The sequence below is a fragment of the Hermetia illucens genome, chromosome 2 (genome assembly GCF_905115235.1).
Source record: "Hermetia illucens chromosome 2, iHerIll2.2.curated.20191125, whole genome shotgun sequence".
In the NCBI taxonomy this organism is placed as follows: domain Eukaryota; kingdom Metazoa; phylum Arthropoda; class Insecta; order Diptera; family Stratiomyidae; genus Hermetia; species Hermetia illucens.
The window spans coordinates 10754423-10826511 of record NC_051850.1 but is presented as its reverse complement, the minus strand read 5'-3'; the positions used below and the strand labels follow the sequence as shown (position 1 = coordinate 10826511).

The following is a 72089-nucleotide window of genomic DNA, read 5'->3' as shown; positions in this document are numbered from 1 at the left end:
CGACTAGTGGTGCTGGGGCCCAATCTGTTGGAACCTTGCACTGTTCATTCACATTGTGAAGGCATCCTTGTCCTGTGGCATTGAAGTAATATCCGGCAGGACATTTCCTCTTCGTGGGAATGTTGCCAATGCATTCATAAAATGTTCCACAATCCTTTTTGTTAGTCCATTTCTTATTCTGATAATTTGGGCTTTCACAATCAGGGCTGCCCTCGGCACATGTCCAATATTTGCTTGAAACACATTCTAAGAGGAGAGTGTTGAAAAGGTCACCAGCTGGACATTCGGTTTGGCTAGCTACCAAATTTTCATCGCAGAGCCAGTACGAAGTACATGTTTCATCCTCCCCGTCCTCTCCATTCCCCTCCTCTCCATTCCCCTCCTCTCCATTCCCCTCTTCTCCATTACCCCCTTCATCCCTCGGTTCTGCTCTACCAGTTGGCGCAACTTCTTTGGCAGCAACATCAACAAATTTTTCTCCAGCAAAACTACAAGTGGGTGCATCCTCTGTAGTAATCTCCAACGTACAACTTTCTGTTTCTGTGTTGAAATTATAATCTTCTGGACAGTGGAAGAATAATCGATCTGACGTTTCACTCAAGCATACGTAATACGAGTAATCCAATCCTTCGTCTTCGACTTTATACAGCTTGTAAGGTTTGTGCCCAACACAGTTCCATTCGCAGCAAATGGTGGCTATTAAGCTAAGTATGAGCAATCCACGAATGGTACCTTGGTGGAAGAAAGCGAAAAAAAAAGTATGATTAAAACAGATAATGCTAATGAAGAAAAACGATTGTGGAAAATTCACATATCGGAGAGAACCTATAAAACTGTTTAATAAGCGGTCAAGTTAGCCCTTCCCTTACTAGGGGCCCTAAGGCCCAAATTTTGTCAAGGGTGTGACAGAGTTTTCTTTGTTTTTTTGTAGTATCATCGCTGCTCAGAAGTAGATCATTAGGCGTGTGACAACTCACAAGGTGCAGACCGCCGTAATCATGAATGCATTTGCGCGTGTCTGGCACAGGAGCTCTCGTGATCGGGCTATGAAATAAGCGGGTCAAATTCTCCTTGACTTGGCACATCTTGTAAGCCTTCGCCATATCAGGCCCGCGGCTGCTAGGTAGTGCGAGTAGACTCGGCCCCCGACAGCCGCCAGCGGAACACCGACTGTATTCGCCGAGGGACTGCCAAGAGCAGAGCCTTGCCTGGCCAATCCGTCAGCCCGCTTATTCGCCTCTATGTTATTATGCCCAGAAACCCAGAGGGTAGTGACCTTGAGCGTGCCGCCCAGATGGTTAAGCGCATCTCTCCACTTCACCACCAGCCTGGAACATATCGTCGTTGAGTACAAGGCCTTGATGGCCGCTTGGCTGTCGGTCAGAATGGCTATGTTACGCTTGGGGCTCGAATCACGCTCCACCCATCGACAGACTTCCAATATCGCCAGTACTTCCGCTTGGAATACATTGGCGAAACCTGGGAGACCATACGACTTGGATACACCGTGTGTATTCGAGAAAACCCCCGCGCCGACTCCACAGACCATCTCTGATCCGTCCGTAAAGAGTACTGTGTCATAGTCTTGCAACACGCCACCGGTCTTCCACTTTGCCCTGGGTGGAAGGTCCATAGTAAAGTTTCTCGTGAAGTTCAGCTTGCGTGTGACATAGTCCGTGGGGGATGCCCAGATTTCCCGAGGTATTTCAACTAGAATGTTGCTGTGGCCGTAGGACTTCGCTGCCCAGCATCCGGACTCACGTAGTCTGACGGCACTGCACGCTACAGCATATTTAATGTGGAGGTCTAGGAGGAGGAGATACAGGAGTACAGTGAGAGCATCTGCCAGGCAGGACTGCAGAGCCTCAGTAGCACCCGCACCCGCGGTTTTTTGAATCCTATTAAGCTTCGTTCTATTGTATTTTTTCTTCAAAGCCTGCCACCATACAATAGAGCCGTACTTAGGATCGGACGCACAACAGCGGTGTACATCCAGAGAACCATCCCCGGCCGGAGACTCCATTTCTTTGCGAAGGTTATCTTGCAGGCATAGAAGGCTATGCAGGCCTTCTTAACCCTCAGTTCTATGGTCAACCTCCAATTTAGCTTAGGATCCAGGATCACACCCAGATACTTTACAATCGAGGAAAAAACCAATCTTTGTTCATTCAGCCGTGGTAGATGGAATTCAGGTATCCTTGTCTCGGTGATGAATAGCATCAGTTGCGTTTTGGTTGGGTTTATGCTGAGTCCGCATCTTGCGGCCCACACGCACACCTCTCGCAACGCTGCTTCCATGATGTCGCTCATAATGGACAGAAACATCCCTGATACTAATATCACCAAGTCGTCGGCATAGTCCACCACCTTCCCCCCGCCGCTGTCCAATGTACGTAGAATTTTGTCCATTACTATTAACTAGAGCACCGGGTAGATGGCGCCACCCTGGGGCATCCCTCTGTTCACAGCTCCGGTCAAGTGGTTGCCTCCCATGTCCGACTGGATTATCCTGGTACTCAGCATGGATATAATCCAATGAGTGAGATACCCCTCCAATTCAGTACCGGTCAAGGCTTCCTTGATGGCGTTGGTACTGACGTTGTTAAAAGCTCCCTCTATATCCAAGAAGGCAGCAAGGGTATACTGGGGTTGTTATGGAAAAACTCCGGAATGGGAGAACCTAATCAAGGGATCAAGCAATACACTGCAGGATCTCCGGAGGCCAACCTATTTCCCTTTGGAATTGATATGTGCCTCTCCAGGAGGAGTTGGTAGTATCCACACTATATACGAGTTGGCCTTACTATAAACAAAACGCTCTCGATCAAGAAATCTCAAAAAACACCTCCCCAATATAGGGTGTTAAGCCTGCCTATTAGGTAGTTTCCAGTAGAGAGTTACTGACTATGTTTAAACGGACTCTCACCGACACCTGGTCACCTCAACGAGTAAGCTTGACCTTATCTTGCTACCGGGCTATTACACTGTGAATTTCCTAACCTCCACACCCGTGGGAATCAAACAATATAAAAAACTGAGCAAATTTTTCCATTTTGACAAACAAACAATAAACAAGCGAGATTTCACACCGTGCGCAAACTGTTCTAATTAAGAAGGGAGAGTTAGGAAAGACAAACTGTCGAGCCAACCTCAACATTGTTCTACTGCCAAAATTGCAACCAAGATCCTTGTTGAAGGCATTGGCCACCAAAAGTACGTCTGAGGACATGTATATCGGACGTCATGAAGGAGATAGGCCTCAGTGACGCAGATGCGAAATGGTATTTACGATACCTGAAGGAAGACCTGAAACCAAAAGACGTCTTTAAAGGGTTCAGGATTATCCTAAACCTTCAACAACGGAACCAAGGCAGAAGGGAGCAGCGGAGATCAGCTCGGAAGAGGGTAACGCTCCCAAGGGATCTAAATTTAAACTTAAAAGGGAGAAAACCACCGATAGGACACTTGCAAAGGTAGGCCCTAGGAGGATAGGTAGGTACGTACCAGTGGCCGATCTGACTATCCCAATTAGCGCTGTGATGCGGTGTTTCCATGATACAAAATTTCGGAGCCACAACTGCTATGATAAGAGCAGCCCCTACCATTTACGAAGGAAAACTGCTTCTACACCGTGCATCTAAAGATTCCTCTAAGGTCCTCCACAAATAGCTTGGCTCTAGTTAGGACTGGGCAATCGCAGGAAGTATTATATCTTAGGGTATCTACCTCTTCCCCCCACAGTTTCGCAAACGGGAATTGTAGGGTATGGAAACTCTGTCGGCATGGCCTCCTATATAGGCCAGTGCCTCATGCAGGCCACCGTATTGTTGAGCCCCTCTAAGGGCCGCGGCCGCAAAACAGTTCAAGTAGATTCCACACTTAACACTGACCAGCAAAACACAGATTATTGCAAAGGACTGCCAAGAGCGTAGCCCCACCTGGCCAGTCCGTCAGCTCGTTTAGTCCTCTCTCTGCTCCTATAGCCGGGAACTCAGAGGAGGGTGACCTAGAGGGTCCCTCACTGACTCCACAACCCATCTTTGGTTTGTCGATGAAGAATACTTTATCATAGACCTGCAACCTGTCGTAGGTCTTTCGTGTTACCCTGATTGGAAAGTTCACAGCAAAGATTATTTTTGGGTTCGATTTGCGTGTGGGATTGTCCATGGGGTATGCCCAGATTTCTCGAAGTACTTCGCCTAGGATGCTACTATGAGCGTAGGGCTTTACTATTCAGCATCTGGATGTAGTCTGACAACATTGCATGTTACAACGTATTTAATATGGAAGTCTTGGTGGAGGAGGAGTATGAGTACATTGAGAGCATCTGCCGGGCAATACTACAGAGCTCCAGTAGCATCTGAACCCACGGTTCTTTTATCCTATTAATTTTCCTTCTATTGTACTTTTTCCTCAGCACCTATCACCATGCAATAGCACCTTACGTTAGAATGGGACGTACTACGGCTGTGTCCATCCAGAGAATCATCTTCGGTCAGAGACCCCATCTCCTTTCAAAGGTAGTCTTGCAGATATAGGAGGCTAAGCACCCCTTTTAAACTCTCAGTTTTATGTTCCATCTCCAACTTGGCTCCGGATCCAGGATACCACCCAGATATTTTACATTGGAGAAATAACCAATCTTTGTTCATTTACCCGCGGGAGGTGGAATTGGGGTACTTTTGGCTTGGTGGTGAAGAGCATTAGTTACCTTTTGTTTAGATTTGTGCCTAGTTCGCATCGTGAGGCCCACAGACACAACTTTCCCAACGTTTCTTCATGATGTCATTCATAATGTAGCGGAACAACTCTGATACCAATATCACCAAGTTGTTGGCATTTGCCACTGCCTTCAGCACGCTCCACCACACCATACAAATGTCGTGAGGGGCATCCGACTAACTATACTGTCAAAATTAGCAAATACTCACTCGTGAGGGTATGGCCGAAAGGCTTGGGACCATAGTCCCTAAATACCTTACGAGACATCGGACCCCCAGACTGAGAGAAGGACTTGCAAAGTGATGAGGCACCTGCAAGGGAGACAGGCACCCAGACGTCATCCTAGTGCTATAATTGCGGGAGGAGGCACAGTGCAAACTCCCTAAACTAACTAAACGATTTCGTATATAAGGCGAGTGGGTGGGCTATCGACACCTCTGCAGCACGCTGAAGAGGAAAGGCTTAAGCGCATGCGATCTACGATGTTCCTTCAGAAAAACGCCAATGAAAAGGTGCAAAGCGGAATAATGGAACTGGAGGAGATCCTGGACAGAATTTCATATTATTGGCGAACATGAGGAGTAAGAGAAAATCCGCGGGAAGCAGAAACAATCGCACCTCCCGGTAAGAACACTACGATTACCAAACGGATCGCAGACAGCCCATAGCAGAGCGAACTGAGAACAAAAAAAAACGAAAGGAAGAAGGGACATCTAAAGGAGACTTGACTCAGGTACTCTCCAAGGCTCAAGAGAAGAAGGGAAGAGTAACAAGAGATAATAACACGTCGCGCCATCAGAAAAACCTCTACCTACAATTAAGGCGGACACGAAGGACGGAGCACCAAAAGAAAAGGCGGGGAAACGATGGAAGACTAGACCGCCACCTCTACTTATTAAGCCGATGGAAGTCAAGACTTTTGCGGAAGTCCTCAGTGAAATCCGCTACAAACCAAGATAACGGAGCAGAAGTGGCTTCCATTCGGAAAACGAAGGGTAGTGGAGTCCTAATCGAACTAGGCTCGAGGCCAACAAATAATATTACCTTCTCTGAAGCAGTCAAAGGGTTTCTGGGAGAAAAAACTTTGGTTTCCAGTCTGTAACCTACGTGTTCTCTGGAAATCCGAGACCTGACTGCCTCATAGAAAAGAACGAGGTAGAAGAAGCCATCAAACACGAATGCCCGGAGGTAACCAATGCGCCGATTGATATCACCTCTGCCAACTCCCCAGGCCAAAAACTCGCTGTGGTGAAAGTTGCCGAGCAATACGCGAGGAAGCTTCTAATCAGCGGGAAAATAAGGATTGGTTGGATAGTATTTAGGGTACAAATCCGGACCGCCCCAACCAAATGTTACAGATGGAGTGGACGGATCCTGGTCGTGGGTGACTTCGATGCCAGGGCATTTGAATGGGGCATGTCTTACACAGGCTCCAGAGGGAAACGAAGTCTGAAAATGGCGGCGAGAACAGAAGTGGTGGTTCTAAACACCGGATCCACCCGAACGTTCCGGCCCCCAGGCCGCGAGAGAAGCATTCCAGATGTAACCTTCGTATCGGAATCACTGGTATAGCTGGTAAAGGGTGGCGAGTTCTGGAAGACTTCTAGACAAGCGACCATCAATATATTGCCTTCGAAGTAGTGGACACAAACTCTCGATGTGCACCAACCCGGTGCTCTTTTCGTGCATAGAATCTTGCGAAAGTGAACACCATGAGGTTTGCCCAAACTCTTGGAACAGGTGGGACTGGAGGAGGATATTCCTCGGGGCGGTGGCGTTGCAGCTGACACTGTTGTGAATTCAGTTATAAACCTGATAATGAAAGCCTGCGGAGCCTCTATGCCCAAGTGGGCATCGAGACGTGGCAAACCTTCTATGTATGGCCGGACGATGAAAATCGCACAGCTTCGGAAGCCGTGTCACAGGCTTGGCCGCTTAACACCACGTCTAAGCGATCGGAAGGAGGCATGTACTATAATGACGGAATACAAATCATCCAAAAGAAGACTCCGCAGCGCAATAAACAGGAGCCAAGCTTGCCACTGGTAAGATCTAGTCGACGAGGTGAATGGGGACCCGTGGGGACTCGGTTACAAACTGGTAACCCGAAAAATCGGGGCTCCGCGGATACCCTGTTCACTAAAGGCCGAGCAGATTGGAATGGCACTATTCTCGACGCACCCCGTATGGGATGATGACGTCGGTGTGGAGAGCGCTGGGGGTGTCCACTTGTATGCTTGACACTGTTAGAAAAGTGCTCGATAAGGTCATCAGTAGACTCGCTGAGGCGTAACGCGCTGCCGAGTAGATAAATCTCCGTTTGGTTTTAGATCAGGGAGTTCCTCAGTTGATGCTGTCATGCAAATCGTGGATGCTGTTCGCGAAGCGGAGGCACAAATCCGCCGAACTCAACGGATGGTGTTGTGTGTGGTGGTAATGCTTGGCGTCACAAACGCCTTTAATTCCGTAAGATGGAAAGACATTCTAGGCACACTAGGCACCTCTGTGATGGATATTGGAGACTATTTGGGGAACCGCTCCTCGCTCTATGAAACACTGGAGAGACAGAGGAAGATGGAGGTCACATAGGTAGCATAGGGATCCATCCTAGCGCCGCATCTCTGGAACGCTACCTATGATAGTCTACTTAAACTCAACATGCCAGATGATGTTGCGGCGCTTATTGCTGGATGCACTGTCGACCAGGCGCAAAGCAGACTCGGCTTATTGATGCGGCAGGTAAGTGGATGGATGACTACTCATGGTTTCAACCTTACACTGGAAAAAACCGAAGTAATCATCCTGACTAAAAAGGAAATTTCCACCCTGCGTCCCATATCGTTCGGCGAGTCGATAATCAAGTCAAAACCAGCCGTAAAGTACCTCGGGCTGACTCTTGACTCAAAGATGAGCTTTTTTGAGCAAATCAAAGCAGCAGCGAACAAGGCGGCAGCTGGAGTTTCGGGGTTAAGTACGCCAATGACAAACATTCGGCGTCCTACGTCTAGCAGGCAATATCTGGTGATGAGTTCGACGCAGTCTGGCCTGTTCTACGGCGCAGAGGTATGGGCTGACGCCCTTGCCGTGATGATGATTGCGGAAGTGATCCCCGTTGCTCTTTTTGCTAAGGAGTGTCAAGCTATATACAAGCGCAAGGAAGAAGAGCCAAGGGAGGTGGTCGCTCGTGAAGAACAGCAACGAACTCTAGACGAGTAGCAACTCTCTTGGCAAAATAAAGCTGGAGGCAGATGGACTGCGCAGCTCATCGGCAACTTAGGCACATGGCTGAATCGGAAGAATGGTGAGACTGATTATATCCTTACCCAGTTTTTAAGTGGGCATGAAGGTTTTCAGTCTTACCTGCACAAGATTAGAAAGGTACCATCTCCGGATTGTTTGTTTTGCAATGGAGTTGTGGACGACGCCCATCACACTTTTTTTCTTATGGAAGGCCGGATTGGATCCATCAACAGCTCTATTTAAACACAGGGGATCTCTCTCCAGACAACATTGCTGAGGAGTGCTAACAGATGGAGCCGTGTTGCTCATTACGTTCGGATCCTTTTCGTTGCTAAGAAGATGGAGCTCGACCGGTGGAGTAGCCGGATGGCAGGGGGTTCCTTGAACTAACAGTCCCCTTCCTCCTCTCTCCTTCCGCTGGTGAAAGGAATTCCCTGATTTGAAGGCTGTAGAGTTCGAGGAAGTAATGTGACAAATGGTTCCAGGCTAACTCTCTGACTGTGGGGGGTGTTTAGTTGGTAGTCCGACGACTGACCTGGGAGTCCAACACTCTTTCTGTGTTCTAAAACTAAGACACCCGATAAAATTAACTTCCCTGAAGTTTGCACATATTTTTTCCTGGGTTAAAAACCACAGTTCACTCACTACGGACAAGGGGTGTCCATTTGGATAAGAAATTCATGGGAGAGCCAATATTCCAAAGTGTGGCTTCGCGTAACACAAACTTTCTTTAAGCATCAAATCACCACTTGCCACTTGCACAGATAATGAAGATATTGAGGGTATTCCTTAATTGGCAGGATTATTTGCATAACTAATGGGCGCATCACAGAAAATCCTTTTCAACAGATCCGTATAAACCTGCCTCACTATTATATCAAATGACTTTCCACTTAACGAATGAATAAAAGATAAATATTGCTGCGAAATTTTCGGTCACTTCAAAAAAAATATTCCTCTTGAAAATATGGCTCCCGAAAAGGATTTCATATCCTATTCACCTTTTGCCATTTTCGATGGGTATATCCAGGACTCTGTAATCGCGTTAACGATAATATTCCTCCGTTCGTACTGTGCAAAATTCGCTGTGAAGTAAGCCCCTTTTATATGATTCTTGGTGCATTTATCTTACAATTTATCAAATCTTCCCCTAACTTAGCTTCTTAAGATAATGAGGCTAAAATAAGAAATTACCATTTCCTTTCAACTCTACCAAAAATAGCCAAAGAGTAATCAATATTGCCTTATTATTGACTCCATAAAATAATCGATGTTGATCAGTAAAAAAATGTATATTGATATCTTTCTTATTGCTCTTTTCCGTCTCTTTTAAGGTTTTGTATAAAACAGAACATTATGGAAGTCAGTTTAGTGCATGTTCGTCAGTATTATTTTCGGAGGTAAAAATCTTCAATAGACACGCGAACCTATGTATCTTTCCAACCAGGGGGTTTTTATCCACTACCCCGTTCCGTTCCCGTCCCCCGTTATCCATTAAATGCCTTCCCTAACTTTACCTTCCTCATCTCTTCTGTATCTTTCAGTATAAGTTGAATCTGCCCCGGCTTCACCGCAAGTGCCAGGACTGCATTTTTAAGCCCTTCTTCCAGAGCCGCGTTTTCTTCCGGTGAATACAGCTCCCCATCTAAGAGATAGTTTCCAACTACACCAGTACGTCATCGGCATAACCCATTATCGTCACCTTGCTAGGGAGGGTGAACGGAATAGAGAAACGTTGAAGACATTATATAATGAACTATCATTGATTAGGGTGGCCAAACAACTATCCCGAGTGGCCGAAGACGACCTAGAGGCAAGAGCTCTTCCAAAATCTAAAAAAAATAGGCTAAGTGACTGCGAAGGTCTGCCCGCAAATATTGAAGCCCCATGGAAGTGCTCGGTTGACACGTTCTTGCACGCCTCTGTGCTAACCAGGCTCAGGAATGTGGGGATATCCTTGGAGCGCTTCGATCCCTCACGTGTCATTTTTACAAAATCAACGTGCCTATGCCGATAATCAAACGAACAATGGGATTCGCGACAGGCTAGCAGGATAAACCAGAACGCGAACTAAACCTGGAAACTGAAAAAACTGCTGGACCGCGCGCGTGTGGCCGTGAGTCTCCGGACCCGAATGCTGCGATCGAAGGAGGAAAATCCACGACGGATGACAGCCTCAATCAATGTTTCCTCTGTCTCAAATTTTCAATGAGGCGCGGCCCCTGAAGTTTCCTTCCTTCTTGGACATCCTCCGGCCATTATTTTGCAGGATGTCCCTCATTGTTCAACTGCTTCAATCAATTCCGCAAAATTGTTGGATGACCAAAATTCAATCCTAACCTCAGGGAATTTGCTTCACCTGTGTGGAGAAAAAGTCCCGCCCGCGGTGCTTCTTAGCGAAGAAACAACAATTGAGTTGCTCCCCATGGAAAAGAAGTAGATGATAAAAACAAATAAAAGGGATCACGAGAATTCGATCTTCTTCGTTTGGAGTCAGAGAACAAAGAGAGGAGCAATCGTTGCGGACGGAACAGTACAGCATGTAGCCGACTGCTACCGTATTCCACCAAGGATTCATCTCACCGTTCACTTAATCCCTACGAAGAAGAAGGAATAGTTAATTTTTCAAAATCGAAAAAAAAGATATAGACGTTTCACAGAAAGGTAGGGAAGGATACTTCTCAGAAGCTTTCAGTTTCAACATGTAGCCCCGCTTCTGGGAGGCAATCACCTACGAGTCTCAAAAACACAACACAGCAAACGACTAGCTCTTCTCGTTTTCCACAAAGGGTAGGGCAGGAAACTCTACTTTACAAGATAGGAAAGGGAATTGAGGCTTAGGAACACTTGTTTCCGAGGGAAAAGGCATGGCACCGAAAACCAGAAATGTGAAGGCAAGTATACGTAGATCCTAGCCAGGAATAATCGAACTGATTTAAGAAACCTATAAATAAGAAATATTGAGTTAGGCCTGAATCCAAGAAATATTGGAACCCACGTTGGGCGCCATTTGTAATGAACTAATCTGGATTAGGGTGGTCAAAGAACCACCCCATAAGGCCGTCGCGGGTCCCATTGTTCGCTTGGTTGGCTTCGTTGCGGACGCACTCATTGGTATAGACACGTTAATTCCGTAAAAATGGCACGTGAGAAATCGAAACGCTCAAAGGACCCCCCTCCCCAACATTCCCGAGCCTGGCTTTAACAGAGACCTCCAAGAAAGTGCCAACCGAGTACTTTGATAGAGCTTCAGTATTTGCGGGCAGACCTTCATTGTCACTTAGCCAATTTCTTTTGGGTTTTGGGATAGATCTTCCCTCTAGGTCGTCTCCGGCCACTCAGGATGGTTGTTTGACCACCCCAATCGAGAATAGTTCCTTACAATCATTATACATAATGTTAAGTAATGGTCCCAGCATAGAGCCGTGTGGAACAACCGCGGAAACTATGTACTCCCTGGGTCCATAACCATGATTTTATCAAAGCCTTCTTCCTGTTAAATAGCTATCGATAAACCCAGCCAGAAACTGGGTACACCAATCGGGGCCTCTGTCTCACCGGGTGAATATGAGGGTAGCAATTCAAAACGCAATTCATGCAGTTTGGAGGTGACAACTCCGGACGACTGTTCTGGTGCGTTATCGTGGTGAAACTGCACCTTCTTTTTCGTCAAATGCGGCCGTGTTTCCTTCAATTTTTTGTCCAAGCGATCCAATAATTTACTGTAGTATTGTCCTGAGATCGTTCTTCCTTTTTCTAAAAGATCCACAAGGATGACATCGTTAGCATCCTAAAAAATCATCCCCATGTCCTTTCCGTCCGATGAGCCCACCTTCGGCTTCTTTGGAGAAGATTCCCCTGGAAAAATTGTTGTGTAGTTCCTAGTGTATAACGAAAAATCCAGGTTTCATCAACGGTGATAAATCGACGCAAAACCTTCTTCGGATCTTCCCTAAATTGCTAAAAACACTGCTTGGAAGTTAGCAGCTGCATACGCTTGGGTTCCACCGTGAGCAATTGCGGTACCCGCCGGGCTGACAATTTTTTAATAGCCAACTTATCATGTAAAATATTAACTGCCGTTCCGGTCGACCACCTATGATACTTCGTACACTTTCGATCGTCGTTCAGCGAGAATTATGTCATGGGCGTTTTGAATGGTCTCCTCCTTAACCACATCTGCCAGGCATCCTGGCCATTCCTCATCAAAACGTCCTCATCATCATCAACGGCGCAATAACGAGTATCCGGTCTTGGCCTGCCTTAATAAGGAACTCCAGACATCCCGGTTTTGCGCTGAAGTCCACCAATTCGATATCCTTAAAAACTGTCTGGCGTCCTGACCTACGTCATCGCTCCATTTCAGGCAGGGTCTGCCCCATCTTCTTTTTCTACCATAGATATTGCCCTTATTGACTTTCCGGGTTGGATCATCCTCATCCATATGGATTAAGTGACCCGCCCACCGTAACCTATTGAGCCGAATTTTTTTTTGATTTCTCGGTTGGTTTTTCCCATGATGTCGATATCATCAGCATAAGCCACTAGTTGGGTAGACTTAAAGAGGATCGTACCCCTGTTATTTACCTCAACATCACGGATCATTTTCTCGTATCACTGATAACGCTCTTCGGGTGGTTGTGAAGGTCATTTGTTGATGCTTCATCTCCAGGATCTCTGTTGACTGCAGTTATTGCGGCATCCACTTCCCTCTTGTAGGTGCTGCGGAGGGTTGTGTTGTGAATGGCGTCAGTGTTAACTCTCACCTGATTTTCAGAGAGGATTCTGGGTGGTGCTGTTATTTGAGCTCGGAGCACCATGCAAACGAGATAGTGTTACGAGTCTATATTGGTCCCCATATATGTTCTGACATTCATCATGCGTTCAATAAACATGTGGTCAATTTTGTTTAAAGTGGTCGCATCTGGAGAGGCCCACATATGTTTGTCGACCGTTTTCCGTCTAAGTCAGGTGCTTCCGACAACCCTTTCGTGCGATGCTGCTAACTCAGTAATCCGCAGCCCATTATCATGGGTATCCCATTATGCTATGAGAACCAAAGCCCGTGGATGGCAAAAATGTCATCTCAGCCTCAAAATTTGTTGCAAAATGTGTACCGAAATGCTCTCACCCACAGTGCGTATTATTGAAGAAACAACAATCGAGCTGCTCCCCATCGCAGAGTATTTGATAACACATCCAGAGCAAACGGGATTGCGAAAATTCAGTCTTCTTCGTTTGGAATCAGAGAGCAAAGTGAGGATGAATCATAGTGGACGGAACGACTACCTCCGTATTCCATCATGAATTCATCTTACCCGTTCCTTCATTCCTACGTGGGAGAAAGAATACTTAGTTTTTCAATTACCGAAACGAAGGGACAGCCGTTTAACATAAAGGTAAGGAATGGCACTCCTCAGGAGCTCGGACCAATAAATACCTTTCATCTGATAGCCCTAAAGGCCTGTAGATCTAAGACAAATACAACAAGCGACTAGCTCTCGTGGTACTCGATGAAGGCCAGGAAACTCTATTCTACAAGGTGGGAAGGAAAAATTGACGCTTAGGGACATTTGCTTCCGAGGAAAAAAAGTCGGAACAGACTATCTTCCACTGAGATTACGATGGTCAAATGACCATCCTGCGTTGCCGAGGACAACCTAGAGGAATCGAAGCACTCAAAGGTCAAGCACATGTCGACGAAACGCTTGGATGGAGCCACTGTCTTTGCGGCAGACCTTCACGGTTGATTCTGCCACCTTTTTAGGTTTTTGGGGATAGCTCTTGCGCCTAGGTCATCCACGGCCACTCAGCATGGTAATTTGACCATCGCAATCCCATTAGTTCATTACACTGGTTTCCCGTTTCCTTCGCAGGTGCCACATCACTCTACGAGCCATCTTCTCTGTTTGCACATCCAGATGTCTCGTCGAGTATTTGAGCCCTTGCTTTGTTTTTCGCATGGCGCTGGGGCGAGCGTTGTACTTTCGTGTTGCGCACAAACGCAGCCAGCTCATTCATAATTCCCTTGTTTGTATTTTCCTTATTCGCCATTTAGGTTTTTAACAGCGCATCGTGTGCAAGAGAGCGGGGCACAATAGTCAGTTCCCTGAGGCACGACCTACACTTAGCTGATCCCGGAACTCATGGAGGGATCAGCTCTCGCTCGGGGCAACGCGATCTACCGATATCGGTTCAATACACACTACCTGACCAAGGTCCTGAACGAGCCGGCTGCTGATATACGCCACAACTACTACCTTGGCAGAGCTATCCTCACATCACCCCATCGACGTCCAAGAAAACTCCCAGTGTGTCCGGGCGTATATCGTACGGAGGTATTATGCCAGCTAGGGGTCGGAACTACTTGCTCGGGCACTTCCGGAACGCCACTCTCCGCATCGTAAGCAGTCAAGGTCTCGAACTTCCAGAGAGCACCTGGGTTCCAGGCTGGAAACCAAAGCTTTCTCTCCCAAAACACTCTTGACTGCTTCATAAAACGTAACTTTAGTTATTGTTCTCGGGCTTATTTCGACTAGGACTCCACCACCCTTAGGTTTACGACTGGAAAACACTTCTGCTCCGCTATCTTCAGGTTTGATCTTGTAACGGATTTCACTGAGGACTTCCGCAAAATTTTGCCTTCCGTCGGCTTAATAAGCAGAGCTAGTGGTCTAGTCCTCCTTTGTCTCCCCGCCTTTTCTTTTGGTGGTCCATTCTTTGTGCCCGCCTTAATTTAAAGCAGAGGTTTTTTTGATGATGCGGCGTCTTGTTGTCTCTTGTTCCTGTTCGCCCTCTTCTTTTGAGCCCTGGAGACTAGCTGAGTTAAATTTCCTTCAGGTGCCCCTTCTTCCCTTCTTTTTCTCCCCAGTTCGCCCTGCAATGGGCTGTCTGCGATCCGTTTGGCGCATGCAGTGTCCTCATCGGGAGGCGTGGTTGTTTCTGGTTCCTGCGGATTTTCTGTTACTCTCCAGGTCCGCCTATAATATGAAATTCCGTCCAGGAGTTCCTACCGTTTCATTAGCGCGTTTTTCACCCCATTACTGGAGGAACATCGCATATCGCACAACTGCCGCAGATTTGTTAATAAGCCTTTCACCGGAGTAGTCGACAGCGCTCCCACTCGAAACCATCTTGTTAGTTTCAGTAGCTTCTGCTGTGCTTCCTTCCGCAAATATAGCACTGCATGGTACTGTCTGGGTTCCCGTCTCCGTTGTAGGTGCCGCATCACTTTGCGAGTCTTCCCCTCTATTTTCGCATTGCGATATCTCGTCGGACACTTCAGCCCTTGCTGGTCCTTTGCTGAGCGCTGGGGGGAGCGATGCGTTTTCGTGCTTCCTGTAAACACTACCAGCTCACTCTCCATTCCCAGTATCTCCTCGATCGTTTTGTTTGTGTTCGCCATTTAAGTTTCCTACTAGCGCATCTTGTGCAAGGGAGCGGGCCACCACAGTCAGGAACGGGTACACCCTTGGGGACAAAGCCCCTAACCCAGTTCCCTGGGACCTCAAATACGATTAGCGGGGCAACGCGGTCTACTAATACCGGTTCAATGCGCACTACCCGACTAGGGTCCGATGGGGCTGACTCTTGATACACACCACAACTACCACTTTGGTAGAGCGAGGCTCCCATTACCCCATCGACGTCTCCGAGGACTTCCACTGTGTATCGGCCATTCGCCATTCGCTCTTCACCGAGAACCCTTCTCGAGGCTACTACCTAAGACGCAGGTATTATGCCAGCTAGGGAGTTAAAACTACCTGCTCGGGCACCTCGGGGACGCCACCCCCCGTATCGTAAGCGACCCATTAAGGATCGCTGACGACCCCTGAGGCAACTTGTCTTTAGCCTCTTCCCAGTTGTTAATGCGCTGGTCAGGGAATGAGAAGCTGCGTAAACAGCTATGGTTTCGACGGGTAAGATGAGGCACAGAGAGTTCAGATATAGTAACTACCAGGAAAATAGTATAGGTCACTCTTTGCCTCCTACGTAGATATTGGCGGTAACTGTGCTCATTCTGATGTTCAGTTGCCTCCGGTCATTTAGTTTAAGGTGAACCTTTCACATTTCTTTTCAACTGAGCCGGGGTCGGAATTAGTCCTGAAAATTCATTGAAAGTAACACAATTTTCTTTATTTAATGCATTTTGATATCACAAGAGGTTAAAGATAAAATAAAATTTCAATTCCATCTCTCTACTCAGCACACATTCCTTCCTCTTCGTCGAATTCCATACCCTGCGGACAGGTTATCTCGACACCGACCTTCCCTTTCACGCAGTAGTAATACTTCTTTGGATCTGAAGATGGAATATTTACTTTGTCCACTTTTTCCTTTTCCCAATCTATTGTTTCGCATTTGCAGGTTTTTGGAGCATTTGAGACGCATTTTCCATTATCGAAGTACAGATCATTGTCACATGGGCTCCAGTACGGTGTATCTTCACTGACGCAGTAATAGTAAGCTTTGCAATAGTTTGGATCTGGAAGGAATTTTCCAACGTTGCCTTTGCACATATTTTCAAGGTCGACTAGTGGTGCGGGAACCCAAGCTGTGGGAACTTTGCACTGCTCATTGATATTATGAAGGCAGCCTTGCCCTGTGGCATTAAAGTAGTATCCGCTGGGACATTTCCTCTTAGTGGGGGTGGTTCCAATGCATTCATAAAATGTTTCACAATCTTTTTTGTTAGTCCATTTCTTATTCCGATAATCTTCGCTCTCACAATCAGGGCTGCCTTCGGCACATGTCCAATACTTGTTTGAAACACATTCTAAGAGGAGAGTGTTGAACGAAAAACCGCTTTCACATGTTTGTTTCTGGGCGACCAGTTCCTCATCACAGAGCCAATAAGAATCGCATGTGGTTTCTGATCTCGAAGTCCACGCTTTGACTCTACTTTCGCCTCCAACTCCCTCTCCGCCTTCTCCCTCAACTCCTCCTTCAGCTCCTTCTTCACCCCCTCCTTCACTTCCTCCTTCACCTCCTTCTTCACCTCCTCCTCCAGCTCCTCCTTCACCTCCTCCTCCAGCTCCTCCTTCACCTCCTCCACCAGCTCCTTCTTCACCTCCACCTTCACCACCACTTTCGCCTCCTTCTTCACCTTCATCATCATTATCGACATAGACAAATTTTTCGCCTGCGAAACTGCATGTGGGTTTAGTTACTTGATCCAGCTCCAACGTACAACTTCTGGTCTCCAGCCTGAATTTGTAGTCTTCCGGACAATCGTAGTATAATTTATCTGAATTTTGACTCAAGCATACAAAATATTTCGAGTCGCCATCATCTCCATTCAGTTCATATGGCTTGACACCTTTACAATCCCAGCTTTCTTGGCAATGGATGACAGCTATCAGGGCAAATGGAAGCAACACGCAAATGGTTCCTTGTAAAACCAAAAAAAAAAAACAGAAAAGGGATGATACGGTTATTTAAAATGAAAAGTAAAATTAGGTGATACAGAGACTAAATAGTCCTTGATGTCAACCGCACCCAAAAGATTGTGTAAAAGAAGTGTCAAAACTGGTTCAAGAAATTCTGTACTGGGAATTTTGATATTAACGTTACTCTCCGATCAAAACGACCCATCGAGAATGAGGAAGGAAAAATTTTGGTGTGCCACAACTGGATGTTCCAGACGTTCAGGTCCTTTCCTGGGGGTAATATCTCAGACGGAAGAGGACCCTGGATATATTTTACAAACTATGCAACGCGGAGACCGAAATCCAGGAGAAACTTCGCTACGGGATTCCCAGCCAGAATGGGTTGCATCGAAGATACCTTGTAAGGTTTTGATACATTGTTTTTCATTGGTATATCAAAAATGGGCTATGTGGTTAGAGCGACAGTTTTTAAGATCCTGGACAGGATTTCATATTATTGGCGGACATGGAGAGTAAGAGAAAATCCGCGGAAAGCAGAAGCAACCGTGCCTCCCGACGAGAACACTAGGAGTACCAAACGGATCGCAAACAGCCCATTGGAGAGCCAGCTGGGGAAAAAACGAAAGGAGGAAGGGACATTGGAAGGAGACTTCAACCAGGGACTCTCCAAGGCTCAAAAGAAAAAGGTGAAGAGGAACAAGAGACAACAACACGTCGCGTCATGAGAAAAACCTCTGCCTAAAGTTAAGGCGGACACCAAGGACGGAGCACTAAAAGAAAAAGTGATGAGACCAAGGACGACTAGACCGCCAGCTCTGCTTATTAAGCCGACGAAAGGCAAGACTCAGTGAAATCCGTTACGAGATTAAACCCGAAGATAACGGAGCAGAAGTGTCTTCTATTCATAAAACGAAGGGTGGTGGAATCCTAGTTGAACTGGGCCGGAAAACAATAAATAAAGTTACGTTCTGTGGAGCAGTCAAGGGTGTGCTGGGAGAAAAAGCTTTGGTTCCCAGCCTGGAACCTACGTGTTCTCTAGAAATCCGAGACCTTGGCTGCTAACAGAAAAGAATGAGGTAGAAAAAGCCGTCAAACGCGAATACCCGAGGGTAACCAATGCACGGATTGGTACTACCTCTGCCAACTCCCGAGGTCAAAAACTCCCTGTGGTGGAAGTTGCCAAGCAATACGCGAGGAAGCTTCTAAGCCCCGGGAAAATAAGAATTGGTTGCATGGTGTGTAGGATACGAATCCGGGTCGCCTCAACCAAATATTATAGACGTTTGGGTTATTGGCACACATCTGCAACCTTTCCTGGACCTGACAGAAGGGCAACATGCCGGAAATGCCGTCAAGCAGGCCATAAAGCGATCACCTGCAATGAAAAGGAGAGCTGCGTCCTATACAGGGACCGTGGCGTGACTGATAAGAACGTTGCATACACTGCGGGCTGGGGGCAGTGTCCAGTCTTGCGAGCAGAATTAGGAAGAGCTAGGACGCGGTCAACATAATTCTCATCCTACAAATCAATATGCACCGATGTGCAACCGCTCACGAGTTGCGAACGCAGTTCGCTGCGGAGACCAAAGTTGATTTAGTACTCATCATTGAGCAATGCCAAAACAAGGATCCAGTTTCATGGCACCCTGATATATTAGGTACCGCTGCCATATGGGTTCGGGACGGCACCCTCCTTAGCGCTCTTACCCAAGGCCGAGTGGACGGCTTTATCTGGGTTTGGTGTTCAGGGATAACGGTTTTTAGTATCTATCTTATGCCGAATGAGACAATACCGGACTTTCGACGCAGGCTTGATGCTTTGGAGGAAGCTATCTTAGGCACAAATGGGGGGCATCCTGGTCGGGGTGACTTCAATGCCAGGGCACTTCAATGGGGCATGCCTCACACAGACTCCAGAGGGAAATGAATTCTGGAAATGACAGTGAGAACAAGGTAGTTCTAAACACCGGATCCACCCCAACGTTCCGGCGCCTAGGCTGCGAGGGAAGCATTCCAGACGTAACATTCACGTTGGAATCACTGGTGTCACTGGTGGATGTGTGGCGAGTTCTGGAAGACTTCTCGGCAATCGACCATCAATACATTGCTTTCGAAGTGATCGACACAAACTCTTGGTGAGCGTTACCCGAGTGCTTTGTCTGTGCATGGAACGTCGCGAAAGTGAGCACCGGGAGATTTCTCGAAACTCTTGAAACAGGTTGGGGCCGCCCTAGAGGATACTCCTGGGAGCGGTGGCGCTGCAGCCGACACTATCGTAAATTCAGTTATGAACCTGATAAATATCCCCAGCGGAGCCTCCATGCCTAGGAGGACATCGAGCCGTGGCAAAACTTCTCTGTATTGGTGGACAGTGGAAATTGCAGAGCTCCAGAAGGACTGTTACAGCCTCCGCCGCTTAACACAACGTCTAAGCGACCTGGAGGAGGCATGGACCATAATAGTGGAGTACAAATCAGCCAAAAGGAGACTCCGCAGCGCATTAAACAAGAACAAAGCTCACTGCTGGCAGGATCTGGTCGACAGAGTGAACGGGGACTCGGTTACAAACTGGTAACCCGAAAAACCGGGGCTCTGCGGAAATCCTGTTCACTCTAGGCCGAGGAGATGGACCCCATTGTAAGGGCACTATTCTCTGCGCACCCCGTATGGAATGATGACGTGGACGCGGAGAGCTCAGAGGACTGTCCACTTATAAAAAAAGAGTTGGAATAGGTAGTCCTCTTTATGAAAAGCAAGAAGGCGCCAGGACCCGATGGTATTCCAGTAAAAGTATACAAACTGGTATTACAAAACTGGCCAGATCTACTGCTCGGCACATTCAATGCTTGCCTGAAAGAGGGCACTTTCCCCGCTCGTTGGAAGGTGACCAGGCTTGCGCTGATCCACAAAGGGCAAGGCAACCCCGAGTTGACGTCTTCATATCGCCCACTATGTATGCTTGACACTGCTGGAAAAATGCTTGAAAAGCTCATCAGAAGTTAATTCGCTGAAGCGATACGCGCTGGCGGAAATTTATCTTCCCAGCAGTTTGGTTTTAGAGCAGGAAAATGCATAGTTGATGCCGTCATGCAAGCCGTGGATGCCGTTCGACGACCGGAGGCATATAGCCGCCGAACTCGACGGGTGGTATTCCTCGTAACGCTTGACGTCAGAAACGCCTTTAATTCCATAAGATGGAAAAACATTCTAGGCACACTAGACAATACCTTTGACGTGTCGAACTATCTCTTGCGGATATTGAGGGAATATCTGAGGAATCGTTCCATGCTCTGTGAAACACAGAGTGTCAGAGGAGGACGGAGGTCACGTCGGGGGTAGCACAGGGATCCATGCTAGGGGCGGATCTCTGGAACGCTACCTATGATAGTCTACTTAAACTTGAGCTGCCGGAAGAGTGGCGCCTGGTTGGTTAGGGAGATGATGTTGCGGCGCTTGTTGCTGGACTGTCGGACAGGTGCAAAGAAGACTCGATGGTTCGAACCTTGCATTGAAAAAAGACCGAAGTAGTCATTCTGACTAAAAACAGAATTCCAACCCTGCGTCCCATATCGTTCGGCGAGCCGATAATGGAGTCCAAGCGAGAAAGTACCTCGGGCTGACTCTTGAATCAAAGATGAGCTTTTTTGAGCAAATCAAATCAGCAGCAAACAAGGCTGCAGCTGGAGTTTCGGCCTTAAGTAGGCTGATGGCAAACATTCGGGGTCCTACTTCTAGCAGTAGTCTGTCCTGTTCAACGACGCAGAGGTATGGACTGAGGCTCTTGGCCAGGAGGTATATGGTAAATGTCCCGTGCAAGTACAGAGACGAGGAGCTTTACGGATGGCGTCTGCGTACCATGCTGTATCTGAACTGGCCGTGATGATAGTCGCGGGAGTGATCCCTGTTGCCCTTCTTCCTAAGGAGCGTCAAGCCATATACAAGCGCAAGGGAGATGAGTCAAGGAAGGTTGTTGCTCGTTAAGAACGGCAATGCACTCTAGACTAGCTGCAGCTCTCTTGGCAAAATGAAACTAGAAGCAGATGTACTGCGCGACTCATCGGCAATTAAGGTGAGTGGCTGAATCGGAAGCATTGTGAGACTGATTATTTTCTTACCCAGTTTTTAAGTGGGCATGGGGGTTTTCAGTCTTACCTGGACAAGATTGGAAAGGCGCGATCTTCGGATTGTGTGTTTTGCAATGGAGATATGGACGATGCCCACCGGTGGAGGAGCCGGATGGCCGGGGGTTCCTTGAACTGACATTTCCCTTCCTCCTGCCTCCTTCCGTTGGTGAAAGGAATCCTCTGATTTGAAGGCACCGCAAGGCAGGAGAGTTAGGGAATAAGCCCGAAGTAATGCGACAAACGGTTCCAGGCTAGCTCTCTGACGATAGAGAAGTCTTTAGTTGGTAGACCGGCGACGTAGCGAACCGTCGAACACTGTTTGCGTAAATGCTTTCACCCCCCCCCCCTCTAAAAAACCGGCACAGGTTTAAATTTAAGACCACACCTGACTGTCCAAATTGCAACGAAGTTCGAAAGGACCGAGAGCGTGTCCACTGTCCGAGGTTTGCAGAAGAATGAAAGAATTTCGAGGAGACTCAAGTTAGGTACCGAAAATGGTAGCACATCAAGAGAATTGGGATGCGGTCAACTCCATGATCGCATCTATCAAAACCAAGCTGCGAAAGGCAGAGGAGAAGAGAGAAGCGCGGTCACGTACGCCGCGAAAAAAGGTGACTAAGCTAGAGTGAGCTGACTCCGCCCCGTGATGTAGTTCCTTATGGTGATTCCGTAGGGCAGACAGGGAGTCAGGGGAGGTTTTATTGGGTAAAAATCCCCCACATTGGCGTGTCCAGACCAGTGTCTTTTGAAGATTTCCACCTCCACAAAAAAGGGCAGGCAGACAGACAGTAAACCGATTTTAATAAGGGTTTGTTTTACACAAAACCGTAAAAAGGAGCGATTTTCGTTTGTTGCCATTTCGGTCGTGCGGCTTCTAGGGCAGAGGAGAGTTAGCGTCTGATGAGTTGTCTCTGCCCTGGATGAAACCGATAGTCGTCTTTCCTTCTAACTTTTGAATACTTGGGCGCTATGGTTAAAACTAGGAGTCCGTAGACCAAATTTGTAATTTTCTGCATGCTATACGTTGAATTTTCAGCGGAGTCAAAATAGGGCGCTGGATCAAAACTGACTGAGGTTTATGCGTATTTTTTTCCGCATTTACGGAAGCAAAATACACACGAAATGGACAATTCACTCTCTGGGAACACAAAAAATTTATTTTGGGTATAAGATGTTTTTAAAAATTAGACCAATATTCATGCGTGTATATTCACAAAAAGTAAACTTTTTTAACCACTGAATCACCACTTGCGACTAGCACAGGTAATGGAAACAGTACAGGTATTCCGAAATTGGTAGGGTCCTTATCACGAGGTCGGTATAAACTTTAAAAATAAATTTTCACTCATTGAATTAAAAATTATAAAATAATTATCGCTAAGAACTCTTTGATCACTTCATCAAAAATATCCTTTTGCAAATTCGAACCCCCGAGAAGTATCTTATATCTTATTCACCTTTTGCCATGTTTGTAATAGACTCGTATGTCCAAAACGGTGTGTCCGCGTTAACTGCTTTTCCGGATGTACTCTGCAAAGAGCATTGTCCAGTACGCCCCTTTTATATGACTGTTCTTCTATTAATCTCACATTTTATTACATCATTCGATGACTTTGCTTCATGAGATAATGCCACTAAAAAAGTAAATTTCCTTTCATCAATAACATAACATAACTAGTCAGAGAGTAATCTTTTATTGCCTAATATTGACTCAATAAAATTATCGATATTTAATGAGTGGAAAAATCTATCATGATACTTTCTTATATAATCAGTTATATTCCGTTTCTTTGTGTTATGATCAGGTCTATGGGTTTTAATTTTCCAGAACCTTCTGGTAATTTATTTGACAACGGCTTTTGTGTCAAAAACAGTCTCATCCATGTGATGCAGCCCCTATTGAGACAATATGTCGGTTCCCTAAGCCGGATTATCCAACCTCCAGGGTCACATGAAAAGGTCGTTGGAAATTTCTACTTCGGTGGAAAGATAGTCACAAACAAACATTGGACTCTCCAGATAGGACCACGAAACTTATCATGATTTCAAATACTATTACCATTCATCATCATCAACGGCGCAACAACCATTATCCGGTCCGGTGTCCGTGGTTTTGCGACGAGGTCCACCAATTCAACATCCCTAAAAGATCTCTCGTGTCCTGGCCTACGCCATCGTTCCATCCCAGACAGGGTCTGCCTCGTCTCCTTTGTCTATCATAGACATTGCTCTTATAAACTTCCGGGCTGGATCATTTTCATCTATACGAATTAAGTGACCCGCCCACCGTAACCTATTGAGTCGGATCCTTATGTAGGGGGTCTTTGTGCACGGATTTCACAGTCATAGCTGTTATCGGTTGATATTTTCGACCCTAGATAGGAGAACTTATCAGTAGTCTCAAAGTTGTGGTCTCTTATCTTTATTATTTTCGTTTGACCAGTGCGATTTGATGTTGTTGCTTAATTGGTTTTTTGGTGCTGACGTTGCCAGCATACATTTCGTATTGCCTTCTTTCATGTCCAGCCCAAAATCTTACGCCGCCTATCCGATCTGGATGAAGCAGTTTACACGTCTCGGGTCGTTCTTCCCATAACGTCGATATCGTCAGCATAGACCAGTAGTTCGTAAAAAGGAATACTTCAGCGTCACGAATCGCTTTTTTCAGAGTCAGGTTAAAGAGGATACATATCGATGAAATCCAAGCGCGGTACCATGACCGTCTGTTTGTGGATAAAATGTGGCTCCGAGGGTTTGCAGTGGGCGGATCAATTAATCCACATGGGTAAGGTTGATCCATCTCGGAAAGTCTATAAGGGCAATATTTCTGGTAGAAAAAGGAGAGGTGGCAGATTCTGCCTCAGATGGAGCGATGGCAGGATGCCAGAAAGCCTTTAGGGATATCGAATTGATGGACCTTGAGGCCAAACCGGATATCTGGACTGTCTTATTAGGAGAGATTTAGATCGAATTTGATGGATTGTGTGTTGTGATGAATTGCTTAACAATATCGGCGAGTTGGAGGTCAACCCTACTGAAGATGGTGGACCAATACTGACCAATTACGCCAGGTCGTTGAACGACTTATGCTTAGGATAGCGAATCAACCCTCCGGCTAGCAACTTTAAGATTTTGATTTTTTTCTAAAAGTCATGGGGTCCATGAGAAAACTCTTCTCTCTCTTGCGGCATTGTGTTATGTCTAACGGAGGTGGGCGTTAACTCGGTGCTGGATTAATGGGAGATGAATCCTTCCAAGAATTTTGACCCTTCACAAGAGGATGGACAATTGCGTAGCCCATTTAATGGATGAATTTATGAACAATAGCGGAACCAATGGATATACCCTATCATGTGCGTGCAGAGGAAGAAAATCCCGAGGTGAAAATATTGTGGCCCTCGTACTGTCCATTTACTTTAATTATAGTCTCTACTCTGGCCTACAAAAGACTCTGGCACAAGAGGGAGGGCCGTAGAAAAGAAATTCGGGGTCGGAGTGGAAATTATGTGGGTTTACCAAACTTTCCTTTCTTTCAATAAAATGCTTCTACGAGGGGGCAATTTGAACGTTTAAATTGGGATATCAAGATTCTAATCCATTTATATTCTTAAGATAAGAAACCAAGCCTTTCTTTAAGAGAAAAAAATGCGTAGTAACCGATAAGACGAGATCATCTAGATATGGCCAACGTTGCGATAAGTGTCAGATATTTGTCAACTTTGGATCTGAAATTTTTCGGAGGCCAGAATGGAGGGAGAAAAAAATTAGATTTGTACGGCATTTGTAACAGCGCCTTCCTAATCACTCTCGCTTTCCGCAGTTAACCTGTGATCAAGGAATTGATTACATCCCAATCCGCCTTGCATGCAAACATTCTCCAGGTAAAATGTTCCGCTTCATTTAGGGTTGTTGGTCTCTCCTTAATTCTACGGATCTCGCTTTTTGGAAGAATACGTATGCTCGGTCCTCCAGGGTCATGTCGCAGTCACTTAGGTGAGATCCCCAATTTCAACCTGTAGGGGTACTGACAATAACTTTGCGGCAACGTCCTCCTCGCCGCCACTTCAAAGCACCTGCCTTCCACTGCAGACACCCTTCTAGATTTGCTGCTCAACGACCCTCCATTGGACGACAGGGAAACTAACGCCGCCTGCGTTATATTAGGAGACCAACGCCAGCTGCTACCACTTGGAAAACATCTCTACGTTTCGGAATGCAGCACTAAAATTCATTTCCTTGTGAACATCGGTTCGACCCTTTCCATCCTTCCGAAGCGGCTTGACACAAAGCCTCTCGAAAAACAAAACAAACTCTTCCCGCAAGCAACTAACATGCTGACCCCTTAAATGGCTTTTCGTCCTCGTCAAAGTCCAGGGTGCAGACGCACTACTCATTCCTCATGACTTGATAGTTGATTTCCTCACCCGGCGGCTACGATATAAAAGTACATGTAAGTCGTGGGGGCTTAACGTCAGTACCTGCCGTGTAGGCATAATCTCACGGTCTTCTCCGGACGCGGATTGATTTTGGGACCACAATCAGAGCCCCACCATGACTGGCACAGCGGTACTGATTTATACTGAGTGCAGGTTCGGCATTCATACCAGTTGATGCAAGGCCAATCTAACACCTCTGCCGCAACTAAGGGGTATGGCATCCGTGTTGTACAGCGTAAGTCCACGCTTAAACTCCGAGGAGCTCTGCCCACGAAGTAGGCATAACCACAACCACCATGAAACTCGCACTAAGGGGCCAACAAACAACCGGGCCGAGAACACATCCCCCAGGAATTCTCCTGGAGCATATGCTCTCAGAGGGCCATCCCGACTCCCTTGGTACCAGATAACCTCCAGTGAGGCCTCGTGGCAAGAGCCACTTGCAGACTGGGGCCTGATCGCGTCCCTCGAGTCAGTGGGGACGGCACTCCCCAACGGGTTAACTGGGGGATAAAAGAACAAGCGCATCCATGAGTTGCACGCTCGGCCCTGTTCCAGGCATCTACTCAATCAGAGCTCGGCCAACTGCAGTAATCTCAGAGGACGCCACCGCCGTGATATAGAAACACATACTTGCCAAATATTTTAAAACAACCTTTTCACTTGGTGAAATAGCCTCTATTGCCTACTTCCCGGTGCATCACCAAATCATCGCCAGCAAGACAGCCAGCATTTTCACACCCTCGCCGCCTCGCAGGTGAACGGCTCACCGCGGCAAAGAAGGAATTTGACGTCTTGTCAGAGCCCGGCGTTGTCCGACCCTCATCTAGTCATCCTGATGGTTTCCAAAGAAGGCGGTGGCTGGCGCGCTATTGAAGACTATCGTCAACTCAATGCGTGCCCTGCCCTTACCATTAGCCCCTACCAATAATCGAGGGCCTACTCTAGGTCGCCAATGGCTAAGCGAGCATTGTACCCAGTACCCGTCGTCCTGTAAGAAATATGTAAGATTGCAGCCACCATGCCTTTCAGTCTGTTCGAGTTTTTAGGCGATCCGCTCGGATTCCGTAATACAGCTCAAACGATGCAACGTACCCTAAACCATCTGCTCAAGAAGCTGCTGTTCGGCCGTGTCTACTGAGACGATATTCTCGTGTTCTTTGGTAACCATGAGCTTCTCGTCGTACTCTATGCATCAAAACTCTAGTCCAACTGCATTAAATATCAGGTTGGCCTACGAAAAGTTATGTTTGCCAGTTATCATGTCAGCGAGTAAGGTTTTCCGACACTAGCGCCAAAAACACATCCCATCTCAGAGTTCCCGAGGGCAGTGAACTCTCCACAACTTCTTGGAATGATTAATTATCATCTCACAAAACTCCAGGCGCCGCTGTCACATTAAATTATACACGTGATGCCGTGTATTTGAGCGCTTCAAGCAAGGCATCCTTACACCCGCCGCTTCGGCATTCTTGTCATCGACGCAGCACGAACGCTTTCGACATTGCCATTGGGAAGCATTAGGTCAACATTTTTCATCATTTTTCTCCAAGTAGCTATCGGAGTCTGAACGACGGTACTCTAACTACTACCACGAGCTTCCAGGTCAAGGTCAACGCATTCTGGAAAGTCGCCACTTTCTCATTCTAATTGACCATCAGAATTCGTATTCTCCTTGACGCAACATTCGGAAGAGATCTAGCCGAGACAGAGAAGGCAACTCGACTTTATTAGCCACATAGAATATGCGCCAGGCTTTGAAAACATCGTCACCGACGCTCTATCAGACGTGGAAATAGTTACCATACGCACCCCCATCACGGCTTTAGTTATGAGCGAAGCCGAAGCAGAGGACGATAAACTACTTCACCTGCTAGCCAGCCCACCATTCGTCGTACTACGTGGAATTCCACGGCGCATTCCAGCTATACATACTGGTTCCGGTTTATCCTAAAGTCGCCGACACCAAGTGCGTAGCGTCCTGGCCGGGCCTACGCAAAGATGTTCTCCACTAAGTAAAGCAATGCAACCCATGGCTAAAGTTCATCCACACAACCGCGCTGAATTTGATAGTTTTAGCACCCAATGGCCGTTTTAACCACATCCACGTCGACCTGATTAAACTGCCACTGTGCGAGCGATACAAGAACTGCCCTACCATATTCGGTTGTTATAAGAGCCGATCCCACGTAATCCCACTGCGGGACACGAAATCCCCCACCGTCGCTAGAGCCCTTTCCTTTCTGACCACTGGATTTCAATCCTCGTTCCTCCGCTTCAGATCAATGTCGATCAGGGGAAACAGGTCAGGCCTCACCGCTCAACTTGCTCAACTCGCTGGGCCCCACCACTCCCTCAGTATACCGCACCACCCTCAGGGGAATGGTATAGTTGAGCGCATGCACCAGACACTCAAAGGCACGCTAAGGTGCAATCCATAGACTCCATGGCTCCAGACACTTCCTGCAGTACTGCTCGGCATGCGTGCCACATTTAAAGAAGACCTCCAGGTTTCCCTGACCAAGATAATGTTCGGTATATTGTTGTGCATCCCGAGTGAATTCGTCATGCCACAGAATACTTCTGCCAGAGGTCCACACGCCTTCAAGGAGAACTTACGCCGGGTTTTCAAGGTGATCCTCACAGTGTCATCTGCCAGACATACAATGACATCGGCACCTGCGATTACGTCTTCCGCAGTATTTACGCCGTTATGAAGTCTCTCCACACCGCATCATAAAGAGAGTCGTCCACTGCACCTTCGTCATAGACGTCAACGGGGTTACTAAAACCCTCAGGCCAGACGCGAAGGTCGTTGGGGAGGGAGTGACTGTGGCGCTCGACGACTGCTCGCCATTGACGTAGCCCACATGGCTGAAACGAATTCCCGGTTACAAATGCTTGCCGTCGATGCAGCCTGCGCGTCTGGCTGTTGTTCCGATGTCGACCGCCTCCCGACTTTCCTAATTTTTGTGATTCCATTCCCTTCACTCACAATGAATAAAGATATCCTCATATAAGAAAATCAGTTCTTTGAAGTTCTTCTCAAGGCATTCCTTTTCCCTCTTGATCGATTCTATCCTAACCCGCCCCTCCCCTCTGGGCGCCATGTTTGGTCACTGGTATGTCGATCGAAGGCTGTTCTACTAGTAGTTGGATCTTCTACTCTTCTGTCTCCAAGACATCGATGCGTCACATGCTTTGCGCTATAAGGAGAGCTCTATCCGGGGAGGTATTCGCCTTGTTAGGGTGGTCTGGCGAGACCTCCCCATCCATCGCTTTTGCAGACCACCTTGATGTTTTTTCGACTTTGGCTCTCGGCATGCGGGTCTTTTGTCAGAGAGAGCCACCTCTTCACAGTTCAAAGGTGATTCCCTGGTGGTCGCTGTACATAAAATCCTCGCTAACTTACAAGGACATATTAAGCGCTAGTGCAGAGCTGAGAAAAGTCAGTCCCATGCATTAAAATCACCGGCAATGACCTTCAAACTTCATCGCCTTGCGTCGAGAACAAGATTTTTTTTACTGAACCTTCCAGAGTAACTGATTCTTTCACTATTTTCATAGCAACCTAGCCAAGTAGGTATACTCGTAAATATGCTTATGGAACAGCTGGATGAACGTCTGATGACAGGCAAGGGAAATTAACTATTAGATGATTCAAACCGTGGAAGCCACCAGAAGGTTCTCCTTAAGAAAACATCCAAACTAATTTACCCTATCCTTAAGGCTTTGTAGGGTGAATGCGGTTATCACCGGCAGCTCCCATTTGCTCCCCGGTATTTTCAGAAGAGGTATAACTTAAAACATTTGGCTTAGATAAAGTGGCAATGGACGGAAAGTCGCACTGGGTCCAAGAACTACTATTGGCCCATTTGCTGTTTATAGTTCACCATTTAGCTGTAGATAGTAAGTCGTTCAAGCCTATAACCGACAGGAGTTTTACTATGTTCCCTACTTCCAAGCCTTTCTAGCATTTAGTATTAAGGGTTCTCCGGAGAGGCTGAACCTACTTTGAAGAACACAGAATCAACAGGAAGAGTCCTCAGATGTCCCTAGCTTCACCAGGTGATAATTTAATCTGCATTATCAAGTGAATATTACTATGATTCGAAGGATCTTTTTGGTGAGGTTTGAGTAATTTTTCGAGCGCCTGGTCTCGAGTTCTCCCACGAGCACCTTGGACTATTCCATTCCTTGTAGGTTTGCCCAGTACGGTTCTTATGCCACTTAGTGGCTATGATCTGTGATCATATGCATCCTATTCCTCTTTGACTTTGTGAAGCTTCCTATCAAATTTCTATCTTCTATTGGAGGACCTTGCGTGAAACTGGAGTATCTGGAGTTGCAGTTGTTGCACCATTGATGGTGATGGGAGTAATGTCTGTTAGGGTGTTGATTTTCACAATTTTCTTTATTGGTTAAAAAAGCTGCAAAAATGCTTCATAAGATGTAGGAGCGATTACTTTTTAATTTGTATCTTTATGTCATTTATAAACTCCGATCAAACTATTTATTTTATTTATTTAATCATAATATTTCGGCCCAACAACAACAAATGTTATTTTGCAAAAGATATTAAATTGCACAACTCTGTGACTTCGGATCGTATTTTGAATTTCCCTGACATTCATGCACTTTACGGTCACCTTCGGTACAGATATAAAACTTTTTCTCATTCGTATGTGGAAGATACTCTTCATAAGTGACAGTTGGATCTGCCTTTAAGAAGGTTTCACAAGCGCATGTGCTGGGTTTGGTCGTAACACAACTTTCATTGCTGAAGTACTTTCCTGCGACGCAGAAGTTTTGGGTTGGTTTCCCATCCGCGTTACAAGATATGTAGGCGTTGCAGAGTCTAGGGTCCACGACGAATTTATTTTTCTTCCCTTCGCACACATTGTCCCAGTCGATGTCGCTAGGTTCAGAGGATGATGGTGGTGACTTCAAAACTGGTTCACAATCTTTCAGTCCAGGATTGTCCTTGTATTCGCACATTTGAGTTTCAGGGTCGAAATAATATGTACTCTCGCAAGTGCCTTTGTAGCGTACATTGTTCTCATCACAATAGAAGTATCCAGCACAGTTTTCTTTATCGGCTATGAAATTCCCGGTGTAATCGCGGTCAGGATCAGAACATTTCGGAATAGATTTACCGTCCTCACAAACGTATGTACCCTTTTCGACGCATTTGTTGCGCATATAATCCCAGCTGCCAGTGCAGGTCTCGCCACTTGGCGCGTCGCATCCAGGATCAGCAATTGGCGTCCCGCCTCCGCAACCATCCACGTCGCTTTTCCAGATGCAGCTTGCTGTATCCTCATCATAAGCTAAACCAAAAGGACAATCCTTTATTAGCGCTGTCTTGTCCTTTTTGCACTCAATGTACTTTTGACAGTAGTCATCATTTTTTATACGGTCGTAGGGATTCAGGACTGCACACCTCTCATCATATTCTTCTTGTGTAGTTTCACTATTAGCGAATGCGATTGCCAAGGCCAGCCAAAGGAAGACAAGTTCTTTAATGGAAATAAATATTATTAAGTAATTTAAAAAGTTAAGTTTTCGTCTTGAAAAAATAATGAACGAAGCTAACGAGGCGTTAAGGGAAATGAAGGACACCGTTCCTGCGCCGACCCTACATAAGCATGCGACGTTGAAGGTAAAGCACACCAATCTACAGCACACAAAGAAGGATAAGCCACTAGTTTCCTTAGGGAGGAGGATATCAAAGTTGCCTTAATACAAGGGCCCTGGATTGCAGGAGATATACTTGTTAAAGGGCGCAACATATTCTATGGTCAAAAAGATGTCGGGTGGGAGACCAAAACCCAAACCTATATCTGCACTAGGGAGACCTTATATGGTCTTTTGTGCTCTAACCTCTGTTTCAGTGATTTGACGGTGGTCAAACTCAAATTGGGGGAAGTGGAGGGCTTGTATGTCTTTATGACCAATTGGCAACGCAGGAAGAGCCATCGTATTTAGCTTCCATTACCACTGCGAATGGGTCAGCTTGAAAATTAGCCATGGGACGAGTCTCTTTTTGAGTTTTTAATTAGTACCAACTTTTCGTCTAGCAATACGCCGACCTCGGGCTTTCCAAGTTAGAGAATTTTTGAGGACCGGGAGAGATCCTTGATATTACTTTATTTACTGACATTTGAACCTTTAAAATAGAGAACCAGAGATTGTCCAATCTCAATCTCACCTAAATGATTAGGAAAATCTTGAACATCTGCAACAAGAATAAATGCAGGCATCCATGAAGCTGAACAAATCTATCCATTTATCCAGAGCTGATCCTAGTTTCGCTACTGTCAAAATATTTAAAGCATCAGTGACTATGCAGGAATTAGTGAGGTTTTGACAGAAGAAAATATATCCTTTCTTAAAGAAAGACCTTGGAGTTTCTAGAACCCCGCTTGAGAGATATGCAGTCAGAAAACATCAGACCGCAAGTCATCTGGCCACCTTTTCACCTTATCTAATCTACTGGCTGAGATGAGACAATATCAGTTATGTAGCAAATGCAGCAGAATTGGGTTGATCCGAGTCTTCTGAAAGTGTATCACTTAGGCATGTTACACCCACCTGGAATTAATTTTCACACAGAAGACGAGTAGAAGGAGCCATTAATTTGCGAAGGATTTCAGGTCCTTAAGTCTTACCAACGTTACATTGAAGATCCTAGAGAATATCCCTTCTTTAGAAGTTTTGACACCCCTACCTTAAAAACAAAGTCTATGGAATTTTTTGTTTTGTTCAGAGTTCAGATAGCCCTGAATCTGCCATCCACTTAATGACTGAATGGACCAATTGGAGCGAAATTGTTTCCCATTTTTCTGGTCCATGGGCTCCCCTTTTTCGGTTTGTTCCGACAGTTATTTTTTTAGGCAAATAGCGTCTGCTCTAGGAGCATCGTGACGGAAGTGGTTAGCAGATGAGGAATCCTTGAATCGGCCATCCACTTGCTCGCGGATCGGATGAATAGGAGGGAAACTGCGGATACAGGGCTCTCAATTCCTAACAAAAATTTCAGCTTCCATTACGCTGCTCCCAGGGCAGAGGTCGCGCCTGATGAGTTGCCTCTGCCCTGAACGAAACCGTAGTCATCTCAAACAAAATTTAACTTTGGGTGTAAACTCATAAGGAAGAGCTTATTAACCAGGTGAGTTGAGGCAGTTTCTCTTTACTTGGTTCGTTCCGCCATCAAGTGGATGGAGGATTCAGCCGGCTTTTGGCCAGAAGTATCAGATGTTTTATCCTGGATATAATTCGCACGAACGATATGATTGTGGATTAATAACGGGACCGAAATGCATCTGTTAGGCACTTCGGTCACGGTGCTCCCAGGACAAAGGCTTCAAAAAATCAATGGAGCACCCTATCTGTCTTCTTGGACAGAGAATGAGTATTCGCCGTTCACAAGACTCTAACCAGAATAGGGTTCAAGGGTAATTGGATTTTGTCTATACAATGCTTTACTACCATTGTATTTTGTCAATACTAACATATGGTTGCCATTAACGCCTTGGCGGGGTATAGCGGGTCAACCACATCTATACGTGATCCTTCGAGGCACTCCCATTCATCCTCTACTGTTCTGCGCCCAGTGGCCTTGGGGCGACCTAATCGTCGGCAGTCTTGGGAGAGTGAATTTCAGTGTATGGCGTAGCCCATAATGCAATTTTCGCCTCTCCTTAAAGTGTGACCTACCCCTTTCACTTCCGTCTTCCGATCAGTGTGCATATGAGTGGCCTGTACTCCGACCAACCTGTTCGTTCCAGATAGTGTCAGGCAAACGCACTCCGATGATACAGCGCAGACAGGTACTGACGAAAGCTTGGAGCTTTTGGGTAATAGTAGAGTTCACTTTCCATGTGCTACATACAGTAACACTTGCACAGAACAGTCTCAAGTTGATCTTAGGTTGAGATAACAGCATTTCATGATTTTAGACAGGAGGAGCAAAATCAGATCTAGCACTGTTAATATCCACTTTGTTGCCATCGCCCACAGGAACCACGCTTCTTAGATATACAAATTGATCGACCCCCTCGATGCTGTGCCCACTGATGGAGATAAGGAAAGTGGGATGATCCGTCAGGCTGAGCAAACAGATGCCATCAGCATAGTCGAGGTATTTGAGGAGAGATATCATCGTCCATTGAATTCCGTTCCAAGACTATTTTACCGATTATCTTTGCAACATACCCCTCCAATTGTCACACTGAAGACGGGTTTCCTTCTTTGCGATCTTGACGATTGTTCCCTTTTCCACTCTTTGGGAAAGATCTCGGATTCGCAAGATTTCTGTACGAGTGTAAGTACATCGATAAATAAACCTGCGGAGAGACAGTCAAGCCCAGTGGCTTTACTCCTTTTAGGTGCACTGATAGCCGAGATGATTCCTCTTCTTCCTGGAGAGGCAGCATGCGGATACCGATGTTACAGTGACTAGGCAACTGGAGAAATTTCACCGAATGTGATACGGTTAAGAACCGTGGTGAAGTGTTCTTCCCACCTTTTCGGTTGTCCATCATCGCACACAAGAAGTCGACCGTTGATGCCCTTCACAGAAGCATCGAAAGATTGCGACCACATGCAAGCTCTTTCGTGATGCGGTACACAGTTCTGAAATCATTACGATCGGCATCTTCCGCTTCCCTGACCAACATAATAGCGAATTCTCTCTTGTCATGGCATACCCTTCGCTGAAATTCTCAGGATATCGTTCGGAATCGAAATTTGAGCGTGTCACGCCCGCCATCACTCGTAGCGGTCAGTAGAACCCCTTCCGTTGTTCGATCCGCTTACATGATTTCCCAGTCAACTATATCTTATGACTCCAGGACGTGGCCGACGGCCCGTTTGGTACCCGAGAAAATAGCACTTTCGATGGAGGTCCAATGCTCCTCGATATTTTTAGGCGCGTTATTCAGTAAGTTTTTCACTCGATCAGCTTCGGAGGACGATGTCAACGCCTTTTTTGTTTTGCACAACAAATCTACTGGTGCTCGTCAATTGAAATCCAAGTGACCTTATGGCAGGCTCTGTGTTCGACGAATGTGCGACCTATGGCGAGACGGTGGAAGTTGGAAAAATTCACGAACCTTCCACCATTACCGTTCCGGTCGCCAAGACAGTGTTTCCCCATCTCATTTCCGAGCAAGGTGTTTTCAAATCCTGGCTTTTCCAAATGAAGCGAGAATCAGTGGCAGCTGGCAAGGGTAACGACCATTTTGCTGCGAATGGTGAAGATTGACGTTCGGGACTAAAGGCGGTATCATTGGTGGTTTTGTCTTTCTAATGTCATTTATCAGGATTTCGGTTATCTGAAACTTGTAACTTGTCAGAGACAACCTGAAATTCATCCAAATCAGGAAGCTTCTACTCGTGGCACCGTAGCAGTGGGAGAGAAAAATAAAACAGTGTGACCTCTCACTGTGCCGAACTTTTCATAATCTGAATAGCGTTTTTTTTAATGGGGAGCCCATGGAGCAATGTAGACACTCGTATGCTTTTAGATTCAAATAGCAGATTCCCACGCTACCTGATACCTTGTGATCCAACTATGTAAAAAATAGCCCTTTTTTTGAAACAATCCTGCTTTCAGCTAAGAGAGGTTGGATAGGGCTTATGAGTGACGTCTTTCAACCATTCTGATTACATGGGTCAGGGAACGTTTGCGGCCTTTTGGGCTAACTACACATGATTGATGATACCCTTCCAACAGACAAGAAATCGACCTAAACTCAGATGAGTGTACAATGACCCTTCACTTTCTAACTACAGCAAATTTGTCTCAGAGTAAAATGGAGGACGTCGGCAAACTTCCGTATTCACGGCACTATCCACAAAGAGTTCGTATCATGAAATATTCAATGAAAAACTGCTGCAGAGTCTACTCATGGCCGGTATACCTAAAAATTTAGCCCAGTCATCAAGCGTTTTCTCTCACAAATTCCTAGATATAATCTTCCTTAAAGAAGGATAAATTTATATAAAATGACAGGATAAAGCTTGCCTCCTCAACGAGGTACGAGTCTACAGCTAGCAGAAATCTGCATTAAAGAGATACTTTGAACCTTTCCACCTACTATTAACCATTTAAGGCATAAAAAGCGATTCCTTACTGGGGTTCACTCATTACTAGTTAATTCTTTTGGCGCTGTAAAGCGGAACTTGATGGCTGGACCTGGATGACTTGATGACGGATGGTTGGAGGAAGGACATCCTGAAAGACAAGGTCCGAAATGGGTTGTAAAGCCTCGAAAACAACGTCGTCCTATTTGTACAAGAATCATGTTCAGTTGCTCACTGCATTGGACCAGGCCATCCTATTTTCTCAAGAATCCTGTTCAGTTGCAGACTTTATTGGATGCCTATTAATCCGCACTGTTCTGTTGTCTATTTTCAAGGGTTATCAATCTCCTCCAATCCGAAATCCACCCGGGCCGAAAATACGAGCATTTTTGAGACCAGTATCATATCTGAGAATAAATAGTTGGTTCTAACCAAAAACGGCCCGAAATTCCTGCTGATAATGACAAATTTTAATCATGTTAAAAACGGCGCCCAATGTGGGTCAGGAGCCAATCCGAACAATAGAAACGTTATAGAAGGAAAAACAGATGAAAGTGCAGTTGTCAGTCGTCAAGTTAATTAGACGTGGAAAGGCTTTCTTTGAATACCATTCCCTTGTAGGTAGTTAAGTTAAGATAACAAGGGTTCGTGGCTGTCCTCAGTAGATTCTTTTGCTACTAATGATGTCACTTTTACGAAGCCTCTTTTGAACTGCGGGTAATTGTTCATAGACAACATCGTTCTCCGTTATGCCGGAATTCCCCGCTGATGCAAAGCTCCTTAACCGAGACCGGAAACTTGCAGTTAGAAGTCTGTCATAGACCGGCTGCCAGGTCAAAACAATGCACCTTGTGGTGGTCGTTAGAAGCACCGGATTTGCGTCTGCTGCTACTCGGTCTTCGGGTACAATAGCACATTGCCATTAATGACAAGAGGGAGAGGAATACTCTCCAGACTCCCACCATTTTACTTCGTTTAAACCAGGAAGTCCAATTTACATCGTTGAAATTCCCACTCAATTTGAAGAAAGCGAGCATTCTGAGGTCCCTTTTCATCCCCCCTATCCCAGGCGTTGTTTACGTTTCGGTAGCATTAGTTTCAAAATTATCAGGTTTCTAGCCCCCAAATTTCTACCCTTCGACCCATGTAACAAGCAGGGAAGACTTGGAGTGTATTCTTAAGATCCAACTCACATTTTTCGGTAGTACAGTACCTAGCGCTGAACAGGTATTTTCGACGCACTACTAAAAGGATTTTGAATATTTCCGACCGACTCCTTAGACTTCCCAATTAGGATCAACCAGAGATGATAACCACAGATGTGTTGCGAGCCAGGAGCACCGTATTTTTCTATGATCAGAAAACGGTTATGGATTTACAGCTGGAGGTTTCTCGAATACACAGAACATATCTGGATAATGTAGTTTTTGGGGTATGAAAGCGTCTTCCAACTGGGAATTCGATACGAGAGGTTTCGAGAGGTTTGTTGGTTGATAAGGTGTGATCGAACTCCCAAGCGACTGAAATTAAGCCGCCATCAAAACTTTAGAATTAGTGGTGATAGCTTTCAAACTGTCAATTGGGAGGCGATCTGAACGGTCTAGGCGTTTTCCTTAGAAGTGGGAAACTTTCCACTAGGTTCTGTGGTACAGGAGTATAGAGGAGAACGAGAAATGTCAAGCGATGACGGCTTTCCGGTTTCTTACCAGGGCAGAGGCAAATCGTCAGACGCTTCCTCACCATTCATAGTCATGTCGTGTTCTGCGAATTATATAAAGGAGCACTCTACATCTGCGAGCCGCTACGGTCACGCTGCTCCCAGGGCAGAGGGTACGCAGACAATAAAGCAGAGTCCCCTACTTATACGGATTGAAGCTCCTAATACGAGGTTCGTTGTGTTTGTAGTCGCTTTGCAGAGGACAATTCTATTACGCTTCCAGGAATAATGATGTGTTTCACAATCAGGGTCAAACCAATCAGTATACTATTACTGGGTTGCTTCGAAAATTGTATCCATAAGGAACCCTTGTTAAATTTATTGCCTGTACTAAGCTCTGATGTCTATCCAAAATGAATAAGTGATGGGGCGAACGGTAGAATCAATATTCTAGGGACAAATGTGTGCGAGGATCCTCAGTTGCTTCAACTATTTTTTTAACTTTATAATTCCAGAAACACCAAAAAGAATACACTTTTCACTTCACCTTTTGCCATTTTGAAAGGGTATTTTAGCACAATACAGGTATATCCTTGTTTATAACAATCCAATTAATTTATAAATCCACGACTTTCGAGCGTTACTGAAACTATTTCCGGGTCTCACCCTTTTATATATGCTCCAACTACTTACTAAAATCTGATAAAAAAATCTTAGATAATAGTTACATTGTAGTTTCTTTGATTACAATTATTTTTTTCCCTAATCAAATTAGTGTGCGACGAAGTAAGGATTATGATAACTTAATATAGGGCTTTGGATGAATGTACCTAGGTAGAAGCCATTCCATACTCCGATAAGCCATAGACTGTACGCCAGTTATTGTTGAGCTGATTCACTTCGAAGATCATAATCAAGATAGCAGTGTAAGGCACATGAATTAGGCATGTTCAGTTTGTCACATTCATCATCAATGTTCAATCTTTTTACATGAAAACCTTATCAAAAAACTAAAGCTGTATCCAGAAATTTATGCCAGTGAAGTTATATTGAAGGCTACCGGGATTGGCGTGTGATATGGTAATACATATCCAATGTGGTTTACTTTAGAGCTCCTTTTACTTGGAACCTGCGGGAATATCGAAAGGACATGATATCAAACTTTCTATATTTTTCAAAGCTTCACTATCAAATATTACATCTCCCTTTCCGCGTATCTTCTCCTTCATTACCATTGCCCCGTTCGGTAAAGGGCTGGTTTGTCTAGATCAACTTTGCCTTTCTCCTCAGTCATAGGTTTAACCCGAGGAAAATCTTGTGGCTACCAAATCACTATCTATTACCCGCTAGCCTTCGGTTCACTCCCCATCGACTTTGATGTTCAATACAATCCTAGCTAGCGAACCCACCTCAGCGTGAATTACACGACCATACTACGAAAGACACTTCATTTAAAATTTTTCTGGAATGGGAGAAACCTCGTATCCTTTTTTCAGATCATTTTCAAAGTCTTACGCCGTAGATCCATCGTAACATCTTTATTTACTTTACCGCGAGTCATTGTTCATTGTCTTTGGTGGCTGCCCAGCACTGGGAACTAAAAAGGGCAACGTTACTAATAAAGGATGTCTTTTATATGAAGTCACTTGATCCTGGTTCGCTGATGGGTGAGGTAATTTGATAACGCAGTCTACCATCAGAGATCAGATTTGTTGTGAGAGCATTATTCGCACAGAGCAGTGTGTACAGTGCTAGACATTGTATGACCCAAGGGGGAAATGGAAAACCAACCGTTTCAATGATCCCCCTTTTCAGGAGCCATACTCCCGATCTAATAGGTTTCATAGTCCCTTAAGAATCAATAGTAATCTATTTTAAATTAATTGTTCCAATAAAGATGGGTCTATGGGGGTTTACCAACTGAAGGTGCTAATATCACCTGCTGTCCCTTTTAAAATGCAGGTAAGATCCTTTATAATATCGACATTTTGAACCATTCAGCGTAGGTGTACAATATAGACCTTATCGTGAGTTTAGTGCCTTATTCGATGTCCCTTCTAGTTTTCTTGTAGTGATTACCGTCGTGTCCCGGTATATCTGGAGACACTATGTACTGCAAGATTAAACCCAGAATAATTTTCTGCAAATAAATGGGGCCTGTGCTCTGTGGATAAGTAGGGTCTATGGCTATACTATCGCAACTTTTCAGGTGATCTAATCCTGATCCCTCTCTGAATAAAGTTTGAAGATATTCCCCCTGCCGTGCTAAATTGCCTGCCCGCTGAACCAACACCAACAGCCTTACTACCAAAGGTTTTGTGGTAACATCAAGCCTTATAACAATCGATTCAATGTCTGATTCTCCGCCTCCGCAACCTCTTGCTATTCCACCTGCATGCTCCTTTTTCAGGAATCCTCTAATTGTGCACAGCTGTCAATCACAAATAGGTGTTCCCTGCTTCTGTCATCAATGTGGTACCAGAGGCTTTTTGCCTCTAAATAGCTGTTGGCAATAGTAGCCAGTTAGCTGAGGATATGAACAGGGGGGGGGGGGGGGGGCTATGACACGGCGGACCTAGAAACCCCCACACAAGTGGGAATCAAATGAGTACACGTTTTGAAACAGAGGAAACTACAGCCAAACAAGCGGGACCCTGCATTGCACACAAACAGGTCAACCAGGTGGAGGTGTATCTACGAAATATTGAGAGTCAGATTACACTCAAAAAGGGAATAGTTGGGACATCGATCAGTGGATCCAAGGTAATGTTATTACACTGCGAGGACAACAACCAACATAGCAAAAGCACGTTTGAAATTAGCATATCAGATGTCACAATGGAGACAGGCCTCACTGGCGCAGGTGCTAAATGATGCCTGCGTTATCTGAAGGAAGGCCTGAAATCAGTAGAGTCCCTTAAGAAGGCTCAAGCCAGACCTAAGCTATATTTGTTGGAGCCAAGAAATCGGGGAGCAGTAGAGATTAGCTAGCATGAAGGAATTGCTCCCGCTTATGCGGTCAAGGGCATTCGACTGACCATACTGCCGAAAAAGTTTCTCGAGCAGCATACTATCGAAGCCTTTGTGGTCAGGCAGATGTGCAAGGAATGGAATGCGAAGCTTGTGATTACTGAGATACACTTTCGACCAGGTCAAATACGGGTGAACTGAGTGACGGAGGACAATGCTACTATGGTTCCTAAATTGCCACGCTGGGAAGGAGCATAACTGTCGACAAGTAGTAGGGATGATAAACCAGGAGCACATATGTTTACAATGTTTCTTCCGAAACCCGCAAAAATAGATATGGAAGAGCTCATAGGCCCCTTAATTGCCCTGAATGAGGATCTTGATACGCGAGTTCTGAAGTAAGGTAGAGGGCAAGGGTAAATTCTTCACGATCGGAGTAGATGATTGATCCCTTTTGGAGAGCACTCGACAGTCACTCCTGCATCAGGCTAGTTCTCTGGAGACGATGTCCGAATCACACCGGAACTAGTCGCTAAAGTGGCGCAGCACTGTGAGAGGAGGTCGTTACCACTTCTTCTCGCTGCGATGCCAATGCCCATCACAAAGTCTGGGGAAGCAGCGACACCAAGCGAAGAGGTTGAATTTATTCTTAGCAATAATTTAGAGATATATAACATAGGGAAAACTCCAACATTCGAGACCAGCAATAGACAAGAGGTACTGGACATAACTCTTGGGAATACTTTGATGAACGGAACCCTCTATGGCTGATCACAGAATAATCAGATTCGACATTGAGGGCAACTCCGAAATAAAAAGAATAATAGGGAATATGGCTATAGCAACGCAAGCAAACCTTGGTGCCAAACAATGGCCCCAATTCGACATACAGGCATTCGGCTGGCACAACCAAATCTGGTGGAATGATTCCTCAAGTCAATGGGAGCAACACATGATCCCAGCCAACTTGATTCCTTTCCTTCCTTTTTATTTTAATTTTAATTTATTTTCTTTCCGCATTTCTTATCAATTTCATTTCTTTTACTTTGATTTATTTAATTTAATTATTATTTTTATTTCTTTTTTTCTAATTTTTATATTTTTTTTCAATCTGATGGTCGGTGGGAGTTTCTCAGTTTCTGATATTTGCTCCCTCCGATATCAGCCAGACCGTTTTCCACGCGGTTGCGTTCTTCGCTCCGGTGTTCCGTCTGTTCCCTTTTCTCTTCCTTTTATCTGCTTCCCCCTGAAACAGTAAGAGTATGGTGAAATCCGCGGAAGGCACGATACCACCGCTGGCGGCAGTCGCCGTTAGAGTTCCTCCCCGTTTGGCGAAGCAATCCGGGTTCCGGGTTCTGTCAACTTGAGCCGGGACCCTGATCAGCCTTTTATTGGTATCATCGTAATATACGTAATATACGGAGCTCAAGGAACTAAATGTACCTCCGGATGCGCGTTTAACGCTACAAAGACTAGGCTCGCTGGATGTCTCGGCGACAGCTATCCCAAGCGTAGTACCATCGCCTTACAATCTTCAACCCCCTAAGCAGACGTTGCTTCCTGGTCCACACAGGCGCTGAGGTGTCGGGTCTCCATCGGAATATTTTAGTTCCGCAAAATCTACGACTGGCGGCCGCGAACTCTTCTCCCATCCACCCCTATGGCTATAGGCTCGTGGGTGTGAGTTCCGGACTGCGCCGAACGTTTTCGTGGTGTTTCGTTCTGGCGAACATTAGCATTCACATATTGAGCGCAGACATCTTGTGTCACTATAGGTTGCTGGTGGACTTGCAGAACAAGGTTTTGGCAGACCCTGCAACCTCATTACAGGCGTCAGGGAAAATTTCTACCTGCCAAAATGAGACACTTTCGTCAATTTTCAAAGATGTCGCCGATCACCGCATTCGCGTACACCTCAGAAAGTCAGGATCATTACTACCGAAAGTAGTAGTCCCAGCCGGTTAAACACGATGTTTAGCAACGTTACCGGCTCTCCAATTTTCTCAAATGTCCGTCTACTTTCATCCCAATAGGTTGCTGTTGCGAAGAAAAACTGTCGAGACTTGATGAAACAGAGTATCTGCAGACCATCCAATAGCCGTTGGTCCGCTCCACTTCATTTGGTACCTAAGCCAAACGGCGAATAGCGGCCATGTGGAGATTATAGGCGCCTGAAGTCTCAGAAAGTTCCAGATATCCGATATCCCATTCCACTCATACATGATTTTGCGCAATCGCTTACAAACTGCTGTATTCATACGTCCTTAAATTCAGCCAAGGCGTTCCACCAAATCCCTGCCGCTCCCGAAGACATCCCGAAAACGACTATCAGTACACTTGTCGGACTCTTTGAGTTCACTAGGATGACTTTTGGCTTGTGCAATGCCACGCAGATTTTCCAGTGGCTCATCCACTGTGTCTTACGAAACTTGAACTTTTGTTTCGTCTACAAGGATGACGTCTTGGTCACTTCCTCTTCAGAATTTGAGCAATTGGAACATTTCGAGTGCATTTTTCAATGTCTCCTTGAGGCCGGACTTGTCCTAAAGTTTGAGAAATACAGTCTCCTCTAGAGGCAGATAAAATTTCTCGGCAGTCGATAACTCCTGACGGTATTCAACCTGACCCAGCTAAGGTTGAGGCGATGAAGAGCTTTCCCATACCAACCACGGTAAAGGATCTGCGAAGGTTTTTGGGCATGTTCAACTTTTATCGTCGTTTCTTTCCAAGGGCCGCTCAGCACCAAGCGATCCTGAACGCCTACTTGTCTCGGCCCAAAACCAAACACTCCTGCGAGGTTGCGTAGTCTGCTGAGGTCGTCAATGCGTTTGAGTCGATCAAAAAACAGCTTGAGATGCAATATTCCTGGCATTTCGTCAGCCAGATGCATCTCTAGTTTTGTTCGTCGATGCCTTAGATACAGCGGCAGATGTGGCAACCGTTGAGCTTCTTTTCAAAACAGTTCAACCCAGCTCAACGCAACTACAGCGCCTGCGGTCGTGAGCTACTCGCTGCGCACCTTGCAATCAAATTTCGCCTCACAATCATCGACAGTGTTCCAGCCGTTATCATCAAGGATCAGAGAATGCAATTGGAATCTACTCTTTTCGGGGTTATAAAAGCTCCTTAGTTTCAAACGGCATAGGACTACTGCATACCGGACTCTGAAGGCCACCGTCATGGTCGCGGTCCTTGCCTTTCGTCCTCCTCGGCCTCTGTACAGTCGAACGAGAGGAGTTCACGGCCAGCTCCGAGGAAATGATGTACGGAGAAAATTTGCGCCTCCCAACCGATCCTATACTGGACATCAGAGCAAGGTTAGGCGACTCCGGAATGCTGCGTCTGCTTAGGGATGCGGTTTCGAAGATGCAGCCAACTTCACCGTCTCGACACGCGGCATCGGAGGTCAACACTCCCAGGGATCTTGAAACGTGTAGACAGGTCCTCATTAGTGTGAACGCTCCTCGGAAGCCGCTGCAATCAATACGACGGCCCCTTTAGAGTTCTGGAACGAAGCGAGCACTCATTAAAGTTCCACGTCCTGGCGGTCCAAAGCTGGTGTCCTTGTTAAGGCTGAAAGCATTCGGCGAGTTCATGGTCGCTTCAAAAAAACCGCCTGCGAAGCGTTACATTCGGTCATTGAGGGAGTGATGTGGCGGCACATCGGAGATGCGAACATGGATGTCATCGCGAATTCGCCTCTGCTGTCGTATTGAACGGCCGTGGAAACAGCTGACGGCTTGACAGGAGACCAAGGCAAAAAATGTCAAGATGACAAGGAACTCTCGACTAGACCATCGGCGCGGCGGGAGTCACATACCAGAGTTTATCGTGAAAAATGGGGAAGTGTAACATTTAAAAGTAAATAAAGTCGAAAAAGAAGAAAAGTGGGTTTTCATTTTACATTAGGGGAAACCCATCAGGAAAGGGGCGTAGTCATGCGTCAGTCCAGTGTGGTGGTTGTCAAACTGGAAGGCTGATTTTCAATTAAAACTACATTATTCGTATTTAGATTGATTTTTTATTTACTGATTCATTAGCTTTTTTTTAGTATAGTTAAGCACAGTTAAAGACATCATGTTTGTTTTATAATTTCATTATGCAGCTTTTTTCGGACGCATCATACGTAGCTCCACCATCACAAACTTCTTCCGTACGCGCACCTCCTCCGCACACGTAATATTTACTCTTATCCTGTTGCGCTACAGTTCCCGTTCCTGCGGTATCATCCTCTTCAAAATAAATTTCACAAGTACATGTACTTGGTGCGGTTTTAACGCAGCTTCCGTTTACAAAATATGTTCCGAATGGGCAGAAATCTTGCCTTGGTGAACCCTTTGCATCGCAATAGATATAGGCGTTGCACAGCCTGTCATCTGGTATAAAACTATTTTTGGTACTTCCACAAACCTGAGACCAGTCATCGCCTACGGAGTTATCGCCGGTTGAAACAACGACTTCTTTGCACTTGAGAGCATCTGCATGAGCACATACTTGATCTGCTGGATTGAAAAGGTACCCTTTGGGGCATTCTCCTTTGTAGCGCTTTCCGTTCTTATCGCAATAATAATAGCCACCGCAGTTTCCTTTATCGGCGATATACTTGTCCTTAAATGCTTCAGCGCTGCAATCCGGAATTTTTTCATTTTTTTCACAGTAATAGGTACCCAATGGAACACATTTATCAATCATTGCATCAAATACTTCTTTTCCAGAAGCACAAGCTGTTCCTGATGATGGGGTGCCTTCACAATTATCGTCCGTAGGCTTATCAGTATTGGAAACATCGTTCGACCAAGTACAACTTTTTGTCGCTGCATCGAATGTTAGCTCATATTTGCAGGGTATCAAATTAGCAACGTGGAGAGCATTGCATTCGTAGTAACTTTTAGGTTTAGATTCGGATGCGAAACGATCGTAGGCGTCCAGATCCTTACATTTCGCATTAGCGTCATCCAATTCAGTTCCTAAACTGTTTGCAATTAAATTTACCAGGATAAGGTAAAATGTTAACCCGATGAGTCCTTTAAATTTTGAAAGAAGGAAAAAGTGAAGTTAGTTTCATAAAAAAAATAGATTTGTACATAAAATTCTAAAAGTGGTTTAAATTTTATTGGACAGGTTGGCGTACCAGGCTTATCCTCACCTGAGTTGCAAACGCAGAGCTGCATGCGACCAGGCGCGTATCATGGGTTGCGGATAATGACATGACCCACCGGGTCAGCTACGAATATCGCAAGTTAATCTTGTAAATAAGTAGCCGCGGACAAGCAGAACGTTTCCCTTTGTGTTCGTCCTCCCTTACCGATTCTTCTCTTTCAAGGGGAGTAAACCTCCTTAACAAATCCGTAATCCGGGGTGAAGGGATCGATGCGCCTATCGGATCAATTGCAGTGACGTTACACTGTATTTCAGCGGCTCCCCTCCAAATACCTTACCCTACCTTTGGAGGTAACCATGGGGCATTGGGGCTCTGTTGCAGGGTTGACTGCCTCCCCAATACTCGTGGGAATAAAATTGAGGAAAACAATTTAAATTCTTTTAATGGGACCTCAGGGACACGAAGACAGTACCCAACACGGTTAAGGGTCGTTCAACAACATCAGAGCGACGCTTCGCCCTTGGATGTTTTGGCGGTTATGCCGTCAACCACCAGGGACGGGAGACCTAGGCGTCGTATGGTTTGGACGAACCAACTCAACGAATTTATCGTCCGCGCCTATTACTGTGTCACGGATTTTAAACGGAATCCATCAGGGTACAGACATCGACTACATGACGCGTTCATAACCCGATTTCCGGAGCTAAGTCATGTTCCGGAACAGAACGTCGTCAACCAGTACCGGGTGATCGTGAATAACAACCGAGTTGCCTTACCAACTAGGCAACAACAGGTTTCACTTGAGCTCGGGCTGGAGTCATCAAATTACCGGACTAGTCAAAGGAGTAACACAAGTACTCCACCTGTAAGGCACTCCATGAATCCAGCAGTCAGGAGAAGCTTAGTAATTGGGGATGTCGACCCAATTTATAATGAGGCTTTGACCGCATTCCAGGTCGCATTCACAGAGTATGCTGAGATTCTCCCAGACGCTAGGCCAAAGATCCCAAAACTGAAGTTTACTTCGGCAACTACTAACATCATTGCTGCCGTTGACAGAATTTTGGCTGATCGTTTGGCTAGCGAGATTACTGCTACAGAGGTTCACAGCCTGATCTACGTTGCAGCTGCCACGGTTATTCGTCTGCATAATCAACATCTTAGAGCGAATAACAGAGGTATGCGCAGAAGGACTTTACCGTTCTGGGTGTTTCGACTCAACAAAAGAATCGAAAAGTTGAGAAAGGAGATTGGTCATGTCACGCAAGCACTCCTTGGAAATCCATCACCAAGAGTGTATAGATGCGTTGCGAACATCATTGGAAACTACCATCTGTCCAATGATATGCCAATCAAAGAAATCCTCCGTAGGTATCAGAAAAGCTTTCAGCGAAGGACAGACAACACCTTGTTCTTCCAGAACTAACGGGGATTCTACAAAAATCTCACCAGCTCAGATAGGGAAAGTAACCTCGATCTGGATCAGGCAGAAGACTTCTGGAGAAGTGTTTGAAGCGAATCCAGCCGTTGCAATTTAGAAGCAGCGTGGCTCCCACGCATAAGGGTTCATGCGAGGCCCTCCCCGAAATGACCATGCCTGACGTAACTGAAGTCGACGTTGAAGCAGCCCTTGACAAGGCAGGTAACTGGAAGGCGCCAGGAGTTGACAAGATTCACAACTTCTGGCTGAAGCGGTTCAAGAGCACTCACAGGATATTGCCAAATCAATTTAATCAGATGATTGCCGATCCTGATTTAGTTCCACCATTTTTCACCAAGGGGATAACTTTCCTCATCCCCAAGGAACAGGGTGCCTCTTGTATGAAATCAACCCGAATGTCGTTCTTCTTCTGAGAACAGTAATGAAGAATTGGAGCACGAAGCTATCGGTATCCTCACAAACATCAGGAGAGATACCAATCAGGCGTGGCATTTTCCAAGGCGACTCTCTAAGCCCACTGTGGTTTTATTTGGCTTTGAATCCGCCATCCCATCTTTTGTATGAAAGCAAATACGGGTTCCAAGTCAAGCATATTGTCGAAATGTACATTAAGTCATTTGATGTACATTGACGACATCAAATTGTATGCCAAAGACGAGAACCAACTTTGCTCCTTGCTGGACATCACCATCCAGTTCAGCAGGGATATCGGCATGCAGTTGGCTTTGGAAAAATGTCGCATAAAAACAATTGTTCGGGGAAAACACACCGACAACGAAGGATGCAGCCAAAATAACATCCGAATTGAGGGTATGGATTCGGACGACGTCTACAAATACCTCGGCATATTGCAAGCAACAACACCTGCTATGGCAATAATCAAATCTAAATTGCTGGGGGAATTTGAACGGCGTCAGGATCTTGTCCTTAAAACTGAGCTGTACGGGAAAAATAAAATCATGACAATCAACACCTTCGCCATTCCCGTCCTTCTATACACTTTCGGTGTGATACAGTGGAGTAACACTGATTTAGAATCTGTCAATAGACGGGTAAGGGTAGTTCTTGCAAACAACAACATGCACAATAGAGCTGCCGAAAAATTGAGGATCACTATCCCACGTCATCAGGGAGGAAGGCGGGGTACTTGATTTAAAAACGTTGCACTACAGTTAAGTGCATTCTCTTTGTGAGTTTTTCTATGAGAAACAATCCTCTAGCCAAATACATCAGGCTACCGTCATGGCAGATAATAAATTATCTCCTTTGAACTTGAGAAGCAGAGAATGGGATCCCATGTCGAATGTTACTTCAGTCCAACAGAAGATCGACATGTGGAAAGAGAAACCCATTCACGGAGGTCATATAAAAAATTTGTTGTTGTCAGGCATTGACATCGAAGCCTCCAACAAATGGTTGACTAATGGTGTACTGTCCTATGAAACCAAAGCATTCCTAACTTCAATTCAGGATGCTTCGCTCCCAACAAAAAATTATACCTTGAAGAGGAGACCATCCAGCACATAACATCTACGTGCAGGATGTTGAGCAGTACCGAGTACACCAATCGTCATAACTCCGTCTGCAAGATTCTCCATCAAAACCTTGCGTTGAAGTATAACTTAGTGGCAACCTACCATCCTTACTATAAGTATACTCGGCAGAGAATCTTGGAAAATGATCGGGTCAAACTACTGTGGGATCACACTATTGCCACTGACCACAGTGTTAATCATAACAGACCCGATCTAGTTCTGCTTCTGAAGGGAGAACGAGTGTGCTTCATAATTGATGTAGCCGTACCGTTGGACCGGAACACTGGTGAAAAACAGCATGAAAAAATCCGGAACTACGGCCCCTTGGCAGACAATATGAAGCAGACTTGGAGACTACAAAAGATCGAAGTAGTCCCAGCAGCAATTTCAACGACGAGATTAGTCCCGCAGAACTTACATAAAGCGCTGAAAACGCTCGATCTTCGGGCTGGACTATACATGGAGATGCGAAAAGCGGTTATCCTTGCAACCTGTGCTATAGTCCGAAGAGTCCTGTCCGGTAACAATCTGATCTAATGGGTTTCAGTCTTGATCCGCACTGTCTTCGATATAAGATCAATGTCTCTGTAGTGTAGAACCTCCGCGTCATTGGCTGAAGTGTTTGCGACAATCGGGATGTAGTAATACATTTTCGCATGGTCGGACACATTTTGCGTTAAAAAGCATCATCGCTGTGATGCGGGCCTTTGGATGTTGCCTTCAGCACATCCTTAGGTTGGTCGCCCCTCGGTCCGGTTGGGCGGGAAGAGGGTCCGTGGGCTTTTTGAACTATATAAACTTGGGCATAAATGGTATCTAATCGAGATCCAATCAATCAACTAACAACTACTTACCACCAATCTGGACAATGTGCCAAAATTTCTGATTTTGGAGAAGCAACAAATGAAGATAAAGGGACGCAGTAAACAGGTGTTACCTCAGCGAAGTTTGAATCTTAACGTGGAGGTCAGTGAAATTTATTTAGTTATTGTAACTTTCTATTTGATAATGTACTCAACCAACCTCTCTTTGAGAGTGAGTTGCCTCTCTTCTGGGGTGATGTGTGGCTTTCCAGGGGGCAAGCATCTCGTCTACGAAGACCGTTAGTGACTGGTGATAACCATACCCTGTACGAGCTGACCCTACTATTAACAAAACGCTACGGATCTAGACTCGGGAGTCGAAAAACACGTCCCCCAATCCAGTGGGTCATGCGAACCATGCCCATTAGATAGTTTGCATTCGGGGGTAACTGACTGCATTCGAACGGAGCATTATGATACCTCAGTGGGTAAGTTTGACCTTACCGTGCTACGGCGGTGCTATGTCATGACGGATCTCCTAACCGCCATACTTGTGGGAATCAAATAAGTAACATTACAAAAATAAAGAAAACTGTAACAGAACAAGCGGTACCCCATACCGCACACAAACTGGTTAACTAGGCGGGGGTAGATCTCCGAAATACTGAGAGCTCGGTCATTGCACCCAAGAAGGGAAAAGCTGGGATGTCAAGCAGTAGATTTTAAATCAACATTGGTATACTGCGTGGACACCAACCAACAAAGACCACCGCTCAAAAAGCAAGGACAAGCAAAAGCAAGTCTGAGATTAATATATCAGACGTCAGGAAGTGGCGCAGGTGCTTAATGGTTCCTGCAAGATCTGAAAGAAGGCTTGAAACCAGAAGAGGTCGTTAAGAAGGCTCAGGACAGACCCAAGCCATTTTTATAGGAGCCAAGAAAGCGGGGAACGGTGGAGATTAGCTCGCATGAAGGGCATGCTCCCAAAACATCCAGACCTGAACCCAGAGGGGAGAAAACCCGGGCAGGCCAGGGATGAAGGCAGGAATCAGGAAGCCCGCCGTTAGCTATGCTAGTGTGGTCAAGGGAATTCGACTTGCCGTACTGCTAAAAATGTTTCCCGAGCAAATATTCACTCGGAAGCAGCAGGAAACTAATGAAGATGTACAAGGGATGGACTGCGAAAATTGTATTCACCGGGATCCGCTTTCCACCAGGTCACATACTGGTGGACTGCGCAACGAAAGACACTACAGAGCTTAGGATCATAGTTTCCAAACTGCCAGCCTGGGAAGGAGCAACAGAACTGTCAACATGTCCTGGGGACGATATAACAGGAACACATTTGGTGACAGTGTTTCTCTTGAAAGCCAAAATAATGGGGACGGAAGATCTCATGAATCCTCTAATCGGTCAGAATGAGGAGCTCCATATACGATTATGGAGAGTCTTCAGAATCAAGGTAGAGGGCAAAGGTAGAATCCTCATTATTGGGGTAGATGACCACTCCTTGGAGCCAATCAAACGTGGGAGTTGCCACATCAACTATCAAAAAGTTAGAAATATATAACCTAAGGAACACTCCATCATTCGTGACCAGCACTAGACAAGAGGTGCCAGTTATAACTCTAGGAAATACTCTTATGAATGGTCTGGTCAGGAATTGGAGGGTGCCGGATGAGCCCCCTATGTCTGATCACAGAATAATCAGACTCGAATTGAGGGCAATTCCGAAGTAAAAAGAATACTAACCTATCGCAGGAGAACGGATTGGGGTTCCTATGCAAGGCAGTTGAGCAAGAACATGGCTGAACTTCAAGAGGGAGGTGACATCAGGGACGAACTGGAACTAGAAATAGTGGTGGAAAACCTTACCACAGTCGGCATTGACGCATATGCGGTCAGCTGTTCGGCTAATACAGTTAATTCATCAAGGAATGTACCCTGGTGGAATAGGATCCTAGCCAGAATGAGAACTGAGGTACGAGAACTCTTCAACCGGACAAAATAATCCGGGTATTGGCCGAGGTACAAAAATTTCCCGACTGCGTATAGCAACCCGATCAGGGAACCAAAATGGAATGGAACGGAATCGTACAAACCATAGAAGCAACCAGACTTTACAAATCTGTAGCCAAAGACGGGGCAATGTCTTTTATCTGTTTGAAGAAGGAGGATGGGGCATTTATCGTGAATGAGGAGAACAGAGTATACCCGCATTTCAGAGCTCATTTTCCGGAACTTACCACACAGCAACAGGTAAAAATTTTCTGCCTGACACCCCAACATCGAAAGAAATAGGTAAAAAGGAGAAACTACCAAAAGAGGTATGCTCGGAAGTTAGGGTAAGGTGGGCAGTGGAAACTTTAAAACCACTGCAATCACCCGGAGGAGATGACTTTCCAGCACTAATCCAGAGAGATCTAGAAATCATCTTATAGTTTCTTCTGAGCGCGATAAGGGGCAGCATAGCCCTCGGATATATACCAAGGGCATGGAGGCGGGAAAAAGTGATCTTTATTCCGAAAGCCGGCAAAATAGATCCTTTTGACGCTAAATATTTCAGACGTGTAGCGGCGCATTCGGGACAATCTGGGGATTCACCCAATCCGAAGCGATGCAAGTACTTTCAGTATTCCCCGTGTCGAGGAATGAACTGTGTAAGGTGTATGTTTGCGCTCGACTCATCTCTCAATACACGGGATCAGTGCACGGGTCCAGAAGCCTTTCTTGGAACTATCCCACCGTTGCCGCCATATTCTGTACAGCTCCTTCCTAGTGGCTTTTTGGAAGCCCCCGGTCACTTCAGCTGGATTCGCCCTCCTTTTCCGAAAGAGACAGTGTGACTCATTCGCTAGAAGATCCAAGGGAATCATCCCCACCATGACACACACTGCCTCACCAGATACCGTCCCATAGGCACTGCACACCCTCAACACGATACCGAGATTGTTCTTCCCTGGTTCACTGTGTTATCCAGTGCGCATGCCCATATAGTAGCTACGTACAGGAGGATATATTTCACTAACCCTGCGATAAGCAGCTGGCGACTAAAACTTGGCCCCCAGGCATTGATTTAAACGACCTGGTTTTAAGGACCGTCTCCGCCTTATCTTCCGCCAAGTCCAATTTCACCATTTGGAACCATGCTTTGATGGCATGAATGGTTTCACTTTCATAAAGTTCCACATTGTGTTGGTGTTTTGCAACTACTACCACTGACAGGTCGTCTGCAAAACCAATCAATGTTGGCTCCTTAGGCACGCGAAGGCCGAGCACTCCGTCGTACATTATATTCCACACCAGGGGCCTTGGGGAACACCTGCTTTCACAACATATTCCTATGGCCCGTCGTCCGTATCGTACCAAAGAACCCTCTCCGAAACGTAACATTCGGTTATCCAAGCTAAGTAACCAAGAGCTTAGCCAGGGTGCTCTTAATCCAACCCCAGCTGGCTGAGTTAAAAGCATTCCTTCCATTACGAGCGGGCGATGCCTCCCGGGCATGTCTAAGACTGTTGCAATGTCATCATCTGTGGACCGCGCTCTGCGAAACCCGTACTTCCGCTAGCGCGACGGACGGAAGTAGCCTGTTATATACCACCCTCTACATTATCTTCCACGTAATATCTAAAAGATGGATTGGGCGATATGAAGAGGATGCGCCAAGTGGTTTTTGGTGCTTCGCTAGAAGAACTAACCTCTGCCTTTTCCACTGCACAAGATACACTCCTTCCACCATGCACGATTCAAATGTAGTTATGAACCATGCGGGCCTAAATTTAGCAGCCACTTCAAGGCTTTGTTCGTAATCCCATCCAATCACGGAGGCTCATTATTTCCGATTCGTGTACAGATCTCTGGTAGTTTCTCCTCGGTAACCCCGGAGAGTGTGAAGATGTCCTGTCGCACCATTGGTTGAGGTCCATCTTATTAGAGATTAGATTTTTTCCGGTATTTGTAGTATAGCCTAAAATTGATCGACACGGGTAGCTTCCTTCAAACTATAATTTTTAATTTTCAATATACAAAGCTAGTTTGTTGCTACCGAAATATATTGTAATTTGAAACTACGCTTGTCTGTCAATCCATCTTCTTCCTGTCGTAGGAAAAGAATTGCGATTATTTTGAACAAGAGCCGTGGGCACGTCACATGGAGTGATTTTTGTCCACGGATCTTGTTCATTACAACCTCCTAAGCAGCAGGGTTCATATTTGCTTGAAGGAACAACTGCTTGTAGCAATTCCGCTTACTTTCCCGTATAGCCTTCTTAAGGTTACTTCGAAGATCGGGCCAATCCTACTCCGATTGCCGGAATATCGGCTTCCCTCTGGTGCTTTGGCGCAGACACGATGCCCTCATTTAGTGAAACTTCCATGGCGGCATTGTAGAGTCGCATGCGTCAATTACTCGTTGATGTAGTTGGCTCACTTTTTCCAGCGCTGTTCCCTTCGAGTCGTAACCTCCTTCTAAAGCCGCCAGGAATGTCTCTTCCTCGAAAGCTTCAATAGGCAACCCAGCTATCTCGGTCTTTCCGCTTGTTTCTTACTCGACTTCCCCCCCCCCCCCCCTTCCTGATGTCGAGAAAGGTGGCCTGTTCATCACTATCAGGGTAGTGTTCACTCACCCACCAGACCATCCCTCTCGGCAACGAAGTACCGAAGCTGGTTAGATGAACGATTGGGCCGAGCCCTCTGCCTCGGAAAGTGGGTACTCATTCAACGTTGGGTACTATGATGTCCAGCTACGCGAAGGTTTCAAACAAGATTTGGCTCCTGGTGTTCGTTACTCGGCTTCCCCAGTCTTAGGCCCACGCGCTGCAATCAGTGGCAATGATTTTGGGACTGTGTTCCCTAGCGTCCAACACATAACATCACCTCCTCACATTGCGGTAATGTTGCACTTGGAGGATCATAACAGTTGTAAATATGGACGACGTGGACGTTAGCCCCTACAAAGCCGGCTCCTGGGAATGCCTTTGTTTCTTGAATGGTTTGCCGTCCACATGCCCATATCGTCGCTTTTCACCCACGTAGCACGATAGTAATTTCGGTAAGGTTCACATATTATCGCCACCTCCACAGTCGACGAGCAGGTTTTGAGCTGTCTCGCAATGGTTGAGGGTGATTTATATCAACCTAATTTAACCTTACAATTCAGCTCCCTCCTATATGCCGAACACTAGCCACCACTTCTAACGTGCCGGTCCATCTAACCGCGAAAATTATCCACTGTTTTTGTAGCTCCAGCATCAGATTCCCTTTTTTCGTACACCTGATACGACTCACACTACCACCCAACTCTGTCAGTTCCGGATTGGCTTTGATTTTGCGAAGGATATTGGCGTAGGATATATCTCCTTTCTTGGAAATTATGATTATTTCCAGAAGAATTTGTGTGGAGTTGCTAAATCTCCCATCAGGAGCGTCCCTTCGTACGGATAAGGGCATGCAAATGAACGCATTTGCGCAGGCCGGGTAGGTGGGAAGTAATCGCCTACCCGTGGATAAAAATTGGCTATGGGAAGGACACCGAGAAATGAAACCAAAAATGGAGTACGAGAAAGGGTTTTTTTTAACCCAGTACCAGTGGTTTTTGGGAGTGGGCAAGCGGGCTCCCGGCCGTCGATATCCAGCGACCGCAGTTCCTCAGTAATGGGAAACTTGGCTACTTTGGCAAATAATGCTACAAGAGATCTTAGTGGAGTGGAAATGCGATATACACCGGATCATTTTCGCAAAAGCTCAAAACTTGGAAGGTCACCACTGAGGGCAACATTACCCCTAGGCAGTAGAGATTCGTTGCGGGACTTGGAATTTGGAAAGTCACCAGACTTACAGAGTTATCAATGTTGTAAAAGACGAACGTGGAAGCAACTGCGTCTATTTCACGGGGGAACGCATAATTGAACTCTGTAGGTTCATTAAGGAGAGGAATGTCCACCAAAATATCAGGGCTCTGATATGTGGCATTATGTTGTCCTTTATTAGGACGGTGGAGGTGAAAAACGCCCAAGCGTCTTGTGGAAAAGTCACGCGGGAGACGCAGGTGGGTCTAGGCAAACGGAATGGGCAAACGGAGTAATGATGGAATAAGTGAATGCCAAGTGTCCAATAAGAAAAAGGCCTCTTGGCCGAAGAAAGCTGGGCCGGAGAAAGTTTCGGGTACTTCTTCGATTACGGCCCCGACTTTGGAAAAAGGGGAAGAGCCTACAGCTCGTAAACCCGAAGAATAGACAAAGATGGGCGACAGAAGAAAGGGTATGACCTGTTTCTAGATTGACATGGACTATACCCATGAGCACCTCTACAGATTTCTAGACTAGTCTAAGATGATGGAGATCATGGTATACATAACTGAGAAGAGTCTATTCACAGCTCTGAAGCTCCATACCGCAAAAGCATTATTCATCTACATTGCAACCGGGGTTAGAATGGTATAAATTTCAAACCTGACTACAGAAGAAGGAAGATATCACGATTATACTACATCACCAGAAACGCTCCTAACAATTAAGGAAATGAAATGGTTGATCCTAAATTTCGGCTCCAAATCAAAAGGAGTTCAGCCACAACTACTGATTTAAATCACAAGAAAGCCACAGGACTTGCTGGTCTGATCCAGGTTTTATAAAGAGGTGGTAGGAAACCCATAACTTTTCAAAGTAGTGAAGCCTTGAGTTAAGCCATAACTCATTGAAGGTAGGTAGCTTCTACTCTGGAGACTCGTTTCTCCGACTAAACTTCTTGTGGATATAATATCTCTGTTCCGTTGTTCCCTAAGTATTTCAAAGGTTGATCACGAGCGGAAAAAGGGCTCCATTAATTATTAAGTCACACTTCCTACTTTTCAAGATTGGTTAGTCCATAAAGGTAGTCATTTCAGCGAGGTTGCGGTATTCCAGTATATGAAAGAAACAAACTATGATCGAGTCTATCAGCAAACTCTACCACACAACAACAAGTAGAAACTTTTATCCTCAACGATTCACCCTCAAATATTTCGTTACTTCAAAATATGGTATATACATGGTTTTTACACCAATAACTTAACACTCCACTTTTCACTTTACCTCTTGCCATTTTGAGGAGTCCTTTCTTCACAGTATATCCTTATTTCAACAATTTTACCTTTCACTAAATTCGCTACTTTATTTCGCGACTGAAATTCACTCCTGCTTTCACCCTTTTATATACTCAATAATTGCCTCGAAAAAAGACGATAAAGAAATCTGAGCTTAAAATTAAGTGAATTCTTGGAAATTTATTCAATCAGAGATATTATTTCCAACCTGATAAGTTCATGCAGAAATGAAGATTAAGTGATTTTCATTTTCGAGTTTTTCATGAATATAGCTATAAATTTTGGTCATCCTATGCTCAGTAGTGACATTTTATGACCTCAGAATGCTGAAACAGTTCGCTATATCTGGAGATTATCAGAGGATTCCATCTATTCATTGAAACTTTCTAGCGAAAAACTTTAGAAATCTGTAGATAATCTGGTGCAAGAGAGTGCCATCGGTAGGTGATTTGGGGTTGTAAAATTCCGGGATTACTTTCTTCATATTCGTGCTGACGTTTGCCTATGTCGGTAAAATATTTTCTTTTCCTTTTTTGGGAAAATATGATGTTAGATCTCTGCAAAAAAGGAGAAAAAAATGTTGATTCTAGTATTGCCTAGTCTTGTAGTAAAAACGGTATACCCTTGAGATGCGCGAAACATCATCTTAGCAAATAATATAATATCACATCACTTTGCAGTAACCGCGACTTTGCGACATTGACAATATTTTCTTTCCCTTGTTCAGGGACAAACTGATTTTATCGCTAAGTCGGCATGAACTTCGAAGTTCAAGGCTAGGTTTAGCGGGACCGGCTGATCAAGAGGCAGCGGGTGAACAAAGTGAGGAAAGTACATCAATAATGAAGCTCTCTGCAGCATCTGCTTTGGGATACAGGGTTTGAAGTGCTAGTGATTGGTGACAGATTTGCCCAGAGGGAAGCATCCAAAGAAATTATGTGTGCTACGATTTCGGATGTTAACATTGATCTTCTCTTAATTCTTTCTGGCGGCGCGAATAGCTCTGTGCGCGGAAGTTAGCGGAAGTAAGTGGAGAGAATTCTAGATTTTGCAGCCGGGATTACACCCCTTTGTCCGGGCAGACACTGGAAATTTAATATGAACAGGATTCACGATAATTTCCATAAAGATTGCGATTGTGATAGGGTCGACGGGAGTGTTGACCATACCGCTATGATGGGACTTACTTGTGGGGTAACTATTGTTTTGCCAATTTGTTCTCTTAAAACCAAACAAGCTCTCTCGAAACTCTGGTGGTTACTAAATCCCATTTTTTTAAACCCTGGGTCTAAAATTGTTGCTTCAGTCAGGAGAGCATTATTTTCAATGTCGCCGAAACGCGTAATAAAATGTATTCTTAAGCTAAGTAAATCTCAGTCAGTCGTTTATAGACTTAACGCAAGTTGCTTCAGCAATGGATTTTTGTATGTGTTTCTCCATAATTTCGCAATATATTATGATTTTCGATGCTGATTTATAATTTTCCCCGCTGATTTTTTCCATTACTTTATAAACTCATCACATCAATTTTGTCATGCGATGATGATAGGTGATACGGTAATGCAGTAATGATAGGTGACGCGGTGATGTTTTATTCGCGCTCGTTGATGGTAATATGATTTTACACTTTAAGGTGATATCACTTTTGTAATATTACATACATCATCTGTCCATCTCTTATCCTAGCTGCCTGGATATAGAGAATATTGGACATTAGCGGGATGTAGGTGGTGGCGTATGGTGACGACTTGCTGATATCAGTGTCAAGGATGTTTCCATTCATTATAAATAATATCATCAAAGTAGCGTTGCGAAAGATATGCCTGTCTGCAGTCCTGCCCGGCAGATAGTCTCAACGTATTCCTGCATCTTCTCCCCCTGGACCTTCACATTAAATACGTTGTAGCGTGCAAGCCGTCAGAAGATGCGAGTCCAGATGCTGAACAGCGAAATCCTACGATCACAGTAACATCCTAGACAAAGTACCTCGGAAAATCTGGGCAGTCTGTGTTCCGCTGGCAACTGTCAAGGGTGGAATCTACTCTCACTACGATTGCGGAGGGCCCTGCGTCAGATACGTGCAAACGCATTCAAGATCTGCACGGGCACTGGCCCATATGGGATCATGCCGTCAAACTTGGCATACCCTACAATTCGCATCACAGAAGCTGCGGAGAAGAGGGTGAAACCCTCAGTAGTTTCCCTAGCGATTACCAAGCTCCAGCTAGAGTCAGGCTGCGGACACTGCGTAAACCATTCTTTGGGGATCTTAGAGGGATTTCTAGCTGCAGGGTGGAAGAGCTGCTTTCCTTCGTGAATGCTACGGGCTGGCTCTGTAGATCTGAGCCAGCTGGACTGTACTTCGTTGCTCTCATACCAGCAGTCATGGTCTTAGGAGTTTGTGGTATAAAAATGGCACACCACAGCGCTAATTGGGCTCCTCAGGAGCAGCCACTGATACGAGATACTCCATTGCTTAGTCCTTCTGGAAGGAGCCATCAGCTTTAACCTGTGTGCGTAATTGACGCGCTGTCTTCCAGGGAGCGGGGCAAAGCAAGAGAAGTCTAACCTTTGAAATAAACTCTGGTTAACCTAGGGTTTTTCAGTGTTGAATTGTTCCGGTGAATGCCTGGGTTGAACGTTTTCTTCGACGATGGGGATTATGTCATTGATTGCATTCTGTCGTTCTATGAGACTTCGGGTTTTCATGATAGACTAACTGGCGTGTTTTAATTGTATAATTCTTTGGGGAAACAAGGCGGTTTTATGGACTACACGCAGTAGATTGACAATATGTAGTACGAGAAGTATGGCTTGCCTTATTCAGCACTTCATGGTTGAGGATGATCTAGCTCTACAAGGGCAATATCTATGGTAGAAAAAGAAAACATGGCAGACTCTGCCGCAAATGGAACGATGGCGTAGGCTAGGAAGCCAAACAGGAAGTGTTACCTTATTGGAGCACTATGAGTTGTGGATTAAGAATTCGTTCAAAGTCTTCCCTGCTTGTCGTAAGAGACCACTAAAAGGGATTGATATTGGTGGGCTAGCAACCTGCAAATTTTGGTACCGAAACGTTAACAATGCCACGGATAGGGTCTGACCTCATGGCAACGATTATGATTGGTTTCTGGAATATGCGCACGTTCCTCGACAATGGTAGTGAGGGTCCTTAGAATGCTCATTTTCTTCAACTCGATCCAGAATTCTAACGATATAAACTGGACATTCTGGGCCTAAGAGAAGAAAGATGGAGGAACTCTGGAGAGTACGATTCTCCCTGTTCTTGCAATAATGTGCTTTTGTACTCCGCCAAGTGGTAGCAGACGCCAATCCGGTGTCGTGGTACTTCTGACGGCCACTTCAAGACGCACTCTCTTGACCTGCTATAATGCTACGCCACAACCGAAACTTGATATAGCGGAGAAGGGTACTTTCTACGAGCAATTAAACGCAGTTCTGGGGAAGTTTCCTAAAGGTTAACAACGTGATTGTGATCGGTGATCTGAATGCCAAGGTGTGATCTGAAAACACTTAGCTCGGCACCTGTCGCTCGGCATTGGGAGAGCTGATCAAGTAGTAGATCTACTGACAAACGCGCTTGAGAATACCGATCAGTGGGAGATGCGCAGATCGTAATGATTTCAGAACTGCATACATTATGAAGAAACTTGCATGTGGTTGTGGACAGTGACCGACTTCTCATCCACGATCATGAAAAACTGAAGAGGTGGAAAGAACATTTCACCAGGGTCCTTAATCATATTACATTCGAGCTGAAGTTTCTCTTCTTGTGGATGAAATGCCTACTCATCGTATCATGCGGATATGGACTGCTCCTCCAAGCAGAAGAGAAATAATTTCGACCATCAATGCACTCCAACTGAGTCCCTGGATTTGATGCACTTCGCGCATAGCTACTTATCGCTGCACCTGCAGTTACTGCAGGTCTGCTCCTTCTCCGTACGGAAAGCTCGGGAATCCAAGACCATGTGTGACAATTGAAGGGGTGCGTGCGTGCTCCCTATCGCCGTAAAGATAATGGCTAAAATAATTCTGGGACGCACTAAAGAACATCTCGAAAGCTTAATCGACTTAGAGTAGGTTGGTTTCCGCTCCGGATCCTCCTATATTGATCATTTTAACACCCTACAGATCATTTTGGAACAGTCCGCGGAAATCAGATTCAGAGGCTCGGTTGCCTAAGTATTACTGGAGCAATGAGTAGTATGCGAACTGTCTCAAACTCTCGGAAAAATTAACACCATGTTCCAAGCGCTATTTTATCGACAGCAGAAGAATGTTTACGGCAAAAATCAATCAATCAAACTGCCTCTACAAGATTCTGAGTCTACAATGGTGGGGCTAGAACCAGCTTTTGGCATCAGGCCATCCGCTCGCAAGTCCACTTTGAAGGGATAAATGGCAAGGGTTCACGCAGCCTAATGGAGAAATTTGGACTTCTGTCCGCAAGCGAAAATCATTGTGAAAAACCTGAGGGCGCACATTTTTGTTATCCTTTAAGAACTAGGACATGAAAACCCTAGTAGGGCTTTTAACGGGACACTGCCCCTTAAACTACCACGTGGTCTCGACCATATGCAGCCAATGTAAGGAGAAAGAACAGACAGCCCTGCCTTTCGTATGCAGCTGCCTGACCTCCGCAGACTTTAGTCGAAGATACCTAGGTAAGGTTTTCTTCAAAGAGGATTCAGCGCATTCTCTGTCTTTGGAGAATTTTCACAGATTCCTGAAAGCCTGTCTACGCCGTCGGCTAGAATCCGATGAACAGGCGGGGGGCGGGGGGAGGGTACAATAGGCCTATTAAAGGTCTGGGTTCTTGGAGCTGTGACTCCCCCCGCTAAACAGAACTAACTAACATAGTGTATTGTGCAACAGTACTAGAAAATGGGAAAATGTTAGATCCACCATGGTGTGGTGACTGCTGACATACTACGTATATGGTATTTTCCTTGCGTCTAAAAATACCTACTTTCGAACAAATGGTTGAAATGTTAAATTATCGACGCTTGCAGCGCGATCTAGATACGGCCAAATTCTTTGATTTCTGAGATATCTCTGCTTCCAGTTCGACTACGTGTAACCAGGATGGTCTCTTTGACCATCATCTGAGTTCCTATTGCCATCGAGCGTTAACTTTGGCCAACTTAGGTCTTCGGTCGCGCTGTTTCCAGGGCAGAGGTAGCGTATGATGAGTTGCCTCTGCCCAAGATGAAACCATAGGCGTCTGAATTTTTTTAAACTTGGATTGTTAGCTCTCCAAAAAGTGGGTGTTCCTTGACTCCCCAATTCTTCCTGCCGGTTATCAAGTAAATTGCGGAGTCAGGCTTCCTTCCATCGTTAATAAAGAGTAATTTGATAACTTTTCGATTTAATTTGAACCAAAGTGACGATCAGGAAAAGTTGGTAACCAGATCAAGGTGAACTGATCTCATAAGGGAACAATACTGGAGCTGATTTTATTGCTGGTATCGCGATTTTTTTATTTTTCTATTGCCAATTTGACTACTTCGTTCCTGGTGGTTTTCAATTTGGCTAAATATGGTTATCCCGGAGTTTATAAAGTTTGACGAAGTTTTACCAGGAATTGACGCAGCAAATCATTGGCCTGCCTGTCAATAAATAGTCTAGCATCGATTTTGAGATTTGACCAAGTCAAAAGTTTGTTATAATACCTCAAAATCCAGGTTGAAAATTACAAAGAGTGATCGAGTTTTACCGGGTCTGATTCATCAAGGGGCGAATAGTACCTTTATTTGGAAGGTCCGTAAAACTGGATCTGGTTTCCGCAGTAATAAAATTGAGGAGACCTAGGGTGATCCACAAGTTCTATCCTTTGGTTGCGTCACAGTTGTAGGTCTTCTCATCAAAGTACGCCAAGGAGCCCAATTAAGTGATCCCGCACGGACCCATCAAAGCTATGATTGAATCTGACATATCTGACGTAAGCGGCCACATTTTTCATTGTTTTGTCACCTGTTGTTCCGAATTAAGAAATCTAAAGCCAATTAATAATTCAGAAATTGATAGTAGTTTCGAGTTCCTCAAGACTCATTCATTTCGGATCAATCACACAGTGGTTGATATAGAATTAATGAGGATTTGATCGATTTCATTGTTTAACAACAACAATAAATGTTAACAAATGTTATTTCTTGTGATATCATACCAAATTTACGGGCTGGGCAGGTACCTGTTGTCTTTTATTCTTCTATATTATGAGCAGATGTGAAAGAGTTAAATGCATTCAAATTGTAGCAATAATGTTATCAGCGCTTCCTTATCAAGTTAGGATTAACATTGAAAAAACCACGTAATTGTAATTTTTTAATATAGAAAACACAACAAAAGTTAATCCTATTGGTTCGAATATATTTGCACCTATTTTTGCCTGAGTCTTATCAGTTCAATCAAAAAAATTCAAATCATTGAAGCAGAGGTTATTCAGCGATAAAAATAGCCATTTTAGATATCCGTAGAAATCGGGTTTAAGTTGGAGGCAGCAGTGAAAGGATTCCAGGGAGTCGGAGAGTGGTTTCATGAGTGACACGGCCATTTTTGTCTTCTAATCAATTCGCTTATCGGCAGCTGGTCCTTCTACCTTAATTTTGCTGATGTTAATCGAGACGATTTGCGTCATTATATGTTGCTTTGCTAACAGCTGTTATTTCCTCCAGTATGTCCTTCCTATATAGAGCTCTCCCATTTTGCATACCTAGTTAAAACGGTTGAGTCCAAATATCCCTCTAATTCTCGAATCTAAAACGGGTGTCCTTGTTGGTAACCTTAAGAATTATCCCCTCCTTGTACTCCCTGGGAGTGGGCTCGGACACCCACGATTTCAGGATAAAGGAGAGCTATAATGAAATGTTCTGCCAGAAGGTCGCCAAGCCCAGCGATGTTGCTCCTTTAGGATTTTTGTTTGCCAAGAACTAAGAATTTTTCTTCGATTCTACCAATCCTCGTACATAGCTAGAATTTTTCCAATATGTCAAAACTGCTGACAAAAACGACCAGCGAACTTAGAGACTTAGAGACGCTATGAAAGTGGGACATTATGATGCTGCCCTGATCAAGCCAGCAGAAGTACCAGCTGAATATCCTCCACTGTATGACCCACATCAAGCCCCGCCACGGTGGTAGGAGCCCGCAAGTGAGCCAAAGCAGGGACCCGTAGCAGAAAAGATTTGCTTTGAGTTCGTCGACGAGGAGCAACAAGAAGACCCTTTCAACCAGCTGCCAGAAAAAATCCAAAAAGCAACAGGTGAGTGCTAAAAATGTAAGTGCTCGCCAAGTCCCAAATGTCAGTGCCTCCTCGGCTAGTGCCTTAAAGCCCAAAAAGAGAAAATTGCTCCAATTACGGTATATAATATTAATGTCCCGCATTTACTGAAATCCCTAAAGGGCAAAGACCTAAAAGCGACCCCGAAAACACGAGTCAATTTTTGCGTACTCCACAGAGGAGCATGCCAAATTTTTTTCACTTATTAAAGAGCAAGGGCTTAGTGCCAACACAAGAACCCCTCCATACCTTAAAACTCAGTCCATAATTATCCGTGGTCTCCACAGGGAAACTGACCCTGAAGAGATCATGGCCGAATTCACTTTAAAGTACCCACTTCAGAAAGTTTGCTCGGTTGCAAACTTTGTGACCATACAAGACAAGGCCCTCCACAGGGAGAATTCTTCGCTCCCCGTCAAATCACAATTTGTTATTTTTTATTACTGTGGGCCCTGCCAATAGTTAGGTGAAGTTTGCAAAGTCAAGTACATCGTTCATAAAATGATTACTTTCGGAAAGGACAAGCCAGTGGAGGAAGTGCAATGTTGCAACTGCCAAAATTTCGGCCATATCGCCCAAAATTGCTCGATAGTACACAGATGCATTAAATGCGCAATGAGCTATACGCTATTCGGAATGCTCACGACACGTCGTGGGTGTCCAGTTAATGAAAAGATGGTAGCCAGACGCAAAGCTGCCAAAACCCGAAAGGCAACTGAGAAATTTTCAGTCAAGCAAACAGTTACTCAACTTCAACAGAGTTTGACCAGTTTAGCCGTGTCATACGCACAAGTTACCAAGAAATCTCTTCCCAAAGCAGCGAATCAAGCAAACGTCAAGTAACGAAACAAGGGTTTCTGAGAATTTTGTTAAAGCTCTCGCTTCTCCGCGTAGCAACGAGTAGCATCGATTCGCTGCCATTAAATTTATCCTTAAATTATGCAATCAAGTACTTTCACATTCAACCCCGCGTCCCTGCTCTGACACGACCAACGTGCCACCGCCCAATTGTTAATCGACACTCTGAAGGCAAACTTCTACTTCATTTCGGAGGGTCAACTTAAAAGCGGGCATAACGTAACGTAGTCTTGGGCAATCTCCAGTTAAAGTCAAAATACCTTCTCCTTGTAGGCGATTCCAACTCGAGGCACACCTCCTGGGGCGAAAAGGCAGTTAATATGAATGGGGAAACCCCGCTAAAATGGATCCACGTCCCTTTTTCGCTTACCAATATAGAGATGGTTTTCTCAGATATACCGACAAGGCCGAGTAGTCAGTCTATCCTCGATCACCGGGCATGTCCGACAATTTTGCAGTTGAACTCCAGCGTTCTCCGTCTTCTCAACTGCAATAGCGAGTCCTAACGAAGCACAAGTCGCGAAACTTCGTTCTTACTATCTATCTGCCTATCTGAACCTATCTGCATTGACGCTAGAAAAGCGCAAGTTCTTGCGGAGTCATTTGAAGCTCACCTCAAAATCTCTACGCCCCGAAACGATCCGGCATTAACTGCGACTGTTGAAGCGACAATCAGAAAATTCCTTTCCAAACATTCCAATAAGTTAGCAACTTTTTCGGCCACGAACACCGTAGTCAAACTAGTGAAATCGTTGCGATTCGAAAGAAAGAAATCTCCTCCGAGTCAAACAATTTCAGACCGATTTCTCTGCTTTCCAATCTAGGAAAGCTTTTCTTACCAGTAACATCAGGAGTACCGCAAGGATCCATTTCAGGACCTACCCTATATAATGTTTTCCCGGCTGACATTCCCATTCCTGAGATCGGCATTGACATTATGCAATATATCGATGACACCTTTATCTTCGCGTCAAACCTCCGTCCCAACAAGGCCTCGAAAGCAATAGAAAAATACTTGGTACTTCCCTTCAAATACTTCCGAAGCCAAAAACGGAATTGTGTAATTTCAGGAGACAATCAATCAATCAATACTAAAAGCTTGAACATTAAAATCGGAACTACAACAGTGAGCAATTCACAGACGATCAAATACTTGGGTGTTAAGTTCCACGAATTTGTGAAATTTAATCCGCACCTGCAGCTCGCTATGAGTAAGGCACGCGGTGCAGTTAGTAAGATCTACTATCTTCTTCGCAAGAAAATAGGCATTAGTGCCAAAGCCAAACTGATTGTCTACAGAAACCTGTAAGACCCATTATCTTTTACGGAGCAGCTATGTGGATCACCTGCTCCAACCCTGCAATGAATAAATGTGAAGCGTTTGAACCCAGAATACTAAGATGTTGCGCTGGCCTATTTTATAACTAGAAGACTAGAAAGGTCGGGAAAAACGCCGAAGTATATCGGCGTGCAAGAGTGAAACCACTTCGAGAATATGTTTTCAATTTGACGGAAAGGTTTTCCGAGAAAATGGAAGAGCACCCATTCGATGTGGGAAGCCATGGGATGTGGGAAGCCATGCGATGTGGGAAGCCATGAGCAGCTGTGCTCGCAGCCATCTGCTCATGATCATCTGACCGCAAACCAATGCACGGTATCACATAGCTGGTGCTAACTCAAGAGTAAATGCACGAAATATTTCACGTGGGAGTGATCAAATAACGTCGAATATGTGCAATGTTGTTCTTCTACCATATAAATTCGAGCGATCCACCGGGGGATGAATCTCCTGTAGAAGTCCAGGTAAGTATTTTTTTAAGAATTAGTTTTGAAATAACATTTTGAGAAGCAGGGTAGATCACAATGTAGGACGTCGTTAGCCGTAGGACGAAAAAATATTTTTGGGCCACTCACTAAAACCCACTTCTCCCCTCATACCCCCGCGGAACTATTTCGAAATGTTAGGGACTGTTGCGTTTATTGCCCTCTAATTTCCTTCCGATTTCAGCATCTCATTCACGAAATTGTGAGGTCCTTAACCTTCCGTAACCTTCCTCTTTCACTCGTGAATCTCGAGCAATGTAACATAACATGCCCTGGTCCTCCGGTGTAGCGGCGCATTCGGGACAGTCTGGGGACTCATTTGCAGGCATGCTTTGATGGCATGGATGGTTTCACTTCCATACAGTTCCAAGTCCTGGGGGTGTTTTGTAACTGCTACCTCCGGTGGTGGAACTGCTAAACCAAAAATGTACGAATCGCATAAGGCGCGGTGATGTTGATGAATTTTCAATTTTTTTCTATCACATATCAAAAAGTGAAAATTTCTTCAACACTCAATAAAAGTTGCCTTCTTTGACACTCCATCATATATCATATTCTTCACCTGGGGCCCCAGTACGGAGCCATGGGGAACACCTGCTATCACAACATATTTCTTCGGCCGTCGGTCGTCTTATACCATAGAAGACTCTGCGATAGGTAGTTTTCGATTATCCGAGCTAAGTTATCAGGGAGAGCCAGTTTAACCAGGATGCCCTTAATCCAACCACAATTAGCTGAGTTAAAATCATTCTTGAAATTCAGTTTCACCACCGCGCAGCGCTTGCCAATGCCTTCCGAGCCAAATCCATTTATGTTGCTATTGTATCGTCAATGGACCGTGTTTTGCGAAACCCATTCGGCCGCTCCAATAGACCGCCCGCCAGCTTGACGAACGGAATTAGCCTGTTGTATATCACTCTCTCCAACATCTTCCCCATAGTTTCCAGAAGACAGACAGGGCGACATGATATTGTCAAGACGTCATGTTGCTCCATTGGTTCTGGTTCATCTTTCTCCTGTTCTGGGAAAAGAATTGCGATTATTTTGAACAAGGGTCGCGGGCCGCCGATCATGCAAGCGGCGATTGCAAGTACCTGTACCTCATTCGAAAATACAGCCCCCAACGCACTAGAAAGTCAAATTTTTCTGTTACAAACTGCTGATCAGACACGGAAAAAAGATTCTTGCCAAAATCCCCGCAATGAGGCTGTCCTTTCTATTACGCCATCTTCTTCTTTAACAAATGTCAGACACACCCTAACCTCCTTATTAACCAGGTCATGCAGATTGATAACATTGAAGAAAACCTTCTTGATGACCATCTGTTCCGTCAACTGGTGTTATCCTTACAATTCCAAAACCGCCTCTTCAACCCTCAGCTGAATTCTTATTTAAACGAGCTTCACTAATACTTCTCCAAATGGAATCTATCCCCAAACTCTCTGAAATGCAAAACCATCTTATTTCATGGAAACATCCGCTTGTCCGGATAGCTGAGTAGTTAGAGCGCAATGCTGTCGTACTGAAGGTCGTGGTTCAAATCTCACTGGCGGCAGTGGAATTTGTATCGTGATTTGACGTCGGATACCAGTCGAGTCAGCTGTGAATGAGTGCCTCAATCAAATCAGGGTAATAATCTCGGGCGAACGTAATACTGATCACATTGCCTCCTACAGTGCTTGCTGGAGAAAATATGGTGGGACATTTCAGGCCTGTCCTTCAACATCCTTAGCACTCCCATTTCAACCGATAAAGAAGTCGCCTATCTTGGGGTAATCATGAACTCCCATCTCCCATCTGTGCCACCTCAAATCACCAAGCCACTGGGCCCCGCAACTGGTGCTTTCAGATCTCTATGTTCTGCCATCAAATACAATATCCCAACGAGCCAGAAGGGTAAGCTTCTTTGCTACAAACAGCTTGTCCGTCTTCTCCGCATTTTTAGCCCTATTTTCTGGTCCGATTCTTCCTCATCCCAAGTGCAGCCACTCCGGCACCACGAAAGTCCTCCGGGTATGTACTAACAACTTCAAAAAAGAAGACTGGTCCAAATACATCTCCAACCAGATCCTGTACGACTTCTGACAAACGGCTTGCATCGATGCCGTTCTAGTTCGTTATGCCCTCAATCTCCTCACCAAGTACCAATCGGATCCCAACCCGCTCGTTACCCAGGCCATGCAGATCGGGATCGTTGAAGAAAACCTTCTGCTGACGCATCTGTTCCCTCAATCGCACCTTATTCTCCAATCCCAGAAACTGACTTCTTCATCCCCAAAGTAGAGTAGTCTTTCTCACGGGTAACTACCCCCTCCCCCTCCTATGATTAGCACCCATCCCTTCTAGCCCCAAAACCCCTCCCGCATGACCGCCCAACCTATCCATATCCTCGATTCCTCGCCAGTGCCTCCCGTCTTCCTGGTTGAGGTAGTTGAATTACTGTTAATCACCATCGGCAAGTTTCAAATGGATCCAATAATTCCAATCAACACTTTATAATCTTCCGAAAAACCCAGAATATTGGGAGAACTAAAAATATAAATTATTTCCTGAAAAGCGACTTCAAACTATTCTCTTATCGGTCTCCCGTAAATACCCTGGCTTAGCAAGATGTGCTTATCATCTTATGAAATTATGATTGCTGATATCAAAAAGAAATCAAGTTAATTATCTGATTTGATAAGCATATTGCGTTGCTAGTAGTAAGTGTTAGGTCTAATTAAGGGAATTAGTAAAGGATTTGTTCAGTTGAGCGAGTCTGGACCACTTTTCGGCAATGCATCTACTTATCAAAGATCCTATTTGCATCTACATCCAAGAATGTCATTTCAAAATAAATCTACAAAAGGCAGTTATTATCAATATTTTGCAAATAAAGATATGAATCGGGTGGTGGTGATATCTCTTATCAGATGTGATGATGAATAGCGACCTGGCTGATCAAAGTGTAATTTCGAACCGTGGAAATTCTATACACTGGTAGTTGCGCCCTCACTTTGGCAACATAGGTAGCGACTCCCAAGTTTTCAACCGAGCTTTCTTATCTTTTTCGAGGTATTTGGTAAACTCGAGATTGAGAAAGTATCCGCACACATACGTGTACAACAGGTTGACATAAGTACTTTGTACATAACGTTTGCATATTGCTATTGGCTGTAGATATAAAATTTGAAATAAATGAAAATTTAGCTCCGCCAAATAGGCTGATTATTAAAAGAGGAGGGAACATTCAGTAGTTTAGAAAAATGAAGACATCTCAGTAACGAAAGATTGAACAGCAAAGATAAATTGAATAGTTGACCCTGATATGGCTCGTGCGGCCTCAAAAAATATGCGTGCGTCTGATGACAGATTGGCTCCTCAAAGTTTTTACTTAGGATCTACCACCTTACTTCAAGCAGAGTGCAGGATTCTCGCAGCAGTACGTCATGGGACTACCAACTAAACATCTCCCTCCCTCATCAGAAAACTAGCCTGGAACCGTCTAGCACATTATTTCGGGCTAGCCCTCCCGCTCTCCTGGCTTTGGGAGCCTTCAAGGTTAATTCCATTTACCAACGGGAGGGGAGAGAAAGAACGGAGTTGTTTGTTCGGGGAGGCCCTTCCCATCCGGTATTGCCGCTGGTCAAGCTTCATCTGCCAGCGCTCCTCAGCATGTTTATGATAATGTTGCCTGGAAAGAGCACCCCTGTGTTTGCATAAAGCTGCTGACGAAAGCCGTCCCAACTTTCAGAAGAGAAAAAGGCTTATTCGGCGTCGTCCACTACTCCATTGCAGAACACATAATCAGGAGATCCCGCCTTCCCCATCTTGTACAGGTAACACTAAAAACCTCCATGGCCACTTTGAAGTTGGGTAAGCAAGTAGTCAATCTTACCATGCGTTCGGTTTAACCACGGATTTAAATTGTCGATGAGCCGCGCAGCCCATCTGTCTCTTGGCCCATTTTGGCAAGAGAGTTGCCACTTGGTAAGTGTGCTTTGACGTTCTTCACAGGTAACCACCTTATCAAGGAGGGCAACATGCATAACCGGCCCGCGATTACCATCAAAGCTGGTTATGAGATAGTACTCTTTTTGGTCAAGATAGCTGTGCGGTGGCACATCAGAGGCATGAACCACAACTGCATTGCCGTGGTGAATCCGTCTCCACCGGCCCACTGTACTGCCGCCGCCGTGGTTGGTGCCTGGCACGAGGCCGGTGCGAGAAATTTCTTCGCGTTTTTGTGCCAACCGACGACGTTAGTAGACGCAGCCTGGAAAAAACCTAAATTTCTCGATTGAGCCATCGACGCAATTATCTGGTTAAATTGGTAGCCCGATAGCAGCTAACGGAACGCAAGAGAGGAGCAGAGCAGTCACAGTGAAGTTCTCTATTTTTCTGGTCTTCAAACTTTTCCGTGCCATAGTTCATCAAAGATCAAAGTGAGAGTTTCGTAATTATTTATTTATTTGTTTAATTAAGACAATGTACTGAAAATAAATTCATTGTTACATATTGTCCTCAGGGGGAGGAGCAAGTAAATAGCTTAGTTTACGCTTAGAACTAAAGAAAGAGACAGGTGTAGGGCGTTGTAGGACAGGCGTATCCTCGGGATTGGGGAGTGAAAGTAAATCTCGAGTTCCGCGAAGGGTATTTAAAAAATGTCCGCACTACGTGTGTTATGAGAGGCGGTACGAAAAGTAACATCCGAGTTAGCAGAGCAGTTCGTCAGGCAATCGCAGAGTTTGAAAAGGGTACATAAATCCAGCAAGATACGGCGTTGCCGCAAGGAAGGGAGATTGAGGGTGCGGAGTCGTGACAGACAGTCAACCCGTGGAAGGTTCAACGAAGTCGGAAGTGAAACGAAGTTTGTCGTCGAATATTGAAAGGGGATGTCCACTAAGACAATAAGACAAGGATGTTGGGGAGAGTTTAAGCGAATATAGCACATCTAGTGGTATTTGCTGACATTAAGTGTCAGCTTGTTCATCGGATACTAACGAACCAGATAATCAAGGTTGCAAGAGCGCAATCCACCGGAAACGAACTATGCTGCTCTATCACAATGAGGTGGCGGAAGAGCGCGGTCAACCAGTCATTGACTTATCTTTTCAGGATTTTGTAGCAAGAGGAGAGATGGGGCGTTAGTTCGTAGCAAGAGAAGGGTCTCCCTTAAGGATAGGGATGATAATGGCCTCTTTTCAGAAATGGGGAAAATAACATTATTCGAGACTTTTGTTGTAGATTATACACAGGGGCAGGGAAATATGTTTTCTACCGCTAAGAAGAAAGAGGTAGCAAGCTTTTTGGGGCCAGGTTTAACATTGGGATCAAGGTTACCAACGAGGAACTCAACCAAGGAAGGGGTAAGGAGAGGAATGACCAGAGATTCGGAGCAATCTGCAGTTAGAAGAGGCGTAGAGGGTGAGCGTGATTGAGGGGGAAAATAAAGAAGAGAAGTAGGTGCAAAGAAGGTCGCAGGATTGTTTTTTGAAGTTGGCAGTGGAGTCAGTATAACTGATAGAAGAAGG

The 72089-nt window shown here is 45.3% G+C and overlaps 2 protein-coding genes across 3 annotated transcripts in view; both read right to left on the bottom strand.

The window, feature by feature from the left end:
* LOC119649641 overlaps positions 1 to 23025 on the bottom strand; it is a 23429-nt gene extending 404 nt beyond the window's left edge. Inside the window, exons 1-3 of one of the 2 annotated variants that reach the window (XM_038051894.1) lie at positions 22933 to 23025; positions 16723 to 17353; positions 1 to 230 (exon numbers count right to left, since the gene is read on the bottom strand). The exon at positions 1 to 230 is cut by the window's left edge and continues 404 nt beyond it. In XM_038051894.1, the coding sequence (XP_037907822.1) occupies positions 1 to 230; positions 16723 to 17353; positions 22933 to 22942 (871 nt within the window). In that variant the 5' untranslated portion in view covers positions 22943 to 23025. Of the gene's footprint in view, positions 733 to 8963; positions 9034 to 16722; positions 17354 to 22932 lie in introns of those variants that run through there. The other variant, XM_038051896.1, reaches the window with a different exon arrangement.
* A 7392-nt stretch (positions 23026 to 30417) lies between these two features.
* LOC119647601 lies at positions 30418 to 65688 on the bottom strand. The gene is made up of 3 exons (XM_038048628.1): positions 65592 to 65688; positions 44815 to 45651; positions 30418 to 31430 (listed from the first exon to the last, which is right to left on the bottom strand). The coding sequence occupies exons 1-3, from the start codon at positions 65686 to 65688 to the stop codon at positions 30490 to 30492; spliced, it is 1875 nt and encodes a 624-aa protein (XP_037904556.1). The 3' UTR covers positions 30418 to 30489.
* Positions 65689 to 72089: the final 6401 nt, after the last annotated feature.

Excerpts from the sequence above, each read along its gene's own strand:
- LOC119647601 (XM_038048628.1), bottom strand. The coding sequence starts at position 65,688 with ATGTCAATGCCGATCTCAGGAATGGGAATGTCAGCCGGGAAAACATTA. Across the intron at positions 45,652-65,591 it reads CGGTACTCCTGATGTTACTG|GACTCATCGGGTTAACATTT; the intron begins GTAAGAAAAGCT and ends CAAAATTTAAAG. Across the intron at positions 31,431-44,814 it reads TGTAGCGCAACAGGATAAGA|AACTTGTCTTCCTTTGGCTG; the intron begins GTAAATATTACG and ends TTTCCATTAAAG.